Raw genomic sequence first — 72,089 nt, 5'->3', positions numbered from 1 at the left:
ACGCGCGATCGCATGTCAAACGAAACTACTACGCATCCAAAAAACAGATTCGAAACCGAAATTCGCGTCATCCTTTATTGCATGAATGCGTACATCGTGATTTACATAAGTCACGGACTTAGCGATCGCTTTCTGTAAACTTAATATTAACGTACCACCTTCATAAAGCCATCAGGTATGCGTTTTTATGTGACAAAGCATAAGGTGACCTGTACTTGTTCTCAGCTCTTTCAATAGTAATTGCGCTGGCCACATTGACCAGTAGCAAGAGGGCGGCGCCCTAGAGGTTCCCACTTTTCCGGCCCAGCTTTTCCTCTAGAGTTGTTCTACTAACTCTATGGTTTACAAAGTCACAACGCCGTTTGAAGCCAACAGGACGAAGTTGAGGCAAATCCATGTACTTCCCATGCTGGGACAACCGCTCGCATTGCAGCTCCCGTAGACGCTAGCGCCAGAGTTCCCTCTAGTAATTGTTGTAGGAAACTCTATGGCGAAGACGAAGCAGCGGTGTGGCGGTCAACCAACGTTGCCAACTGTTGGTTCCGAAGTTATGCCGGCGGTGGTGGCTTTAGTGGCGTGTGTCGCGGCTGTGTAATCTTTTATTTCTTTTCCCCAAACAGTATGGTTAAGATTAGTTCTTTGTTTACATTTCTTTACTGTGTCCCTCGGCATTACTTTTTTTGTCTTTTTATGCGATTAAGCGGTAAATTATGGCCTCCTAGATTAGCATGCGCAAGCTCCGCCTACAAATCTCGGAGGCCATGAGACAACGCGTAAGCATACGCCGTTCTTGTCGTTGTTAACGTTTCATCATCGTTTCTTCAACTGAGATAGAGGTGTAGTGTCCCTTTTCCCGGGGGTGGGGATGGGGCGACCAAGACGGCATCACTCAGCAGGTTGGTGTTGGTTGTTATCGCGAAATTCGCGAACCCTGTGATTTTTTTATAACGTAAGCATTTCTATACTTACCCAACAAGAAAAACCATCCGTCCGTCAGTCCGTACCGCACAATATCTTTCAAAATAGAACCCGCAGCAGCGTTTGAATTCACCTTCGTGCTAGCTCTCGCTTCAACGCGACCGAAGCGGCGAGAACATAGCGCTCACGAAGCTCTCAGCTCATGCCGCACTATGCGTTTTTCGCAGATCACTTTCAAGATAGGTGTACGCGCGTCTGTTGTCAAAGCGAAGTAAATGGTGAGAACACAGCGCGTGAAGTTTCAGCAGTGGGTACACTCTGTCCGCATTGCAGTTCGCTTTCAAGATACGGTTCGCGCGGCCGTGCCACAAGCAGCCGCCGCCGGAGAACGGTTGATAATAGTTCGACGCGGATGAGAAGGGCTAAAGAGCGATAAACGGCTCAATATGAACGGAACGTCGCTAGCGCACCTGGCCCCGCCACCTGCAGTACTTGCGTCATTCACTTGGCGTGCATTCACACGACAGGACGGAGAAGGAATTTTCGCAGCGGATGGCGCATCACGTGACGCGCGCGTCATCAAAACTTGCCGCCCTCGCCTTGTCCGGCCTACTCCGCTCGCGGTCCGGATTGAAAATGCTCGCTGGTATTTCCATCCGTCCGTTTGGCGGTCGTCTGGCCTCAATTTAACGTAGTCAGCGTGAAATGTGCCAACATTGGACGGGTTGGCGTGGCTACGATGGCGTGTTGTCGGCTTGATGCATCCGTGGCTTGATGCCACGTGTGTTTTTGTTGTGCAGGAGTGTGCAGGAGTGACCGCATGTGCTTTTGTTGTGGTGCAACGGGAAGGGCGAGTCGTGGTTGCGCGCGCATTTCTATTTAGACCGCGCAGCCTGCGTGACCTCAACATGAGTGAGGTGCACAAGAAAATGCTAAGTGACGAAGCAACCAGTACTTTTTTTGCTCTTGTTGACGGATTCGCAGCGCTATTGAATATAGAGCTCACCGATTATGCAAGCGCGCAGCTGCGTAACAGGCTATGGCAAGAGATCGCTCTCGAAATGGCTCAGAGGCATGCAGAATCAGCGCCTTACTCTGTCGGTGTGTATTATTAGCTATAACTTCATTTTTGGGATAATGACATGCTGCGTAACCAAAAAATAAAGAGAGAGAGAGGGCAGGGTGCTCTGTCATTGCGGCGCTCAGCCCTGTCTCTCTTTTTTCTTCTTTTGTGGTCAGCAGCACGTTACCAGTTCAATATGAACCATGTAGCCGAAACATTTACTTCATTTTTGGGAATGCTCTTCTAGATTTGAACCATTTCGTTTTCTTCATCTGATTGAACCTCTGCAGAGTTTCTAAAAACGGTTTTCGCGAACAAACGCCGCACCTTCAGGAATTTTCACCCAGAGGAAAAGCATCATCTCCTACAATAACCGGGCGCATTTGAAGATCCGGCGAACTTGCCACTTTTACGGTTTTGGGCAGTCCCGCATTTTATTTCATCAATTGCTTTTCGCAGAGGTGTTGACTGCCAAATTCCGCCATCGCCTTGTGAACCAGGGGCGCCAATGTCCAAATAGCGAAAAATATAGTTCGCATCAACAAGCGCAAATAGCACTATGCTGAAGGTTTTATTGTAGTAGAAATACAAAGAGCCTGAATATTCGGCTTGATGATGCACACATGCTTGCCATCTATCGCACCAATACAAATTGGGAACTGCCACTTTTCTTTGATGTCTTGCATGGCTCTAGACCACTCTCCGTCAGTCTTGGGGGTCTTCAAGAATTCGTCTTTCAGCTCCAGGTGGATTGCCACACATCTCTCTTTATGAGCTGGTTGACAGTTGAGTGTCCTCCCTGAAGTGTCAGCTTAAGGAGTAGTGCGTTTCTCCTGTTAAATAAAGAAAAACAAGAAATTGTTGGTTACGCTAAAAATTAACAAAGAAAGACAGAACTCGGCATTCGAATAAAATATGCACATCTGATATTCACACTGGAATCTGTGTAAAGCGGATCTCTTATAAAGCTGCTCTTGCCATGCTATGAAACTAAATTCCATGCACACAGTTGTCTTTATTTCACCATATTTCCAACATTCTTATGCAACATGTTTATACGATGTTCATGCGCCGTGCCGGTCAAAACAATTTAGTGCTGTTGATGCGCCGTAGCATTTGCTATATCTACGCCGCAATACACGAACTGTTCATTGCGAGAGGTAAGGGCATTCACGTCACAACGAAGATGTGTTTGTCATTGTACACACTACACAGAGATCTAGGATGCTAAAGAGTGGTTTGGTTCTTTTTTTTTTCGTTTTATTCCTGCGTCCACGGGCTAACGGACATAAGTGCACGCGCACATTACACGCGACGTGAAGCGCGCACTTCCCAAGAGAGCGGCAGCAGTCACAGTCGCGAAAGCTGGGGGATGCCTTTGCTTTAAAAGTCAGCGCGCCTCATGAAAAGTGACACTTGATACTTCAAATTGAAGCAAACGCTAGTGCTTACCTGCGGCGAGAAAGCGAAGAGTGATTTGAAGCCGTGTCTTCGCTGGCACAGATGATCTCACGGTGGTTCCTTGCCGTTCGATTGTATGTTGAACGCGGGCCAGAAGTTCGAAAAACTGCGTGCTGCTGACGCGCAGTAGGCGCTTGTATTCGTCCGTATCACACTCCAGTAGATCTTCACAAAGCAAGCTCTGAACACAAAGCGTATTCTTCGACATCCGTGGTTTCTTCCAGCATAATCGTTTTCTTTTTACACCCTACACCTAGTCGTCTTCACTCACTTCGAGTAGAACAGCCAACGCGGACAAACGCCGCCTCCGATAGCTGTCTATCTTGGAATGCGCACTCGTACCCAGCAATTTGGAAACGTGCGTAGCGTTGGCGCCGAGAGTAAGCACGCGGATTCCGCAAACGGCGCTCCGGCTGTGGGAATGCGACCTAACTCGGCTGCACGGATTCAAGTGATGACGTCACTATTTTGTCCGCGGAGCAGGCGGGATTTTGCCCTCCCGTGTGTATCCACCTTTATACTCGTCGGATCAGGTTTCATAACATTGATAACGACATGGACTGCGTGGAGATGAGGAAGAGTCACAATGCTTACGCACACTCAGACAAATCCCAGAGGAGTTCCTGTGTGATTTTTTACCAGAAATGTGCAGTCGGCGGTGACCCAGAGTTGACAATTCATGTAAGAGGGGTGCGAAGCTTTTCTTTTTATGAGAGTCTTGCCCAGCTCCCAAAGATCTGCGCAAGCTGAGACTTGCTGATGGCTGTATGTGTTTTTTTTTTATTGTCGCATGCCCTCGAACCGCCATGAATACTACTGTGTAATGACATTAGAGCGGTATTCACGTCCAAAAGGAAATGCAGCCGGTAATTGGGTTGCCTAAGGTTTGCGGCCTGGCGGCAGCTCCCCTTCCCCGTTTCCGTTTACAAGTTAGGGGGAGGGGTCTAGAGCAATATTACACCCCCATCCCCACAGTGTGAGTTTGGGGGGGGGTCGCAATTGACCGTGGAGGGGGAAGGAGCGGGGCCATTGCCATAGTAGCAAACAATTTACTGTTAGTGAGCGTTACAAGTGCCCGGCGTGCCCCCCTTGGCTACGCCGCTGCTCGTCCCCCCCCCCTCCCCCCCCCACCGCAATCGACGCAAATCGAGCTATCAGAACGTGCATGACGCCCATGCATGACATAACATGAACGACATGCCGCGACGCTGGCATGGATGTCGTGACATCATAATCGTCATCAGCCTATTTTGATGTCCATCGCAGGACGAAAGCTTCTCCAGCGATCTCCAATACCCCTGTCTTGTGCTAACTGGTTCCACGTGTCAAGTTTCCTAATCCGCCGTGGTTGCTCAGTGGCTATGGTGTTGGGCTGCTGAGCACGAGGTCGCGGGATCGAATCCCGGCCACGGCGGCCGCATTTCGATGGGGGCGAAATGCGAAAACACCCGTGTGCTTAGATTTAGGTGCACGTTAAAGAACCCCAGGTGGTCAAAATTTCCGGAGTCCTCCACTACGGCGTGCCTCATAATCAGAAAGTGGTTTTGGCACGTAAAACCCCAAATATTATTATTATTATTCAAGTTTCCTAATTACATCACGTCCACCTTATTCACTGCCGTCCTCGACTGTGCTTCCCTTCCCTTAGCACCCATTCTGCAACTCCAATAGACCAGCAGTTATCTCCCTTACGCATTGCAATGTCTGCCCAGCACGACTTATTTCTCTTGATGTCAACCAGAAAATCAGCTACCCCCGTTCGCTCTCTAATCCACATCGCTGTCTTAGTTTATTATCGTCATGCCTAATATTTTTCATTCCATCGCTCGTTGCGCGGTCCTCAACGTCTTCCCAAGCTTCTTTGGTAACTTCCAAGTTTTTGCCCCATACGTTAGTAACGGTAGAAAGCAATGATTAGCAGTAAGCTCCATGGTGATGATTTAGTAATGCCTGCCGTAAGCTCTCCAACTAATTTTTTATGTTTGTTAATTTCCTTGATCAGACGCCCCTGCGAGTAATTAACCTCAATAAACGTATTTCTGCGCAGGTTCTAGAGGCTGACTGCCGACCATGACATTTCGTTTTCTCGCCCGGCTGTGGAACATTACTTTTCTCTTCTGCATACTAACTTTCAATCAGACTTTTACACTTTCTGTGCGAAGGCCCTCAAACGTTTGTTGCAAATAGTCTGCAGCGTTGCTGCGTATGCCAATGTCATCTACAAACCGTAAGTTGGTGAGCTATTTACCGTTAGCCATCACTCCTGATCATTCCCAGTCTAACTGGTCATACACCTTTAAGTATTCAGTGATAGCATTGTAAATATTTTGCCATTGATCATGCGAAGCCTTTTGCAGATATCTGGCTATGCAAAGTCGGCGCGTTAATGTCATCCGTTCGATATCAACATTGGCGGGAAACTTCATTTTTGACTGCTGTTCGGAGTCAGTGCGCTGCTGCCTAGATGTCCCGATCTAATCATTCCAGCTACCAGATTCAAGCGCAGATAGCGCGCGTTTCATGTATAGCCAATATCAACGCCTTAACTGGCAATGTTCATTTATCATATACTGTAAGCTTGTTCACTTACTCCCTTATAATTAGGAGGTAAATTAAGAAGACTGGGTGTTCCAAGGGTGTTTTCTTATTGAACACCCTTTCTCGTTAAAAAAGTGTGTTTCAAGTGTGTTTACAAGGGTGAAAAGATAAGTACATCCGCATTACACCCATAAGGCTGTGAAAATTTTAAGAGTGTAGCAGTTTTTGGGAACTACAATAAACATTTGAATGATTGATTATTATCGTAGTATAAAATCGTGCTCTTTAAGTATGTTCTAGTGTATTATTTTCGTGCAGCACCTTTTGTGCAATTAAAAAAAGGGCATGAATTAAAAAAGTACAATAATAATATGCTATGTGCCTGATCATATGTATTATGCTATTAATTTATTCTGAGTTTTAATAATGGCTGGCTACTGTATCCAGTGTTGTGCAATAAAATAATATGCCACAGCAATTATTGCGTGTCTCGCAGAACAAATTGAATATATCTTTCTCCGTGAAAAAATTAGAGCAGGCTCAAAAAAATAAACTGCAATTTTTTTGTGTGTGGTTACGAATTGTATAACTTGTGAAAAAAACCTGTTTATATATTTCTTTTACTATGCAACTGAGGTGTTCCCATACATTCGAATAGGCGCTTCAATAGTACGACTTGGCAAAGGGCAACGAAAGACTCCTATTAAAACCCTCCAATTTTCAAGCTTGTATTATCTGACGGTATGTCATTTCATTATAGTAAAGAAAGAAAAACTTGACATGTGGAAACCAGTTACAATAGAACATGGCCTTTAGACTGTGAAAATGTTTTGTAGCAATACACTCAATATGAAGGCCTCCGGATGCGGTGTTGATGCATCAAAACAACCTAGAATAATAGCGGTGCTCCATGGGTTAGATTTGACAGAACCAAGAATCGGGGGGAGACAAGCTACGAATTACATGAATTTTAGCTATTCTAGATTTTTTTTTTGTGAGTGCTACAGGTGTTTCAATTTTTTCTTGCTGATTTTCTTAGAACCCACTTTTTTCACGTTTCTTTCATGCACCCACAAGCATATTTATATTGACACGGATGCTTTATCTGTATCCCTTGACCATATTTCACCGACTAAAACATGTTAAACGTTATCGCTCGGTGCAGGATGCGCCTAAACATATCGGAAGTTTCGCGAATGTTATCGATGGTTCTGTCTGTTGTCGACGAACCTTGTTAATCTGATTGCATACGCGACACGAATTGTGTAGTAGTTTCTGGAAGGCGCGCGGGCACCAGCGAATACGCCGTAACTTTCGACGACTGATGTAGGCAAACTGACGCGCTTGACCCGCAGATGAGATTTTCGACGTTTGCCGACGTTGCTCGCCGCTATCGTTTTTCTACCGTCACTACTACGTGGCAATATTTCCAACACAGATTTTTTCAGTGATACTTTGCACGCCTAATTCTTACATAGTTGGCTGTGCAATAAGCTACCAAAAAATGAAATGGTACAACAGTCTTTGATATATGGCATCGTCGTGCAGGTGTTTGCAAAGCGATCTTGCAGACAGACGACGCGCGAGCGCTGATGTCGATATTTTGTACACTATTGTTACTTCAAAAATAAAAACAAACTGTTGCGGCAGGTGCATATTCATTATTCAAACGTGTTTTTTATATCTAAAAGCACATAAAGATCACTAACTTATTGTTTCAAGCTTAGTTTACAGCAGGCTGTTTTAGGCCGGACTTTGACGGATGAAGACGGAATAGCCCAGCAACAGTGCGCCCCAGCCGAGGAGCGAGCTTCGGCGCGCGACCAAAGCGAAGCGAAGCGTTCGCTTGTCGGCGCGCGCCGAAGCTTGCCGACGCGTGCCAGTGGTTGGGGCATAAGATAGCCTCATATTTACCTGTGTGCGCGTCACACCATGCTTCTTAATTTAATTAGTAAGTGCATGTTTACTACAATTTATGCGGCCTTTAAAATTACGAAACTTACTTCGTGTAGTTGCTTCGCCTTTTTACCGGAACTGTGATTTTTTTCCTGCTAAGTTACGTCTTCATACGCGCGACTGCTTCGAAACTACGCACTGTTGAACAGCTCTTATATAGTAAAAGTGGAACTGACAGAACAATGTAATCGCGCCTAACAATTCATTAGCGAGTAACTTCGTCCATATATTCTTTTTGACATGTCCGACATCCCCTATATACGTAGTTAGCAACGACAGAAGGGTTTACATTTCGATTGGGCATATTATAGGAGGCATTTCCCACCCCGTTTAGACGCAACGACAACTTTTCTCTAAGAAATGATAACAAATTATGCACAAGCGTACATTGTTGTCAAATTCAATTACGGGACTAATATTTCTCGTGTTCGTCAAGTGACACAAAAGAAAGTGTAACAAATACATATTTTTGTGCGAATAGATGCTTCGTGGAGGAGGAGGCGATGTAAAAGTGAAAGACATGTAGTGACGTTGCCTTCAAATTCGCAAGCACGTTCCCTGAGACACAGAATTTATTAAAGACACCTAATGAAACGATTCTTGAAGTATTAAGCGTAGTGATTGTTCAGTCAAGAAATAGTGATATTTTAATATTGCGATTTTCTTATCTGGCTTTTCAAAAAAAGAAGAATGGAAATCAGGTCTCTGCTATCGCAGTCTGACCGCATCGGCAGCCCACTGTGTGCGCTAGAAAAAGTTTGATAGAATTCGACACTTTTTGGGGATGTTCTATTTCATAATCCTCTGAGAAGAAGGTGAGAGAGAAAGGGGTGAACCTCAGGGCTGCATGCTTATTTAGCATTCGCTTTTCACTACCCTTTAAAAGTGCGCTTACGCTGGACATTTTCCGCACCTGCCGTGGTGGCATTGTAGCTATATAGCACGGTCCAGCTGCTTTTATGAATTCTGCCTGTGGCATAGAATTTCTCCCAGTGGTTTTCAGGGAGCACCGAGTAGCATTCAAAGTCACTTGAATTTGCGTAAACCTATATTTAGAGGATTGTTTTTTTTACAAGAAATGAGCTAGTGCAAAGAGCCCTTTTAGGCGAGGGATGTCTCTTCTTTAGTTTATTGTGTGCGAAGGTATTCAAAGAGAAAGAGAGAGAAGGATTGATTCGTTGCGATGTGTTGTGTGCGCCACCTTTCCATATATACCCTGTGGCAATGCCGGTGATGAGGAGCTTGGCGTGGCCCTATGAATATACAGGGCATGGGAAACCAGACGAGGCCGGAGCGCTCGTTGCTCGCGTCCCGTGGGGCTCAGTTCTGAGGTAGAGGACGAGGCGCGCAAAATATGTGATCAAAGTACCGAAAGTATAGTACAATACGACGAATAAGTGAAACACGACCATCTAGAACAGTTCAAGGCGAAGAAATACGAAAACGGTGCTATTGCTGCTTCTGCATGTTTGTAACGCCATTTTTCTGGTATAAACTCAAGCTGATTTCGATTTCCGTCGAGTGCGCCGATGCACGCACCACTGGTGGCGGCCTCGCTAATTCCGCTCGGGAAGGAGGCAGCCGTCGGCTGCCAACTTCTGGGTCGCTGCTCGTGTGTCGCTGCTGGATTCACGTTTTAGGAGGGACACAAGGAACACCCGTCACATGTGGGTTGTGGCCGAAGTTTCAAGGCATAATGAAAAACAATTCTTGTGTGCTGTGGCGTTCAGATGCCTACAAGAACTCGCCGGCGGGGCGGTTCTACTCATTCACGCTTATAGTCATGTGCAGGAGTGATGGCAGCAATGGACCACCCCTTTAGAGTACGTCTTGTCCCCACGCTTTATTTCTGTTACCTGCTCGGTGTTTTTTGCACTTGGTGGTGTTTACACGGCTAAGCGATGGCGTTCACACACGTGGCCATGTTTTGCGTTTTGGTTCTGTTCGTCCGCCATGGAGAATGCGGGTTAAAAGCATTTCACTTAGTTTCGGAATGCCACTTGCTGCTTTTACCGCTTGCCGCTTCTTGGCCTTGCTGTGTTTATGAGCTGCTGAGGTCTGCAAGCGCTGATTTTGTTGGTTTTATGCAGCTTCGCGCATGTTGAGCCGTCGCTACTTGCTTCATGCATGCAGAACTTTTGTTGAATTGTTTTTTTTCAAGTACGAGGTTTGTGCCTCACCCCGTTTGTAGGGAGGTTAAAGCACGCTTTGTTTTATCAGAATGTTTACAGTCAAGTGCTCTTTGACAGCTTCATTCTTTGATCTTTGATATTGTGGTTTATTGGAGAATGTTTAGAAAAGAGGTGACTCAGGACGAGGATTGGTGTTAGCTGATGCATATGGTATTGCCATTCGATTTTCGCTGAAAAATTTGCGTCATGCTTGTGAAATGAATAACGCTTGCTGCTTTCTGAGCAGTCTTACCACGTAGATTGCTTCACAGCGGTGTGCCTTTCTTGTGTGCATTTTGTAATCATTTTAAGTTTTAGTTATTATATCTTGCGATATAGGAGTACAATGCTTATGCCGGACATGACAACACCCGGTTTTTCCGACAGCATCCATCTACCTTGGCCGGTGCAGCTTCCCCTTTAGATATATCATGTGACTTTTCTCTTAAGTAATATTCGAAAAATAATGCTCACAAGTTGGCAAAACTCTTGTTTAGTGCGTTGCCAAGCAGATCAAGTGAATTTTAATTTGAGACAACACTAGTGGAAAGGGCAGTTCATCGACGTGTGCAGCAGAATTGCATCGATGGTAAAGCTAGCGCTAACCCAAGCTTGTAATCACGCGAGCTTTAGGCGACTGCATTGACGATGGAATGCATTTTTATTAACACTTTCACAATTGCTCTTCATGAGCTGATTTTCACGGTGGTTATTCGGCGCTGTCACGTGTATTCAGCGGTAGCAAGGTCACTACAGCGTGTGCGCACATCGCGCCGGGGGGGGGGGGGGGTCGTTTGAGATATGTCTATACAGTTATATATCGTATATTCTGGCAGCAACTGCGTATTTATAAGCCCCCTGAAAAAAAAAACTAAAAGTAGCGACATTCCTTTTCGCCCGGCGTCTCCTGCTCGTGGTCTCGTCGCCGCTCGCGCTTTCCCTTGTCGCCCGCCCTCGCGGTTTGGTCGTTCGCTCCTAGGCGCGCCGGCTTCAGGCATAGATTTAAGCTAGATGAGACATAAGCAATTGTTGTTGGGTGTTTTCGCGCTGATGTTTACCCTATTAAGGATTGCTTATTGTGTGCCGTGTTAGTAGCGATGATGAAACGCTATGAAACTGACAGAAGCAGATAATTTTTGTACTTTTTCGGCACATAACTGCACACTTCTTTGCCGCTTCGGGTTGGCTGCCTGCTTCTAGTTCGATGCCTTTTGTGGCCACTTTCGTGGACAAATTGCTTTTAGTGTCGAGTTCTTGCACATAATTGAGAGCTCTTTGTCTCGTCAGTAATGTATACGTAACGTACACGATGTTCATATAAATGCCAGAGCTTGACTGTTACGTCCTCCACGACCAGCGTACCTGCATGCAAAAACACTGTCGTGGCTCGCACACATCAACCCACTTCGCGATATCTTTCCATTGCATTGATGAGATTCTTTATTTGACTTTCTAACGGCACCTGCCCGGCATGAAAGGGCTGCGATGAAGTCAAGGTTTCGCCGGTAAACGCGAAAGGCGATGCGTTTGCGTGTGTGCAGCACTATGTAGCTGCTGATTCAACAACTCGGATGAGGTTGCGCTGCTCGAAGTGCGTACGTGCGTACTTGCGTGCACCCAATCGACGGCCGAGTGTCAAGCTTGTGCAGCTTCATAATTTAATAATCTTACTAACATGATGCCCGAACGCAAAGCACGCGATATGCCCGCCTGAATAACGTCAGTGTCATGCAGAAACGTGCGCGATCAACGCGGAGCATCTCAACTATTCTCGTCGTTTCGCCATGGCGCTGGCATCTTTACATGTGTGCAGTGAAACTGGTACTACGCTATTATGACAAACTTCACAGTGGAACCTGTACTTTATTTGTAAACAAAGCGTATTCAAGGATTAAAATTACACATAGAAATGGTGTCCATCAATAAGTACTATTCCCCTTTCTTTGCGCAGTTTCCAAGTAATTATGAGCGAAGAAACTCGTGCACCACTTTATTCTGCCGAAGCGGCGAAGGAGAGAAAGCCCACTCACAACGTTCAGAATCATTCGCACTTGGTAATGAACAGCTTGTCCTTACAAAACACAACTGCAGTGCCTATAATAAGCGTAACATATTAACACTAATGACTTGCTTGGGCTCCCTATTACAGATCAACGTGACAATGCCATTTCAAATCAGGGGTAAAATAAACTCCTACGTATTCATATCAGGTGCTTTTTTTTTTAGAAAGTCCTAAATTTAAAAAATATCGCCTGTGTCTGATAGCAGAATTCTAATCCTTGATCTAAATTACTCTACGAGGCGGCCATTACTTCTACGAAAAACCAAAATGCCAAATTAAATATTTAACGTAACTATCCTAACTTCTTAGTTAATTATTTTACGAATTGTAGCTAGTGAGTCAGCAAGGCGTATCAACCTGACACGGATTCTCTGGACTGCGCCAGTTTCGAGGTATCAATTTTCAATATGTCGACGAAATGCATTGGTGTTCTAGTTACTTTAGTGCGTCAATTCATAAATCGCCGTTTTAATCAAAGAAGAAACTGGAAGAACAATGCTGTTCCTCGGGCATATTGAAAATTAATATCTCGAAACTGATCCAGTCCAGATAATTCGTTCCGCCTTGTGAACTCACCAGCTATAATTCACACGTTTAAATATTTATTTATTTATTTATTTATTTATTTATTTATACATACTGCAGCGCAATTTGCGCTATAGCAGGAGTGGGTTAAGGAAATGTGCAGAAAATGCATTGGAGTATACAGCGGTACAAGTGAACACTATTAAAGAGCACAGATGAAAAGGAAAATACACAAAAATACAAGTGAACACTTTTACAAAAGAGCACTGGTGAAAGAATACCCAAGTTATACAAATGCTGCCAGGCATACCCATGCCTGATTATGCCCATACCCATACCCATGATTATGCATCTGGGATAGCGGTTGCAAAAATTAGGGATGAGCATGAGCGAATGGATCCAGGTAATGAATTCCAGTCTTCGATTGAGCGGGGAAAGAAGCTGAATTTGAACATGTTAGTACGTGCGTAGTAGGGTATTAAGTTTAGGTCATGATGTCTTCTCGTTGATGATCCCGGCGTGAAGTTAATGTAACTATCATTTGAGAGCCTAACTGAAGAATTGACAATGGAGTGCAAGAATTTTAATGAGTCGACACGGCGACGAGAAGAGAGCGTGCTTAGGTTCAAGGAAGAAAGTGCTAAAGAGGGCGAAAAGTCTCGATCGTAACGATGACATATAAATCGCACAGCTTTTTTCTGTATAGCCTCTAGTTGCCGTAAATGTGCCGTAAAGTATATTATTTAAAAGTGACTTAACGTAAATATGTTAATTATTTAACGAATCATTTTGATTTCTCGTAAAACAAATAATAGGCTTATTGAGTAATGTAGATCAAGGGTTAGAATTTTCTGCTACAGGTAATTTTTAAATATTTTGGACCTCTGAAAAAAAAGAAAAAAAATTCGGTAAACAGACACTAGTGACAATCTAAGCTTTTCTGAGAGAAACGCTGTTTTTTTTTCTTGCTTAATGCATGAAAACTATCTTAGCTAGATTCAAACTCATGTTTCACTTATAACAGCGGATCCGGTATTGTGTAAACGGTAATATGATTGCGGACAAGGTAAACTCCACAGCGGTATTTGCGCCATCGTGCAGAGGCTTCTTGTTTACATTCTTATAATTAGATTACGACCCCCTAGCTGGGCGTCAAGCAGAGCAGCTACTCCTATCAGTAACAAAAGTGCCAAGGAAAAACCGCTGACAGCGAAGCGTATAAAGCGTTGTCATGTTAAGGAGCTAAAGCAACCCCAATAAATTGTTTCGTAATGAAAATATGCATGGAGCAAAAGAGACAAAAATGTTTAAATACTAACAGACATTTCGTTCAACGAAACAAGGTGGGCAGGAGTTAAATTTCCGAGCAAACATTTTTGTCCATACGTGTTTTCTGCGACATTATAAAAATCAATACTAAGAAATTCGCGAATGTATTGAAATAACTTAAAGGGACACTAAAGTGAAAAATGATTTCTTCTGCATCAGTAAGTTACCGTTCTACAACACCAAGAACACCACTCTTACAACGATGAGACGTTTGGTAAGCCAGAAAAAGCGCAAGAACGAAATACGGGTGGCGACGCCTATTTATGTTCCCGCACCTGGGGGCTGTGACTTCTTGGATTTTGATGGCATCTTCTAGGGCCTACTAATTATATATAGCGGTACAGATTGATTACATTGTGTTCTAAAGGAACCAAATATTAAACATGGCAAGTTTCGCGAACGTTTATTCAGCAAACTCGGCCCAAATGCGAAAACATACTTTGGAATCCCTGACGTCACGCTGACGTACCGGCGCTGGGGTTTCTGCGCGAAATTCAAATACTGATACTTGGATCTTCATTTTCTCATCTAATAATCAAACTATTTTCTTGAAATGACTGCCTGCAGGGTTCTCAAACAATGCTTTATTAGCCTAAACTGATTTAGTGTTTCCCTTTAGTGTCCCTTTAAGATACAAATGGAAAGTATCGTATTGGATACATTAATTGCGGTAGTATCTTGTATCGTATCATGATACAGTACGAAAGTATATTTGCGCAGCCCTGATGCCCAACCCTTCAAGTCCACGAATTGAATAAAAAACATTGTTTAGTACCTAATTATCTGCCACGTCAAAATCAGGCAAGGATTCCGTGAAAATGGCCACGTCAGAGTTGCTGTCATCGAAAGTGGTTTGCACAGTTTCCTTTTGAAGAAAAGGTCTTCGGAGACTTCAGCTCGATTTTAGGTTCGTGAGATCTCGGAATCTGGCAACTGTCGTCTTGTCAATTTAGCTATTTGCAGGTCTTGTGGTGCATGTAGGACAACGAAAAATGAATCAAAATGAAGCTTGGAGAAAAATAAACACCAAGCTAGCGTAAAGGTAGGCTCCCGCTAGGAGCTATTCTAGCTCCGTTACATGTAAACAGGCGACATGCAAAAGTATTACTCCTGTGCCACCTTATTATCACATGATACAAGAAATCTTTAGCGTTATATTCGGCTTCATTTTAAAGTCATTCCTTTTAGTCAGCAATTCAGGTATCCGTGCTTCATAGTACGAGTGAATTTCGGCTCTGTCTATACTCTGTTTAATATGCGGAGGGTTACGTACAGATCCTGTGCAGCGTAGACAACACAGCTTTTTGCTTGTTTCTTCAAGTAATGTCATAATTTGTGAATGGCAATTACCAGCGCTAATTACCGGCCACTTGAAGTCTGAATACAATTATGTTGGACTAACTATGCGATAAACTGTGCTGTCTTATAAAACTCGCTTGCAGAAAGAATGAGGAAATGAAACGTAAGTAAGTAGCGAGTTACACTATGTTTTATAGCACGCAGCGGTATTTGTGAAGGTATAATCCAGAATTCATTTGCAGACAGTACAAACTATCTATCTTTACGTGCGTAGGAGTTCTGCATATGCAAAGATATCACGTGATCTACATGTGCATGCACAGACAAACTTCCTGCGTCTCATGTATACGAACTCTATAAATTTATGCGTTTTGGTTGCGCGCCCTTTTCGTACGCAAAGGAAGGGCCGCTCAGTCTCGCTCTTTAATTCTGCTGTTGCCATAACAACAAAACGTATGTGAGGGACGTTTTAGTAGGATTCTGAATTACTTACCAGCGTTTTTTCTTCTTCGTTGTTTTGCATTTCGCCCCCCTCGATATGCGGCCACCGCTAGCGGGATTAAACCAGCCCCCTGAAGCTCAGCAGCGCAACGCCAAAGCCAATGGGCTAGCTTTAAAATGTATTCCCGTATCGCGATTAAACGATAGGACAAATGAAGACACACAGGGACGCAGACGGCCCTAACTTCCAACAATGTTTCACTACCGAAAAGCAGCTTGTACTTGTACACACAGCCACCACGAGTCACAGCCACGAGGACATGCATGTTAAAGAATCAAAATGAAAATTTTATGCAGTGATATCTCAAGGTATGCGCAAATATTTCTATTCTTTATCAGACAGAGCCAAAGACGGCCTAATGATGCGGGATTCCCCGAGCGCAGCAATCTGCTCAGCTTCTATTACAAGTCTAGTGAATTCGCATTTACTTTCACCATTAATGGTTGGTAATTGAATGAAGGGAGAGAAACCCATCTGAAGCAACTTTGCAGAGCTTATTTTTGCGTTCAACCCAACTGTCTGATGCATGTGCCCGAGTGTCGGCGAATGGCGCCGAGGCAGCCGAGTGAAAGGGAGTCGGTGGCTAGGGACGTAGCCTGTATGGTCTCACATGAAGCGGAGGCTAGAAAACCTTTCTATGAGGTGTTGCTGAAAATCCACTCAACGCGATTGAGCAGTCTACCATACAGGATCTCTCGGAACAGCTGGCCATATTCGTGGTTTTTTCCCGTTAAGACGCCCAGTTTCACCTTCATACTAGCTGAAGCATTTTGAGAAAGCGCTCGCACGAATAACAGGACGTCGGTGCAGGAGAATCCGCAGCCCATCAGGTTCAGCGTTTGTAGATTCTCGTTGGTTTTCATGGCCTCGCTTATCGGGCGCGCTGCGTGCATTCCAAGACACGAATCACGGAGACTCAAAGTTTCCAGCCAGCGGCTGTTCTCGACGAGGTCTCCAAGGTGCTTCCAGGAAGTACTTGTGGCCGACATCCATGTCATGTCGAGGCTCAGGGTGAGGAGTCGCAGAGTCACGTTTTGGGCCAGAGAAGAAGCTAGTGTGTCTAGGCAAACGCCGACTGGGCAGCAGTGTCCAAGCTTTAGCTCTGTCAGCTGCTTGTTGTTCTGTAGTTTCTCGAACAGCTTGGTGAAATCGCAAGTAATGTCGAGTCTCAGAGTTTGCAAAGAGCTGTCCAGCAGCCTCGAGACCAGTTCAGTGCGCCCAGCAGTGCATCGGATCCTCCCTTGCAGTTCAAACTCTCGCGGTCGACGGTGCTCTTTGAAATCCTGCGCGAGTCTGGCCAGAACGGAGTCTTTCACTGTCACGTTCCGAAGAGCCAAACTGTCGAGTCTGTGGTTGGTAATCACCAGCGAAGACAGACAGGTCCCCTCAGCATCCATTAGGGTTACCTGCAGTTCAAAGGCAATCGAAGTTACGAAGAAACAAAAATGTCATGCGGCATCATACATGACGAAAGTCAGGCTTTTGTGGTCCTACACCTTTGATATTGATTTATTCATTAATAAAATTGCAAAAAAAAAAGATTCGTTTCCCTACCTTTGGCTCCACATCAACGTTAGATGTTGCAAGGACGGTCACGTTTTTCCGAGGAATGGGTTTTCCCGACAAACGACAAACCACCTACATGACGTTGCTTTCTCTGGCGCTTATGAAAATGTGGTATGAAGGTGATGCAGCTTACACAGGAGCGACCAACCAGCATGCCGTTTTCTCTTGTATCAGCTCTACATTTCCAGACCTGCGCTACGCTTTCATTTTGCCTTGAAATGTGCGAAATGCGCGTTTGTTAACATTTGGGAGTATGAACGACAAAGCCCAGCAGCACGTTCTTTTAATCTTTCAGGCCTCCTTAACGAAAAACGATTAATAATCATGGCAAATAATGTCAGGATTATTACAATACAGAAAAATATCCAGGTTTCGCTATGATTCATCACGTTTCGATAACTGAAAGCATAAACTTTAGCGTTATATTTAAGAGTGGTTTATTGCTTTTTATTCTGTTGCGTCTCATCATCATTACAGATAAAACCTAATATTGAAGTACTGCTTGTGTGGAGAAGGATTGGAAAGATATAGTATGTAGTCCTCTCCAGAGCTTTCTAGTGAGTCATCCGCTTCAGCGGTTTTGCTCGTGAATGCCGTTCGTGCTTCAGAAATGTCGTAAAAGGGACTGAGGACGATGATTTGAACACGCTACTGGCCAAGAATCCTCAGTCCGTGACAGATATCATCACTCTATGCCAAAGCTACGAGGAGCTACGCAGGTAGCGCTCGTTGACACGTCGCCCTTCCTCGCGCGACGACCTGATTGCTGATTTGGTTACCATCAAGGGCCAGTGAGCGCTGCTTGCTGAAATGAAAGCGTTCTTTCGGGAGGAAGTTGCACGCCAGTTGTCCTTGATATCCTTCGCTCAGCCGCCGCATCTCCAACAGTTTGCATCGAATTTTATGCCTTCGTTCCGTAGCGCAATCGAGCAGGAAATTGCCAAGGTTTTGTCAGAACAGAGCCAACATCTTGCAGCTGCAGCACTAAGGTATACGCTGACGTCGTTGCGTCGCCCCAACAGGTTCCGGCAGCTGCACCACTCAGCTACGCTGGAGTCGTCGCGGGGACTCAGCCACTCTCCAAGTATGCCTCTCCGTTCTGCCGACTTCGTGCCTAGACCCCGACTGCCGCCCGCCGTTCAGTCATGTCAGCAGCCGCACCGTACAACGCGTCCTGTGACATGGATGGGAGCTACTCCGGTGAGCCGGTGCTGGCGCACTCCTGAAAAGCGGCCAATTTTCTTTGCGTGCGGCTACGCCGGTCACTTCGCACGTTTTTGTAATCATGTGCAGCCGCCTAGCGCCGCACCACCCGTGGCGAGCAAGTCCGACCGTCCATATTACAGCCCCCCGTCGGCTATGTCGCCGACATTGCGCCCGACCGCAACTACCCGCCGTTGACCTTCTCCCCGCCGTCGCTCACTGTCGCCGATGATCTGGCCCCGTAAGTCGGGACGAGGAAAACTAGTCGTCGCAGTCCAAGAGACAAGGGCTGCGACAACGCCGAAATGTGAAAGTCCTCACCGCAGTCCGTCGAGCGTAATCGAAGTGTTTGTTGACGGTATTCGCGCATCCGCACTCGTGGACACTGAAGCCGGCGTATGTGTATGTGTTATGAACGCTAAGCTTAGCCGCTTACTTCGGATGGTCACGACACCCCTTCTGGTATGTCATGCCGCACAGCCAGTGTTCAGCACGTTCACCCCTGGCGGCTTGCACCACTCGTGTTGTCATTGCCGACGTTTTATACGCCATAGAATTCATCATCCTTTCCTCGTGCTCTCATGACGTTATCCTCGGCTGGAATTTTCTCTCGCGCCTCAATGCCGTTATTCATTGCGCGCGGGCCGAAATGGAACTCTCGCCGCTTTTAGATTTGCCGCTCACCGACAATTCTTCGCTTTCGAGGAAACTACTTGTTCAAGCCTACACCCACATTCCCCCGAACGACTCAACGGTCGTGCCCGTGTCCTGCAGCGAACTCTTAGACACTGTTGCACTACTGTCTCCATCTGACTGTTTCCTCTCTCGGAAAGGTCTGCTGCTGCCTTTCGCGACAGCGGACATCACACAGGGCTACAGCACGATTTTCGTTTGCAACCCCTTTCCATACCCCATGTTGCTGCTCCGAGGGGAATGCAGAAGCGATCGAAGACGTGCAAGTTATGGGCGTGCCCAATGCCAATTAGTGTGCTAGTTCCAGTGTGCTCAATGCGGTTTCTACGTGTGACCGATCACCCGGTGATGTGTTCGGTTCTTCTATTGCCCATGCCCTTACAGCGGTCCAGTGGTCTCAGATTTTGTGCCTTCTAGAACAATTTCGTTCTTCTTTTGATGTAGGGTAATCTTACCTAGGCCGGATGCCAACTGTTGCATGTCACATCAATACTGGCGCGCAACCGCCATTGTGGCAACATCCGTATTGCGCATCTCCTGCTGAACGTCGTGCAATCAACGGACAAGTCGACGAAATGCTTCGCCGCGAGGTGATACGACCTTCCAACAGTCCATGGGCATCCCATGTCAACGCAGTTACAAAGAAAGTTGGTTTTGCGCGGTTTTGTGTGGACTACCATTGCATAATCAAAATCGCTGGTAAGAACGTCTACCGTCTCCCGTGCATAAACGACGCGATTGACAGTCTACAAGGCGCAGAATTATTTTCATCTCTAGATTTGCGCTCAGGGTATTGACAAGTACTCATAGCAGACGCCGATCGGCCGAAGACACTTTTTGTCACACCCGACGGCTTATACAAATTTAACGTAATACGCTTTGACTTTGTAATGCACCCATAACGTTTGAGCGCATGATGGACACAGTGTTGCGCGGCTTGAAGTGGCACACGTATTCATGCTATCTTAACGACGTTGTTGTTCTTGCTTCTGCCTTCCTCACGCACCTTCAACGCCTCCGATTTGTTTTAACGCGTTTAACAAACGCAGGGCTACAACTAAACCTCAAGCAGGTTTAGTTGTAGCCCTCCGTTTGGTAAGGGAGGAGTGCCAATTTGCTGCTCGGCAACTGACAATTCTAGGTTACGTCGTCTCCAAGGGTGGAATTCTCCCCAATTCAGTCAAACTTCGGGCCGTTGCTGAATTTCCGAAACTTACATCTGCCAAAGGCCTGCGTAGATTTGCAGGTCTGTGTTCCTTCTTTAGACACTATCATCCGAAACTTCGCCACCATCATATCGCCCCTGACGAAGCTCCTTGGAAGCAGCGGGCCCCTCACTTCGTGGTCGTTAGAGTGCGACGAGACGTTCGCAATCCTGCGCCATTGGCTGACGACACCTCCAATTTTGCGTCAGTACGACCCGACGGCCCTTACAGAGGTGCACACTGATACTAATGGCGTTGGCCTCGGCGCAGCCCTTGCTCAGCGGAAACACGGGTTTTCTGAATACGTTGTATGCAAGTCGCACGCTTAAGAAAGCCGAAAATAACTACACCGGGACGGAAAAAGAATGCTGGCGATCATCTGGGCTCTTAAATAGTGCTGGCCATATTTGTATGGCCACTCATTTGACATCGTCAAGGACCACCACGCATTTTATTTGCTGTCGTCCCTGAAGCACTCTTTAGGCCGCCTTGCCCGTTGGGCACTACGCCAGCATTCTGACGCCGACGTCCTCTTGCGCTCTCCCTTGCCCGACGGCAATGCACGCTGCTTTGTATCCCAGCTCGCTGTTTCTTCCACCGACCTTCGAACCATGTCTTCCGAACAGCGCAAGGACCACTGGATTGTCTCCCTGATAGACTTGCTCTCTGATCCATCGGCACAACCAACCGCTCGCGCATTACGTCAAGCCCACCATTTCGCCATTCGCGACGACCTACTCCACCGACGCAATTACACAGCCGATGGCAGCCAGTGGTTGCTATTAGTATCCCGCAGTCTGCGTTCTGAGATATGCGCGTCATTCCACTCTAATCCACAAAGTGCACACTCGGGAGTATTAAAAACTTACCAGCCCATTCGACAACCGTAATACTGGCGCGGGATGTACAGCTACGTTCAGAAGTTCGTTCGTTCGTGCCCCGATTGTCAGCGTCGGAAATCTTCACTGTGCCTCTCGCCAGCTGGTCTGCAACCGTTACCTTGCCCTACCCGACTGTTCGGGAGTGTCGGTACCGATTTGTATGGGCCATTTCCCCTGAAATCTGCTGGTAACCGCTGGGCCGTCGTGGCTGTTGACCACTTCACGCTATACGCCAAAACTGCCGCTCTCCCAGCGGCTGCAGCGCGCCATGTTGCCTTCGTCCTGTTTCGACGAGTCATGCTGCTTTATTCATACTGCGTCAGGAGTTGTTCAGCGATGGCGGACGTGTTTTCTTTTCGGAAGTCATCGAAGCCATCCTCAAAGAGTGGCACGTTGTGCACAGCACAACTAGTGCTTACCATCCGCAGACCAATGGCCCCACAGAACGCTTTAAACGTATGCTTGGCCACATGCTCGTAATACGTAGCCTCCGACCACACAGATTGGGATGCTATTCTGCCCTTCGCAATCTACGCCTACAATACCACCACTAATAGCACCACTAAGTATATGATTCATCTGACGTGCGCCTGAACCTAAGTTCACGAAGAATTTTGCAAGAGAGAGAGAGAGAGAATAAACATTTTTATTGGGTGAATGGAGCTTTGGAAGGCGTCCTCATTCCAGAATGGCTTGACCTCGGGCCGTGTCCTGGGCCCTCGCAATCAGCCGTTGCTGATCCTCGAGGTCGGAGCTGGCCAAGGCTCTCTCCCAAAGTACGTTAGTGGGGTAAGGGTTCGGAGGATTTAATGGTGCCGCTCTGCAATCCCCTACTATGTGCCTGAGGGACCCAGGCTCTGCGCAGAAGCGGCATTGCGGAGAGGATTGTGTAGGGGCTATGAGGTGATTTCTGGTTGGGTGGGGGAATGTATTAACCTGTAGAGCTCGGAGGAATCGCTCCTGCTCTCTAGGTAGTGACTTGTGTGGGGGTGCATATGTTCTCGCGGATTAGCTTGTAGTGTTGTGTGATCTCTTGGTACGAGATTAAAGGGTGCATCTGCTCGGGTTCAGATTCCTCGGCGTAGGCTCGATGGGTCAAATCTTGAGCCACGTGGTTGGTGACCTCGTTGCCAGGAATGCCTTGATCAGCTGGCGCCCAGATGATCATGATTGATCTCGTTGGCGGCTTTCGAGTGATGATCCGGAGCATAGTGGTATAAATTCTGTTGCTAGCAAAGCTGCGGCACGCCTGTTTGGAGTTGGTCACTATGACTTCAACCTCTGTTTGGGAGAGCGCGAGGGCAATGGCCGCTTCCTCGGCTCGGAGGGGATTGTTTCGTGTGAGCGAAATGCTGCTCCGATGTTCTTTGTTGACGACTACGGTGGCTGTTGGAGCTGCGCGTCTGGGGTAAGAAGCCGCGTCCGTGTAGGCTGTAGAGGGTAAAGTCCCGTATCGTTTGTGTATGGCCAGGGCGCGGGCCTCCCTTCGCTCTGCGTGGTGCACTGGGTGCATATTGCGAGGTAGAGGACGTACGGTGATGTTGCTCCTGATGGCATGGGGTAAGCTCCCAGTCTGAGGCGGCGGATGGCTCAGAGGGGCAGAGAGCTTCAGGCGTAAGAGAGTGGACCTCCCAGCTTCCGTAACCGCCAGCCTTGTTCGCTGATTGGATAAATGTGCCTCGATCAGCTCCTCGGCCGTGTTGTGCACACCTAGTCGTAGTAGGCGTTCTGTGGACGTACTGATCGGCAGGCCCATCGCCTGCTTATATGCCTTTCTGATCATTGTGTTGATTTTCTTGAGTTCCGTCGCGTTGAGTAGTGCGTATGGAATAGCGTAAGTTATTCGAGACACGACGAAGGTTTGGACAAGCCGAAGCGTGTCCGCCTCCCCCATGCCGTTTGTCTTTGTTGTTATTCGCCGGATCATGTGGGTAACTTGAGCTGTTGTATTCTTAAGCTTTTGAATTAATATTGTATTGGTGCGATCCGACTGGAAAACCATTCCCAATATCTTTACGCTCTGAGACGGAACGATGGTGTGTCCCTCCAGTTGTATGTTGATAGTGGGCGAGTCGGATGTGTGCTTCTTTCGCGGTGAGACCAGGAGTAGCTCCGACTTTTGGGGGGCGCAGCTGAGCCCGCATGACTTAGCATAGTCGCTCACCACGTCGGAAGCTTCCTGCAAGCGGTTCTCCATTTCCCTGATGGACCCTATGGACGACCAGATAGTAATGTCGTCGGCATATAGGGCATGCCGGATCCCTGGGATGTTATCGAGGAGCGGCGGTAGGCCTATTAGGACGATATTAAAAAGGAGAGGGGATAACACTGCGCCCTGTGGTGTGCCGCGCCCGCCCAGTAGGAAGGGGTATGTGGCTTTGTCCCCGACCTTTAGGATGGCTTTTCTATCTGAGAGGAAATCTCTGATATAGGAGTACGTCCTGGCCGCACAGTCCAGCGCGTTTAGCCTCTGTAAGATTGCTGTATGCTTGACGTTATCGAACGCCCCTTTAAGATCTAAGGCGAGGATAGCCGTGGGGGAGTTGCGTGTCGCTGGTACAATCACCTCATCTTTCAGCTGAAGTAGGATGTCTTGAGTTGAGAGGTGTAGACGGAATCCTATCATCGTTGTTGGAAGTTTTCCGGAGTCCTCCAGGAATGGTTGTAGCCGGTTGAGAACGATGTGCTCTAGGAGCTTTCCTACACACGAAATGAGGGAGATCGGTCGTAGGTTCTCAATGGCTGTTGGCTTGCCTGGCTTCGGTATCAGACGAACCTCGGCCATTTTCCAATCCTCGGGAACGTTTCCTTCCCTCCATACTTTGTTAAGATGAGCGGTAAGCTCTAGTAGCGAGGGGCCGTCAAGATTTACAAGTGCCTTATTGGTAATTTGGTCCATTCCCGGGGCTGTGTGGCGTCTCAAGCCCATCATCGCCGCTGTTACTTCATGTAGATGAATGTACTCATCTAGGAGCTCGTTAGGGGTGCCAGTGTATGGTGGCAGAGGCTCCGATGGCTGTGTGGGGAAGTACTGGGCTTTGAGAGCCAAAGGAGGTCTGCCTCGTTTTCAGGAAATTGATGAATTACTCGGGCCACATTGTGGTGGGATTCCGTTTTGCTGCTGGCCGGGTTGATTAAATACCTCAATAACTTCCACGCCTTGGAAGTACTCAGTCTTCCTCTCAAGCTGTCGCAGAGGGATAGCCAATTCTCTCGGCATAGCGTGGTAGCGTATTCCGCAGCCTCTTATGGGAGTAGTGCTATTCGCCTCTTGAGCTTGTGATTTATTCTTTGCCTTTTCCAACGCTTCAGCAGGCTACACCGGGCTTCGCACATGTGGAGCAAGCGAGCGTCGACGCTCGGAGCGGTGGTGGATGTTTCAAGCATTTTGGTGTGCACCTTCACATCCTGGTGTAGCTGAGTGATCCAGTCCTTAATTGACTGAAGCTGTTGGCTCTGTTCGTTCGCAGCTCTTCTCTTATCTCCCGCAGCTTGGTCCAATCCGTGAGGCGAGCAGTGCCTATCCTGGCTTTGTATTCGAGCCCATGGAGAGTGGTGGCTACCAGCGCGTGGTCGCTGCCTATGTACTCCTCCAGATTGGCCCAGCAAGCTTGGGGGATACTTCTAGTGAGGGTTAAGTCGGAGTTCTGTCTCTTTGAACACTTATTCCGAGCCTCGTGCTATTCCTTGGATCGTTGACGAGTGTGAGATCCATGTCCTCAATAACTTTGTGAAGCATGTTTCCCCTGTGGTTGGTGCACGTATAACCCTAGAGGGGGTGGGCTGCATTAAAGTCGCCCAATATTAGAAGCCGATGGTTGCCTGCTGCGTGCGTGGCTTGCTCCAAAACCAGTTTGAGGACCGATGGCGCGCTTTTCGGCCGACAGTAGACGTTTAGAACAAACATAGGACCCATCTTCTTTGTTGCCTGTGGGATAATTTCGAGCAGAATGGCAAACGGTTCGGATTGTTGGAGATGGTGTTTAACGGCCACTAGCTTCTTACTGACCAGGGTGTGAAGGCTGTCGCCTGTATCGGTGCCATACGTGTCGTATCCGGGTAGGCGGACGTGTGTGTTCGTTTCTTGCAGTGCGATGATTTCAGGTGGTCTTGTTCATGTAGCGACGTATTGTATCAGTGATCCATACTTGTTCTTGTAGCCCCGTCAATTCCACTGCCACACTGTGGTTTAGCCTGGGGAGCCTCCGCGATTAGTGCATATATGTTTAGGAGGAGCCATCTTGGTTATCAAGGGGTGGTGATGCGTGCACAAGATGGGGTTCTGGGGAGCCCAGAGAATCTGGCAATTCTGGTAGTGTCTGATGAGCTGTTTTCTTGGCGCGCCGGCTTTGACGAGCTTCCAGGGATAGTATGCGTTCCTCTAGTCTCATGATGCGTTCCGCCAATTGAGTGTTAGAGTGTTGTTGTTGAGTTGCGAATTGTTGTTGTTGTGTTGTTGTGCCGCTGAATGTTGTATAGCTGTGAGTTGTTGCTGCATAGTAGCTTGTAGGGATGTCTGAAGGCTCAGAATTGCCTTTGCTACTACCTCTTCTACCTTCTGGAGAGTGGCATATTGGACGGGTATGGCTCCCTGCGGTGCAGTAGGCTGCGCGGTTGCTCGTTGCGGTGTCGGATTTGAAGTGACTGTGTGAGCTGACTGCTCTTCCCGTTTTCGCTTCTCCGGGGGTGGGGTTGAAGTGTTTTGTGTACGGGTAGTGCTATTTCTTCCAAGCAATTAATCTTTAAGTGGTACGGATTCTGCGTGTACACTAGTGATTTCTGCTTTGAGTGTTGCGTTTTCTTCAGTGAGACGCCTAATCTGAGCGTGTGCCTGTGCCAGCTCTGTGTCAACAGGGGGGGGGGGGGGCGACGAGCTTTCGGAGAAACAACCTGTGCCCAGCTCACCTGCTGCGGGACCTGCGCTGCTCCCTGCTTCTCCTCCTGCCGCCTGCGGAACGACCACGGCTCGAGGTCCTGCCATGCGATGGCGTCCGTCGTCGCGATGAGGTCCTGCGCCTGGAACCGGAACCGGAACGCGGCCTGGAACTGCTCCTCTCCTGGACAGCTCCGCGTCGTTTCGGGGACCGCGACTTGCGGGATGCTGAGCGCTCGCCACGTGGCCTCGGAGACGAGGAGCCTGCTCCCAGGGCCTGCTGCGGTTTCCGGCGGTTGACGGGTGGCAGGAACCTGTTGGCGCAGGTTTTCGCTGCCGTCGGGTGATTCCCGCCGCACAGAGAGCACCGAGGGTGGAACTCGTGCTGCTCCGTTGCTCGTACTCCGCACTCTCTGCACTTGGGTGTGGTGGGGGGCCGCGGGCAGACGTCCTCTCTGTGGCCTGTCTTGTTGCAGGTTCGGCAATGTGGCACGGTTCTCTTGTAGAGGTAGCACCGCAGAAGAAGGCCGGAAAATTCGTTGTAATATAGTACTGTTTTTTCCAGGAATGTGATCACCATAGTGGTTGTGTTTCCCAGTCTTCTACATGTTAGCGCCTCGTATCCGGGAGATTCAATGCGTTTAAGTAACATTTGGGGCGTGGTGTCGTGATCGATGCTGTATATTACCCCTTTGCAAGAGTTATCGGGGGAAATTCCGTATGATGCAATATCATATGTTGTTGCATCAATTGTAATTTTTTGCATCTTGCGTAGTGCTGAGGCCGTAGCTTCTGAGGCAGTGCTCAGAACAAGGGTGTTTTGGTCTTCGTCGATGCATATTTTGAATCCAGTGGAGCCGATTTGTAGCTTTGCCTCATTTGTGATGGCGTCTACTAACTTCCCTGGGCTCACCTTATATAGCTGCAGGCCGTTCCGTGGACGAACCGCCAACTTGTAAGCATCGGCAGGAAGGGGGGTTGTCGGGACTTGCGCATCGCCGGTTGGCTTTGGCGCAGAACGGACTTCGGTGGCGTTAGGGAAAGTTGGGGCGTGGTCGAGCGTGTCTGCAGCCGACGACGACGGGCACGACTGGTAACATTGATCTAAGGCTCATTGTCTTCTTTGTTCTCCTGAGCGGCTGGAAGAAGTCCTTGGGATTCGCGAATTTCCATGTCCTCGTCCTCCAGGGCCCCGGTGGACGATTGGTCGGCTTTGTCGGCGTCGGTATTGAGCAGCGCGTTCGCCATCTGCAGTAGTGCGGCGGCCGAAGCTTTTGCTAGGCCTTGCCACTAGCGAAGTGGGTTTAGCGGGGCGGCCCCGCTTCGGAACTTGATGTGGCCGTAAAATGCAAAATATAGCACTTACACCCTCAAGTTCGGTATTGACGTGCTCTGGCTGATTTCAGGCACACGATGATTACGTAGACTCTGGATGCCGAGGTGATTTCGCCGAAAATGTAGCTTCTGTGCGGAGCAGATGTGGAGCTCATCCAACCCGTCGCCACACTTCGTCGTCTTCCCTCAAGGATTTTGCAATTCGCCTTCATCTAAATGTGCCCACCGCCGCCTGATTATTCAGTCATTACAGATAGGCTGTTTGCTTTATTGTAAGAAGTTGTTGGAATTTTTTTGTGCCATTCTCGCCAATTTTTACGTAGCTTCGGCAGGGTTACATGAAAGTAACCTGTCGCATCGGCGGCTGTGTAACGCAGCTTGCACGTACAGCACAGCATGTCGCCTGGGATAGTGGTACCTCTGTGTGCATCTGATAAGAAGGCCACTTCAATGGAGGCCTGCGAGAGCATGAGCTCGATTTGCGGAAGCCACGCCTCTCCGCCGAGCACACGTTGCAAGTCAAGCAGAGAGGAAAGAAATGAATGGCCACAATAATCCCACATAATCCTCAATTTCTCGCTCCAACGCGACCGTGTTTACATGCATGCTGAGGTTGTTTCTAGACGATCGTCGGCGTTGTAGCAGTGATAAAAATGCGGCTAATTTGTATGTTCTTTCTTACACATAACTCTCTGCTGTATTATGTTTTTTTGTATACGGCGACCAGCGGCTTTTTTGGCAAAGAAAGCTTCAAAAAGAAGAAACACCCGGCGTGGTTGCTTAGTGGCTATGGTGTTGGGTTGCTAAGCAGGTGGTCGCGGGATCACATCCCGGTCATGGCGGCCGCATTTCAATGGGGTCGAAAACACCCGTGTACTTAGATTTAGGAGCACGTTAAAGAAACCAAGGTTGGTCGAAATTATTCCGGAGTCCCCCACTACGGCGTGCCTCATAATCAAGATCGTCGTTTCGGCATGTAAAACTCCACAATTCAATTTAACGCTTAAAAAAAATTAGTTTGCACTTGCCACTGCTTTGCTTCTGCAGAAACTTTGCAGCAAGATCGCATTTCATGGATTTGCTCGTTCTGTATAATGCTGGGTACTGCTACTTGTCTAGTTTGTCAAAAACAAAATGCGAATTTGCTATTCGTCCAAGCATATAGCTATATGAGGCCGCCGATATCACGGCAGAAATGATTTCAGCTGGTCGCTCTCTTAGTCTTCCGCATTGCCTCAGCAATCTTTTTCTATTTTCTACAAGAGTGTGCAATAACAATGGGCGCAGACAAAGCAAAATGACAACTGTTATATTTTTTTTTCTGGCCGGCCACTACCGTTTTAGAACGGACGAACTGCTAAGTTCAAGGAAGGCCGTGGGCTAGCAAGCATACTCACTTGGTACTTCTGAAGGTTGTGAGAAGTCACATATACAGCTTCTCTATTTTTGATTTATTTGGTTGATGAGATTCGTAACAGCTGCAAAGCAGACCTTATTTTTCTTGCAAGTATTGTCGCAAGGATGGAAATCGAAGCTGAGGCCTCGTGCTGAAGAGCATAATCATCCAATGGCCCTCAGTCTCAAGGAGCTGCGGAGCACGTGGCCAAGGCGGCGATCAGGTATGTAAGGGCAGCAGAGGGTGCTAAGACCCGGACATGCCGCCACTGGAAGCTGAACTTGACAACGTTCAACACACGAACCCTGTCCAGTGAAGCTAGCTTAGCAGGACTATTTGAAGAACTATCAGGCATAGTGGGAGATATCATTGGCCTTAGCGAGGTTAGACGAACTAGTGAGGCTTATAAAGTGGTTACTAATGGCCATGCCCTCTGCTATGGAGGACTCTCAAATAAGAAGCAGTACGGAGTAGGATTCCTAATACATAAATATATAGCGGGCAACATTGACGAATTCTGCAGCGTTAATGAGAGGCTAGCAGTAGTTGTATTAAACTAAATAAAAGGTATAGAATGAAGATAGTACAAGCCTACGCTCCAACCTCTAGTCACGATGATGATGAAATAGAAGAGTTTTATGGAGGTGTGGAATTAGCAAACTTGGAAAAGTGGAAACTCAATATAGCGTAAGTCATGGGCGACTTCAATGCAAAATTGGGGAAAAAGCAGATTTGTGAACCACACAATTGGCCACTACGGCGTTTATATAGGAACACTAGAGAGGAAATCTTAGTAGAATTCGCGGAAATGAATAAGCTGCGAATAATGAACGCCTTCTTTACGAAGCGTAGCAACAGAATGTGAAACTGGAAAAGCCCTGCTGGGGAAGCAAGAAATTAAATGGATTTCATACTTTCTGCCAACCTTACATAGCGCTGGATGTAGAAGTGTTATGTAGGGTAAAGAGCAGGGATCATAAGTTAGTAAGGTCTAGGATTCCCTTCAGTATTCAAGAGAGAAAGAATAATTTGGTCAAGAACAGGACAAGCTAGACGCAGTAAGGGTAAAAGCAGGCCAATTTAGGCTGGTGCTTGCAAACAATTATTCAGCCTTAGAACAGAGGGATAAAATAACATCAAGGTAATGAACGAAACCTTTACTAGACTGCCTTCAGAAGCAGCAATTTAAGTAGGAGGTAAGGCCCCAAGGCCGCCAGTAGGTAAGCTCTCCAAAGTAACGAAAGACGTGATAAAGAAACTACAAAGAATGAAAGTGTCCAACTCAAGAAATCAGATAGAATCCGCGGAAATGTCAACCCTAATCAACAAGGAGAATGTAAGGGATATTAGAAATTGCAACGTAAGAAAGACTAAGGAAGCAGTAAAAAATGGACGCAGCAGGAAATTAGTGAGACAAAATCTTGGCATAGGACAAGCCAAGATGTATGGACCGAAATGAAAGCAGGATAATATCATCAGCAATTTCGAAGACATAGCAAAAGCAGCGGAAGAATCTTATGCTGATCTGTGCCCTACCATATGCTGATTTGTACCGTAGCAACAGCGGGGACGAGTTACAACAAATGATTGAGGACCTTAACACAGAGGGTGCAACAGTAAGGTTGAAGATTAATATACAGAAGACAAAAATATTGATCAATAGCTGGGCAATGGAGCAAGAGTTCAGGATCGCCAGTCAGCCTCTGATGTCTGTGAAGGAGTACGTTCACCTAGATGAATTATTCACAGGGGACCCTGGTCAGGAGAAGGAAATTTACAGAATATAAATGGGTTGGAGTGCACAAGACAGACATTGTCAGAGCCTGACTGGAAGCTTACCACTATCATTGAAAAGAAAGGTGTACAATCAACGCATTCTACCGGGGCTAACATATGGAGCAGAAACTTGGAGATTGACAAAGAAGCTCGAGAACAAGTTAAGGACCGCGCAAAGAGCGATAGAACGAAGAATGTTAGGCGTAACGTTAAGAGACAGGAAAAGAGCGGTGTGGATCAGAGAGCTAACGAGGATCGCCGATATTCTTATTCACATTAGGATAGAAAAAATGGAGCTGGGCCAGCCATGTTATGCGTTGGTTAGATAACCGGCGGTTCATTAGTGTTACAGAATGGGCACCAAGAGAAGGGAAGTGCAGTCGAGGACGGCAGAAGACTAGGTGAGGTGATGAAATTAGGAAATTCGCAGGTGCAAGTTGTAGTCGCTTGGCGTAGGACATGGGTAAGTGGAAATCACAGGGAGAGGCCTTTGTCCTGCAGTGGTCATAAAATAGGCTTACGATGAAGATGCTGATGATAACTGGCATAGCAATCAAGCAACCACGGCCCTGATTGATCCGTTCACCGGCTCTTTGCGCTCCCACAGCTACTATTCCTTTCCATTACACTCCATATCTGCTGTATAAAGTTCTATCTGGTGAAGTTGGCCTTGGAAGTATCTGGCGAGTGAACAACAAAGAATGGCTTGTCTCGTCAAAAACTTCCCTTAATTTTCATGTCTTCCCCGTGTCAAGCAAAAACGTGGAACGTGCGTTTTCCAGAGTGCGTTTCCCGAGCCGTAAGCAGCATGCTCCGATGGCTGACAATTTTCTCACAGTGTACATGGCCGTTTTCTTCAACAACCTTAAGTAGTACTTTCATGCTAGTTGGTTCATTAGTGAATTGTGTAGAGTGTCTGGAATCTGCTCAATTAGGTTGTGCCATTTCAGGAGCGTTATATTTTCTCTAGCAATTATACAGTCGATTTACAACACAAGTGCCGATAAAGACCGTTTCTCTCCGCCATTGAAATTACGCACCGAAAAACACCGGCTCAAAGGGGGCAAAAATAAACACCGAATAATAACCCCCGAATTCGAAGATAAAACAAATAGCGAAAACACCGAACACTATTTATCAAAGACGCCATAATGAGGGGTATCTCCAGATTCATTTTGACAACCTGACTGTATTCAACGTGCACCCGAAGCCGGTACACGAACGGTTTTGCATTCCATCCCCATCAGAATGCGGCCTCAGCGATCAAGAATATAACCTGCGATCCGCAGCGCAACGCCACAGCTAGTTAGTTACCAAAATTAAAAATTAAATTATGGGGTTTTAGTGCCAAAACCACTTTCTGATTATGAGGCATGCCGTAGTGGAGGACTCCGGAAATTTTTGACCACCTGGGGTTCTTTAACGTTCACCTAAATCTAAGTACACGGGTGTTTTCGCATTTCGCCCCCATCGAAATGCGGCCGCCGTGGCCGGGATTCGATCCCGCGACCTCGTGCTCAGCAGCCTAATACCATAGCCACTGAACAACCACGGCGGGTACTTAGTTACCACGGAGGGTCATTAGATACATGTCGCATGAGCGGTCTGGTAAAACTGACCCTTGAGCCGCCCGTGGTTCATGGCCTATACGGCCAAACAAGCAAGCCATATAAGTCCCCTGAATACTCAATACATTTTGGGCTCTGGTCTAACCTTACTACACGCGGCCGAGAGGCTTCCTTGCCTGGTCACCTTAGTTGGGCAAGAAGGAAGAGTCGGGAAATAAAAGAATTATAATAATTAGTATAATATGTGAAATTGAGTTTCGAATTCTGTGGAGGGCTGGGAATCAATCCATGCAGTCACCTTCTGCTCAGCATCAGCCCGCCATAGCAACTGATCCACCACGGCGGGTGCCTTATAAGCGCATGTCACACCATTGTGCCACGTAATGATGACTAAATTATCAGCACTTTCCTCATGATGCCTGCAAAAAGCGTGCCTTTATAAAACTCACCCTGTCGAGGCTGACGTGTGTAAGACGCTCCATTTGGTCGAGCAAACGAACCAGGGGGCTCACTTCGAACGGGAGCTCGATTCCTTCGACGCCAGTCAGGTGGGCCTTGACGACCAGCTTGGAGAACGTGACGTGTTGCAGGAACTGCACCGGGTGAAAGCGCTCCAGCACTGACACGTTCAGGCGGACGCCCGAGAAACAGCGGTGCTCGCGCAGAAGCCACAATGTAGCCAAGAAGAGCACAGGAGCTTTGCGGTCGTGCGGAGCCATGGGGTAGTCATGGATCATGTTGAAGTCTAAGCTGCCTTCGCCCGGTTCGTCAAATTCAATGCCGAAGGGGTTCAGGAGCTTGTTGAAAGCTTCCTGCATCACGTGCAACGGCCATAAAGTTCGTTAGAACTGCTCCCAGAAGCAAAGTGAACTGGCTCGCTTCAAGGCTCGAACTCATACGAGGTGTGTCGGCATATGTAAAAGGCCGCATATGCACAGTTCTCATTGTCTTGCCTCCCTTGTCCCATAGGTACTCCTGGAGCGGCTCTGTGTAGTAGCTATCTGTCCTATCATACGCTTTACATCTGTGTAAAATTTCTTTTGTGACTGAGCTGTACAGACAATGAGCAGAAGAACGTCATATGGTGTCTTAGTGGCAAGAAACACTGCCGCAAGTGTCTGTGCGGTGACCTTAACATAAATTGCAAACAGTAAGCCACTGCGTTGTAGCTAGTGTATGCTGTATATGATGTGCATGGTTCAGTTTTCTGCGTGTTCGTGGTTGATGAGATGGAATGAATTACCGCATGAGTCAATATCCAGCAGCGGGCACCTCCTTCGTCTTGCTGCGTACATGGGTTGAGCAGTAAAGGCATCCTAATTATATCTCTGGCGACAAAGGCGACCCTCTCGATCAACTCCAGGTCGTCCTCGAACTGCTCTTCGGCAAACTTCAGGAACTTGGATACCTGCATGTCCACCATCTGGAAAGTGTCAGATATGTCAGAGCAACATGGTGGCTAGAGCCTAAAACATCAACAACGTTTAGAGCCTAATCCAAGAGCAGAATTATCCAGCACGAAATTATTAGTCAGTCGACGTTTCCCATGAGATTATGCAGATATGTGATGCGTTCTTATCTCTGTCTCATTTATTGCCAGCGTAAGACAGAGAAAAGATGTTGGGCAGAAATTAATAAAGATGACTATCCAAGTATCTAAGTATCCAAGTTGATAACCCTAGTGTATCAGGCATGTGCTGCGGCAGTGCTCTTCCCTCGCGCTTCCCTGTGGACATGCTTTGCTATGAGGAGGCGCCGCCGTGAAGCACGCGCATACCCTGTGGCACATCCACAATGGCCCAAGTTGCCGTCAAAGAGGTTCATTGAAGAGGGGCACATACCCACGTGAACGGAATAGATCATAGATTGCACAACCTTCGGGATCAGTCCATGTTTTTGGTGGCAAGCTAGGCAGCTGCAAAGACAACTGGTCTCAAGATGTCACGAATGCTATTCGCATTTAAATGAAACCCATGAGTTTGGTACCCAAACACAGATCTACGTGTGGTACGGATGTGGTACCACAGGCAGCGCTTTTATGAGTTGCAATGAATTAGTTGATTGAGTTTGACGCCTCAAAGAAGAGCCCTTGAGTCATGTGCTGCCGGATCAACCCGGGTTTCTTTAACGTGCCCCTAAATGTAACTGCGAGAGTGTTTTCGCATTCCACCCCCATCAAAACACTGCCACCGAGTCGTGGTATGGAACTCGCGACCTCGTGCAGAACGCCATATATAGTCACTGAGCCACCGCTGTGGTGTGGCACGGACCGTCAAGATTGTATCGAAACAAACAAAGCACAGAGGGTCTTCAAATAAAGGTCAGTGTGTTTTACGCAACTTAAGCGAGAGTAACCGTTGGAGACATTTAACTTAAATCCTCACTCTTCCAAGCAAACACAGGCACACAAGTCCCAGAAATAATATGAAATACAAATAATGTGCCCAAGTGGTAATTTCAGTGATGGAAGCGGCTCTATCTTTTGAAGCAGCTTTCGGAGCCGGAAAAGTCGCAGTTTGGAGCATAAATATGCTTTCGGAGCAGCAAATTTTGCTTTTCAGAGCAAGAAAAGAATGTTTTGGAGCACTAACTTAGTGTTCTGGTGCAAAGAGAGAAGTCTGTATAAGTTAGTACTTTGTGAAAGCTTGCATGCAATTTTTCTTATACTAAGATGCAAGGATTTTTTCCTAAACTGCTGCTCCATTTTATTGTTGTTATATACGAGGAAGACAAGCGCATACTTCATTCTAATACACAGTTAGTACAGCATTTCAATGAAGAATTGCATAATGTAAAGGCTTTTAGTAGCCACCAGCGGTTAAGCCGGCCGTCAGCGGAGGGCACGGTCTCAGTATGAGCGTTGTTCTTCGAGAACAGCGCTAAAGAGCTCGACCCTCTAAAAACGCTCGAGAGAATGGCCTACTATTAGCCCCGAGAACGAACGCGAGCGGCGCTGCGAGCGCCGCTCGCGTGACGTCAGGGCACGGACTCGCGCCTGTCGTCTGCTACAGTTCGGGCGTTGTCCGGGCGCTTTCTGCGGTGTCTTCGTTTGTTCGCCCTCGTTCTCTCTGCTTGTATACTTATGGTGGTCGCCTCAAATATATTTTTACGACGTCTTCCTTTGCGAACATTTATTCAAAGACCTAATTTCTTAGACAACAATGCAGCTCTTGAAGGCAACGCTACAGTGCCAGCCGAAGCGACGCAGGCCAGCCCATTGCGGGTTTTTCATATGCGGATAGACAATCGCAAAAGCATAACCTATAGGAATCCAGTTATGATACCATACCTGCCGCGGTGCAACAAGTATGTCACAAAGCCGGCTATATATGATTTCTACAGCAGTTACGTTGATTTTATTCCGCTAAAACAGGTTTGCTCACGACGAGTAGTTCATGGTATGATATCAAATTTTTGCATTTCCTCACAGAAACGCTCGGCAGTAGCACGGGGACTTAACTAATACTGAAGCTTAGATTATACGCGCCTCATGTGCTTCTTTAACTGCTTGTCAACATTAGGCGGTTCTTCACGTGTTTTTTTTTTTTTAAGCGGCAGAAATTTGAAGTAAGGTTAATGAAGGCTTACAGCTATTTACAGAGTACAAATAGGAATGTACCAATATATATTCCCTTTTCCGTGCTACACGTTCAACTCACCTCTTTAGAGCGCGTTTGTTAATGATTAATAATGTATGTTATGTTCCTCTCTTTTTGTCTATGTTACCAAGTGTATATCATTTATTTATTTCAATGCCGCAGTGTGTTTTGCATTGTTATTGTGGAAATATTTCACTGTTCTTTCATATATTGTATAACTGCAATGTTTTATGGCCACTATATAAATGTAATTTATATGGCGCTTGATGTGTTACCCCATGCAGCCATATTGTACCTAAGGGGGTGAGGTTACCTCAAGCCGCGTCTGTGCGAATTTTTTCCCTCATCCACCTCCACTTACCACTCCTCTGTACATGTGTGTGGGTAAATGGAAATTATTAAATCAAATCAAACTCACTTGAGAAATTAACTGGTGCTTGCTGCTTGAGGAATATACATGACGAATCTGTTTGGCGAACTGACACAGGCTGCTCGGGCCCAAATTTTTAATGAAGTATGCCTGCTGGACCGCATCGCTGCAGCCAGAAAGAAGTCGAAGCGTCAATCGTTAGTTGTATGGGACATATTGAAGATATCGAAATTTCCCCGGTGGAGGGTCAGAAATCAAGTGAAAGTATATGCAAGGCTTGTGGTGCTTTCTTTATGAATGTTTGCGATTGCACTGGAGCAAACTTAATTTGCCTGTAAGGTTCTCTTTTATGCACCGACGAAGCGAATAGTTATCCGTTTGTATAATTGAATAACGCTGGATCGAGACATGGTGAGACAGAAGGTGCTTGAATTTTCCTTTTGTATACAGGAAATCTAAGCTGCGGTGTAGTAGCTCGAGAATACTTTAGCCATTCCAGTTGGCGCTGTAAAAAACATGCTTTATGGTTTTAATTCGAAGTTGTAGTGAACTGATGGGTTTCGCGAACATAGCGTGCCTTGCCATACGGATAGTCGATTGCTACCGTTACGTGATCAGGGGTGTGCCATTTGTCGATAAAGGCTACTGAGGGCCACTATGAAACATTTCATCACTTTCAATTGAGTGGCTCTCGATCTTAACAACGAAACTTTTCTCTCAGGTGATTGCTACTATGGTGTTTGTGAATTAACTATGTAAATACTCTACATGACGCGCCGTCGTGTTAGCAGCCATGAGCAATTCGTTTTTTGGAGGCCTGTTTCAGAGGGGGATGAAAGTAGCAGCAAACTTTTTCATAAGAAATGCGCGCCTAACTATTTTTTTACGCATTAATGAATGGCCATATTTGAATAGAACAACACACCAGAGTAATGGGAATCATGATGAGAGCTTCGCTGGGCAGTGTCTTTCTAAAATCAGATAACATGTTGACGCCAATTACCAAATTTTTCTTCCACGTAAAATGCAATGCCTCTCATAGCTAAATACTAAAGGAATGTTAAATGTTTAGCGAAGCATCATACACAACGCGTTGAATTTGCAGATATTCTTTTTTAGTCAAAATTTACCGATAGACACGGCGCATATGTGCATTGCAAAACCTAGTAGACCCTTTTGACGCTACTTAGCTTGCGATATCCAAGCCGCAAAGTTTCTCGACTGACACGCTTTTGAAGAAGAAACTGTGGTTAAGGTACGGCAGCTGAAAGAAGCCGACGTATTCTTCAATACGTACGGCTCGAGCCACCCATACCCCAAGCATACACGAAGGGAACGAGCGCGCGCGGCAGCCCAGCGAGCCGGAGCGAGCGGCGTCCTGGCCGTGACGTCACTCGCGAGAGGGCGCCACTCCTAATTCTCGGGGCTAATACAGGGTGTCCCACATAACTCGAGGCAAGAATTTAAAAATGAAAGGTGCACCGGAAGCGAATTGAACCGAACACACACTATTCGCACTAGCCTAAAGTAACTCAGACAATTTTTTTTGTTTTCCCCATAACTCACTAATTAATTAAGTTTAATTACCCAACTTTTATTTTATTGGCTGAGGACCATAAGCCGATGTTTCCAGCCGATGTCAGGGGAAGGCACCCATACAAATTGATGCTGACGAGCCCAAACGGCTGGGTAGGGTAAAGTAAAGTAAGCAGATGGGCTGGCGAGAGGAGGGATGGAGATTTCCGGCGCTGACAATCGGGGCAAGAGCGAACGAACTTTTGAATGTAGCTGTACATCCCTCGCCAGAAATACCGCTTTTGAAGGCTATATTTAGTTTTGCATACGCCCGAGTGTGCACACTGTAAATAGGCGTGGAAAGGTACACATATGCCGGAACGGAGACTGCGAGGTACTACTTAGAACCACTGGTGCCCATCGGGGTTATAATTGCATCGGTGAAGCAGGTTGTCCCGAATGGCGAAATGGTGAGCTTGACCACGCAGCGTGCGAGTGGATGGTGGTGCTGATGAACCAGAAAGCAAGTCTATAAGAAAGGTAATCCAATAGTCATTGCGCTGCTCAGACGCCATGGTGGTTAAGTCGAGCGAAGAAACGGCAAAGTGAGATAGTGAGCTGCAGGCATTGATTCGCACCCTCGGGCAAGGGAAAGCGCGTATAGGCGTCGACGCCAGAATACTGGCGTCCGCTGCGATACAGCATGCGGATATCATAGTACTGCCGGCGAAGTACCCATCGGGCAAGACGGCCTGAGGGATCTTTCAAGGACGAGAGTCAACATCGTGCATGGTAGTCCTTAACTACATCAAATGGACGACCCTAAATATAAGGGCAGAACTCGGTGACAGCCCAGTTGATGGCCAGACATTCTTTTTCTGTCATAGTGTAATTGGCCTCAGCTTTCTTAAACGTACGACTTGCATAACCCACGACATATTCAGGAAACCTTTGTTTGTACTTGGGAAGAACAGCGCCGATGTCAACACCGCTGGCATCTTTGTGCACCTCGGTAGGGGCAGTCGGGTTATAATTGCGCGAAACTTGCGGAGACATTAGCAAGCGACACAGCTTTGTGAAGGCCCCGTCACACTCGGACGACCATGAAATGAGGGACCCCTCGCTGCTATGTAGCTTCGTCAGGTGTGATATGATGGCGGCGAAATTGTGAATGAAGCATCTGAAGTAGGAACACAGACCGATGAAGCTGCGCAATTCTTTGACGGACGTTGGCTTAGGCAATTCAGCGCAGGCCACAAGTTTGGCTGGATCGGGGACAATTCCATCCTTGGATACGACGTAACCTAGAATTGTCAGCTGCCGAGCAGCAAATCGGCACTTCTTGAGGTTTAGTTGTAGCCCTGCGTTTGTTAAACACGAAAACAGACCAGAGCCGCTGAAGGCGCGCGGTAAGTCAGGAGCAAAAACAACGTCGTCGAGATAGCACAAGCACGTGTGCCACTTCAAGCTGAGCAGAACTGTGCCCATCATGCGCTCGCGTTTCGCACGGAAGTATCCTCATGAGGAAGACGGAAACCTCAACTGTGTTGAGAATTGAGAGTGAGAGTGACCTGGCTAAAATTTTATAGACTTCTTCAGTGTTCATATCTTCTTGCTGTGTTTCTGTTTCACCATGGCTTTTAGTTTTGATCAAGTTGATCAGTTCAGAAAACACTAAGACGTGTTCTCAGTTTTTCGTTGCAATGGGCGCAGTATCCGAAAAAAATCTTAACTTACTGAGTGCTTACCTATCCAGCACACTTTTCTTTTTGACTTGATCCCTATTACGGAAACCCAGCTCAACGATAAAGAATCGCAATTTATACCAGGCTGCAAACTTCCCTTTCTGTCAAGGGTTTCAAGTGCAGGAGGTGGTGGTGTTACCTTCTTTATAAAAGAAAATGCAGCTTTTTAACTTCTTGCCCTTACTATCAGAGACCCTAAAATTGAGGCAATTTTTATGAAAGTTGAGTGTGGTATAACAGTCGGTGTGGTATACCGGCCTCGCAGTTCTGCTGCGTAAATCTTTTTCGAAAAATTTGAATCAATTATAGAAACCTTAACCTCTGAAAAAGTAACCGGGCTGTAATTGTAGCAGACTTTAATATACATGTTTCTGGAGAAGTGAACAGTTACACCTTATTTCTACAATCATATAACGTTAGCAACCTTATAACAGAGCCAACAGGTACCATCGGCAGTTCTAGCCGTTTAATGGACCATGCGCTTACGAACATCACAGGTCTCTCACAACTAAAATCACAACTAACAACCACGATAGGACGCACCAGAAAAGGACGACGGAGCGTAAAACAATGCTACCTCGAGCTTAGCAGCGCAACGACATAGCCACTGGGCTTGCGTGGCGAGTCGGCCCATACTGTGTCACTTAGTATTCTTCGGACACACGCTCTACTGAGCGCATTAAAAAAAAGTTCTAAAGCAATACTTGCCAAAACCACGACATAATTAGGAGTCGCGCAGTAGTGGGCGTCTCCCGATTACTTTTGACCTCCTGGAGTTCTTTAACTGTCGCCCAATGTGCGGTACACGGACGTTCTCGCATTTCGCACCCCATCGAATTGCGGCCGGTTTGTCCGGGATTCGTTCCCGCGCTCTCAGGCCTAGCAGCACCACGGCAAAGCCACTATACGCCACCACGGCGGCTGTGTTCGCATTAAATCTGCCCTCGATTGTATTCAGCGTATTACACGTTGGAGTGGCACGCGTAATGGCTACCAAGGCTCTTATTGAACCGAACACAAAAGCCTATCTCTCATAGCAGACAAGTCGCTGTCGATTTCGAGGTTATTTCTTAGATATGGTGGTCGTCAGGGTCGCAATGGCGAAGATTCGCTTTATTTAGCTGGATACAAAGTGCTTCGGGCAGCGGAGCTGTATAATTGACTACACAGAACCAACGCAACGGCAGAAGTCGTAGCTGATCACAGCACTTACGTTTAACGACGTCAGGAGCAGGCAACCGGGCCCAGTTACGTCACCGCGTGCAGAAAGCAGTGCTAAGCCACTGCAGCGCGCTGCACGTTCTGGGAACAGCGTCCCTGCCAGTAATGGCGCCACTGTAGCAAATTTTGCTTCGCATTCGCCAACACGAGCGCCAATTACATCGAAAAATAAAAAAAATGAGGAAGACAATATTGTATGCATCCAGGTCCATAATTTCCGTTGAACAAATTATCGTCCAACATTTAAAAAAATACCAAGAAGGAGCGCTTCATAATATTGCTAATATCACCCTCAGCGGCGGTGGCTACGTTTGTGCACGCAAATTTGAATCACCCACCAGATCAAGTGGAAGCTTCCGTGGGGAATTTAGGCGCCTTCAGCAGTTTCGTAGACGCATCGGAAAACTTAGTGCCATTTCGCTTTAGACGGGAAAGCTATGGTGTACTGGAATGGGGCAGTGTATCTTCCGTACAGCAAAACAATGGCAGAACCGAAGGCACTTCTGCATATAGTTTCTAAAGAGGGAAATGTGGCGCTAGTGTCTACGGGTGTACTTCTGGGGCCGAATCTTATAACGTTTCGGAAGGAAACAGGTTCACTTGGCTTCATCTGATTGGTCAACATTTTGCGTGCGTCAGAAGCCGTCAGAGACAGCGGGGCGGCACCGCAAATTATGATCACGTCATGCATCCGTCAATCATTTCCAAAGTGAACCCGTCTTTGGCTAAGAGCGGAACCGGCGAAGGGGTAGTCCGCTTTGGGTTCCGTTGCTGTGGCTTGGCTGTTAGCTTGCGACCCTGGACGCGCGCGCCGGTCGCGCGACCCGGAGACACGCGGGCGTCGCGCGCGCGTGAGTTGGTTGCTTCGGAGGCTGTTAGTTGCCTTCGTCTTCTGCTTGACGTTGCTATTTCGGTGTCGACCACGGCTGAAAGTTCAATACGCGTTCGAAGAAATGACGGATAATGAGGTGCACCGCACTTGCTGGCTTTGTAAGTAGACCTTTTGCAGGCTACGCTATCAAATGGAGGAGACTCTGCTGCAAGCGTACCAGTGGTTATTCCACGTAGAGGAAGGAATATTGTGCGGCTGCGGTTCGTCACCACCGGCCTGCAGCTCCCTCAGGTGGGTCGGACGCGAAACATTTATCGGATGGTCTAGATCTCTCCTGCCGACATTGTCCACGAAGTTGCTCTCGCAATTACTGTGTTGGCCGGTAGAACCTAACCTAGGTTGAAGCCTTCTGACTGCTGAATGGCGATCTGCGAGCTATTCACACTGGCGATAGCACTGGGAATTTGATCTCACCAGTGTTAGGGTTGGCGTCTGGCATCACGTGCAGAAAGGGATTTCACCCGACGCTCTCTCACCATGCCTCGTCGAAATGACGCGTGACTGCTCCTGCTACAGTTGGCGTCCCGCACCACGTGCAGAAAGAAATTTCTCTCACCCGACCTTCACACCCCTTGCCTCGTCGAAATGAAGCGTGACTTCCTAATTCGGCATGACCCTTTCGAGTGTCTGCCGGTCTGGCGGAAGCCCCGCAGTGTTTACAGGCCTCTTTTTTGTGTGTGTGCGACTTTAGAGGGACCGTTTCCTCGAACGGCCAAAGTCTACAGGAGAACTTCCACGAACCAGCAACGCGCAAAAGGGTCGGACAAGCGTCTACAATTCCAGGGGGCGGGGCAGCCTCCTCCTCGCAGCAGGCTTTCTGTGCCGATCACGTGACGTCGACGGAAGCAAGATCCCTCCCACGATTGTAGAGAGCCTATTTAAGAGGCTCCGAAATGTACTTTTTAGAATACTTCATTCTCTTCTCTTCATTTTCACCAACCTTTGAATAAACCATGCAAGTTTCTCACTAGAAATCGTCTCGCCCTTGCTTGGTCGCTATGGTCTACCGGATGCCTGCAGCCCGCCGACAACGCCACGCTACCCAATTGTAACGTCGGTCGAGCTTCAATAGGCAGGCGTCGCTACAACTCGGCAGCAGTACGATACGCTACCCTGGAGTACGCAACAAAATGTCTGGCAGCGATTAAGATACGCAACCCAGGAGACCCCAACTTGGACGACAACTACGAGATCGTATCCTCTTCGTCCTGGCGACAACGTTCGGAAGGAAGGTGTCAGGATTCATGACTAAATATGGTGAGTGCACGGATTTTATTCGCTAAGATATCACTTGGCTTTACGTATTTTTTTGGAAAGGACAGTGCAGTGATTTTTTTAACCATTGACGGGAGTTCTGAGTAGGTCAAGGTTATTATAGAGTGAAGAGTTAGCAGCACTAAGGGCAGCCATGAACTTGAAGCCATTTAAGAAGTCGGAATTGTTGAGCTTGGCCAAAGAGTTGGACATCCGAATAGCCGAATCAAATAGTAAGCCGGAGATGATTGAGACGATCGGGGCAGACGGCGATGTACTGAACGAATGCATGAAGAGCATTGCAGAGAAAGAGGAAAAGCGTAAGCGCCTAGAGGAAAAAGAAGAGCGCGAGCGAGCAGCACGTGAGGCCAAAGAAGAGCGCGACCGTGTTGCACGCGACGCACTCGAAATGAAGCGCCTAGAGATTGAGTTGCCGAAAGCTCAATATAGTGAAAGACCTAGCACAGAGGCACGGGAAAGCGAGCGCAGAATGACAGACTTGATGGCACCCTACGCAGTAGGCGGGGACATAGGTCTTTTTCTGGTACAGATTGAGCGCACGTGTGAGAAGGCAAAATTCGAGAGAAACACGTGGCCGCAACGCTTGCTTACGTTACTGCCACGTGAGGGAGCTGATATCATCGCCCGCATGGGGAAAGAAGAAGCAGAGGACTTCAAAGCAAAGCTGATTAAAAAGTATAGATTATCAGCGGAAGCATTCAGGCGAAAATTCAGGAAAGTCGAGAAGACCAAAAGCGAGTCATATTCGGATTTCGCATACACCTTGGAGGTAAACCTGAAGGAATGGCTCAGAGAAGAGGGTGCACTCGGCGATGCCAAAAAGACAATGCAGTGCGTTGCTTTAGAACAATTCTACGGCCGGCTGCCAGTAAACATCAAGTAGTGGGTTGAGGATAGACCAGGCGTAGACACCATCACGAGAGCGGCAAATCTCGCTGAGGAGTACGTTATTCGCCGGGCGTTCAAAGGCAACGAAGCTCCTAAGAAGGAGGTGAATAAATACAGACCCGAGAAGCCAAAGCGATGGTCACAGTCGAGTCGGTATAAAACAATGGAAAGGTCAGATTCGGTGATAAATAGTGACGAGGACAGCGAGGGAGAGAAGTAACCACCCGAACGGAGCGCCGAAAGGCAGAAGGAAAAAAGTTTCGAAGCAAAGAAACCAGTAGTTTGCTACAACTGCCAGCAAACGGGGCATATCTCCGTGGGGTGCAGAAATCCCAAACTAGTATTGATGTCACTAAGTAGCAACGTAGAGAATAAGAACTTGCTAGAACCATACATTCGAGACCTCGTGGTGAACGACAAACCGTGTAGAGTGCTTCGCGAATCGGCAGCCACAATGGACGTGGTGCAGCCATCGTACGTAGAGGAAGGCCAATTCACAGGAGAATGTGCTTCAATAAAGCAAGCAGTAGAGGCCTCCAGTGTTTGTCTCCCTGGGACCAAGATTCGTATGGAAGGCCTTTTTGGAGTACAGGACACTGAAGCCACCGTCTCGGCACATCTCCCGCTGCAGTATCCGTATTTGTTTTCTAACAAATCAGAGGATTTGCTACGACGCAAGGGAATTAGGTTTAGTGAGGGAACAGTGCAAGCCCCAACTCGTTTCAAGGCAAGGGAGCTCGCGGCCAAGGCAGTGTACGAATGTCCAATGGTGGAGGAAACAGGTTTGACGGAGAATTCGTCAAGCAGCACCGAACAGGACAGCCCTATAGGGGGTAATGCGGAAAGTACACCAGCTAAGGAAGAGGTCAGGCAAGCGCCAGAGCCTGAAATGTCTCGAGAGGCAGAATGCAGGAGAAAGTTGTTGAACGTAAACCCTGCCATCATGATTGCTGAGCAGGAAATGCGTAAGGCACAAAGCAATGCTAAGCATTACTATGACAGGACGACTCACACGCGACGCTTTGAAGTTGGGGAAAAGGTAATGATCCTGAAACCCTCATTGAAAAACAATCTAGAGGTTTAATGGGAAGGACCGGTTGACATATTTCAGAAATTATCTGAAACCCACTACGTAATCACGGTACCGGGAAAACGAAGGACACCACCCAAGTGTGCCATGGCAATCTACTTAAACCCTACCGGCAGAGGGAAGCCATTGGGAACATGTCCCTTAACCAACCTGAGGAGATGCCTGTCCACTTTCCAGAGTTAACAGCAGTGACGGAGGCAAAAAACATTCAAGAGACCATTGACAAGTTAGTAGAGCAGGCGGAGTTGAATCCCAATCAAAGGGCCGAACTGAGGGAACTCGTGTTTGAATTTAAACACGTATTTTCAAACACACCGGGCAGGACCACTGCGATCGTTCCCGACATCGAGTTAACCTCATCGGACCCAGTTCGTTCGAAAGCTTATCGCGTTTCACCTCGTCAACGTGAAGTTATGAACGCTGAAATAAACAAGATGTTAGGGCTAGGTGTAATCGAGCCAGGAGAGAGGGATTATACCTCACCTCTTACCTTAGTTGAGGTCCCAGGAAAAGAGCCGCGACCCTGCATCGACTACCACAGGCTCAATTTAATCACGAAGGACCAGACTTATCCAATACCGCATATCAAGGAAAGGCTTGAGAAAGCGAGCAGTGCTAATTTCATCTCTACGCTCGATTTAGTCAGAGGATACTGGCAGGTTCCGTTGACCGAGAAGGCAAGCAGGCTTGTGGCGTTTATTTCCCCGATGGGAACCTTTCGTCCGAAAGTCCTGATCTTTGGATTAAAGAATGCTCCCTATTGCTTCTCTAACCTTGTGGACCAGGTGCTACGAGGAATGGAGGACTTTGCACTTCCGTATCTCGATGACATAGCAATCCTTTCTTCACCACGGGCGGACCATATGCAACACCTGCGAACCGTGCTGTGTCGTCTACGAGAGGCCAACTTAACCGTTAAGGCTCCCAAATGCCAAAGGGCGCGCGGAGGTAGCTTATCTAGGTCACGTGATAGGGCAAGGCTATCGTCAGCCTTCCGAGGTTAAACTGACCGCAATAGACAACTTCCCGCAACCACGCACCAAGCGGGACATCAGATCATTCCTTGGCTTGTCGAGTTATTACCAAAGATATATCCCGCGGTATTCCGAGATTGCGAGTTCTTTAACGGATGCTCTTAGAAAAAAAGAACCACAAACGGTAAAGTGGGATGACGCAAAAGAAAAGGCTTTTAGTATGCTGAAGAAAGCACTAACGAGTCAGCCAGTGTTGAACGCGCCCGACTACTCTAAGCCATTCATTCGTCAGTGTGATGCCAGAGACAGAGGTATGTGGGTGGTGCTCTGACAAATGAGGGATGACAAGAGCGAACACCCTGTACTGTACACCTGTAGAAAGCTTTCAGTTCGTGAGGAAGCATACAGTGCATCAGAAAAGGAATGCACCTGCGTAGTATGGGTGGTGCAGAAGCTAGCTTGCTATATCGCTGGTTCAAGGTTCACCATAGAGACTGATCCCTATCCCCTCACGTGGCTGCAGTCCATGTCTACGAAAAACTGTCGTCTTTTGCGCTGGAGCTTTGCTCTTCAACAGTACACATTCGATATTCGCTACAAGAAGGGTAAGCTTAACGGCAATGCCGACGGTTTGAGTCGTTGCTCCTAGAGTAACGAAAGCCTCATGCTAACCCGGGTTTCGGTGGCATTTTTACGTTCGTTCATACGTTTTTTTCCGAAGTGTAGTTGATTGTTAGCTGATTTTAATAACCACGTCTTAGCGCTTTCAAGAAATGGCTGTTTTTAGTGTTCGGGGGGGGGGGGGGGGACGCGCGTAAGGAATGGGTAAGGTGTTGCGGGTTTTCTTTTTCTTTAAGCCGGGTGTGTTTTGTAAGTGGGTGACCTTGTGCTCGCTGCTTTGTGGTTGTGGGTCGGGCACTGTTCTGGGGTGATTGCTTGCCCACGCAGGAGACGAAAAGTTGCGAGACCTGCTTGCAAGACGAATTTCACCGGACTGGACCAGGGAGAAAAGTCACAAGAGCGGCCACGGGGACTGATGACAACTCCCAGGAATCTACCACCTACGAACTAAGGGTTCATCACCTCTAAGGGGAATTCTGCAACTGAAACGCCGCTGCCTCGCACAGCGGCTGCTGGCCCCTACGCGTCGGCATCTTCCTCCCCCGCCGGAGATGCTGTTAGGGTTGGCGTGTGGCACCACGTGCAGAAAGGGATTTTACCCGACGCTCTCTCACCATGCCTCTTCGAAATGAGACGTGACTGCTCCTGCTACGGTTGGCGTTCCGCACCACGCGCAGGAAGAAATTTCTCTCACCCGACCTTCACACCCTTTGCCTCGTCGAAATGAAGCGTGACTTCCTAATTCACCATGACCATTTCGAGTGTCTGCCGGTCTGGCAGAAGCCCCGCAGTGTTTACAGGCCTCTTTGGTGTGTGTGTGTTGCTTTTCGCTGCGTCACAACAGGCGCGGCGAGCGGGCCTCATAACATAAAAGTATCGAAAATAATTTTCAACAATGTTGGGCGTCAGAGAAAGAAAAGCGCCATGAACTTGTCATTGCATTAAAGCGCGAAATCACGCACCACGGCCGAGCTGATTTTCCGAGTCACAGCGCCAGGCGCGCCCACTGCGCTCGAAAGGTAGCCCAAAAAGCTATGAAATTAGTTTCGATAATGTTGGCAGTCAGAGAAAGCGCCAAAACTTGTCACAGTAAACTTCAGTACACTCGAAACTGCGTCACAGCACCCTGTGCGACTAGCGTGCCGAAAAACTACCGAAATTAGTTAAAACAATATTGGGGCTTATAGGAAGCGTCGCAAACATCTCCCAGTGCGATTCTTTAATTCAAAGTAACTGCTCCACGACGGCCACGCTGTTTTTCGTTAACTGCATCACAAGTCTAGCCTAGTTGCCGGGCAGTAAGCCTAATTGCTTGAAGTGCGTCGCAGACTGTCGAACAAAGTTTCTCACCTTGCCGTAGTCCAACAGTGCAGTGCTGCCTTGTCGAAGTTCCGAATGAGCGCAATAATTCGCCGGGAGGCCACCAAACCAGGCTAAATACCAAAATAGAAAAACAGGCAGACGGGCGCCCGAACAGTCCAACCATAGAGAAAGGGATTGAACAAGAGCGGACACTCGGCGAAAATTGGAAACAGGAAACACGTCACGCTATACTTTTAACATCGACGAATTGGGGCCGCGAGCATCGAGAAAAAAAAGAATGTGAAATGAGATTAACAGAAATTGTTTTATTTTTTTTATTCTTTCCCGGAAAAATTAAAAATATCTGCGTATAAATTAAGTTAAACTTTGCGGCTTACTTTCGTTGCCTAGCGACAGGCGAACTGGCGAATGACGAGCCAAATGTTTACGTCATTCGTCAGACTCACCGCCGAAGCGAGAGCGACCGGCCGCGCATCTGAGCGTTGGCCTGTTTGGTCACCCGTCTGACTGTTTTTCTATTTTGGGATTTAGCCTGGTTTGGTGGCCTCCCGGCGAATTATTGCGTTCATTCGGAACTTCGACAAGGCAGCACTGCACTATTGGACTACGGCAAGGTGAGAAACTTTGTTCGACAGTCTGCGACGCACTTCAAGCAATTAGGCTTACTGCCCGGCAACTAGGTTAGACTTGTGACGCAGTTAACGAAAAACAGCGTGGCCGTCGTGGAGCAGTTAATTTGAATTAAAGAATCGCACTGGGAGATGTTTGCGACGCTTCCTGTAAGCCCCAATATTGTTTTAACTAATTTCGGTAGTTTTTGGGCACGTTAGTCGCACAGGGTGCTGTGACGCAGTTTCGCGTGTACTGAATTTTACTGCGAGAAGTTTTGGGGCTTTCTCTGACTGCCAACATTATTGAAACTAATTTCATTACTTTTTGGGCCACCTTTCGAGCACAGTGGGTGCGCCTGGCGCTGTGACTCGGTTAGCGAAAATCAGCTCGGCCGTGGTGCGCGGTTTCGCGCTTTAATGCACTGACAAGTTCATGACGCTGTTCTTTCTCTGACGCTAAACATTGTTGAAAATTATTTTCGACACTTTTATGTTATGAGGCCCGCTCTCCGCGCCTGTTGTGACGCAGCGAAAAGCAGCTCGGTCGTGGTGACAGTTAGTTTGGCGCGTACTGAATCTTACTCCGACAAATTTGTCGCAATTTTTATGTCCCCGCAACAATTTAAGCCTTCTTTCGGTACCCACGCTTGTCGAAAACGCGACGAGCAATCGTCAAGAGTGATAACACGGGAGTGCGTTGCTTGCGCCTTTCAGAACGCAGAAGTGATAAGTGATGAGGAGCTCAAACGCCAGGAACTAGTAACTCGAAATTCTGTCTTCTGAACGGCGCCCACGCATTTTGTCTTGAGTGCGAGTAGAAGGAATTCTGCGAGCGTCCAGCATGCTCTGGTTGAGAGCCTCTGTTGTGGCCACCTCTGTGTATTCGTAGCGTACTATCGCGTCGGTTGTAGCCAAGTTCGCGAAACGCGCCGTTGCCCGCGCATTCGTGCCATTAAAGTGCAGGAAATAAGTATTGGGAAGAGGGGAATGTTTGGAATTAGAATGTGTTTGTGGTATGTACGGTATTGCTTGGGATGAGTCGGGTATTTTCTACGCCGTGTGTGTAAATACGAACTGCTTTTGTTTGTAATGCCACCCACTCACCACTTTCGCACGCTTCGCCTCTACAGGCATTATTCTTAGATGTTAATACCAAAATAACGCTTGTAATTTTTTTCAGCTCGTGTCGTCTGGTGGAGCTTCCTGCGGAAACTACTGCTGCTTACCTGGTGCCACAACGCTGGATGAATGCACAAAAAGCCCGCGACGAGCATTTACAAAGAATAAAATAAACGTTAATTTTTCTACATTTCACAAGGTGTCTTGCGTCGTTATGAAATTGCACGTGGCACATATTCAATGGAGGCTTGTGAAGATCGCGATCAATTTTACTTTATAAAATAATTTGCACATAAATATTTAATAAATAAAAAAATAAATATGTAAATAAATATTTGCTGCAAAAGCAAAAAAAATAGAACGGAGCCGGCGTGACGCGCACCAGCTAGAATTCAAAACGCGCGCGCACAAAACCGACACCGGAAGTGTGCTTCAGGTTTTAACATCCAAGGCTTGGTGCGCTGCAGTCAATTCGGCCGCTGGGCTCTATGGGAGTGTCCCCTCTTATTGTATTCCTTTCTCTATGGTCCAACGCTCAGATGCGCGGCCACTCTCTCTCGCATCGGCGGTGAGTCTGACGAATGACGTAAACATTTGGCTCGTCATTCGCCAGTTCGCCTGTCGCTAGGCAACGAAAGTAAGCCGCAAAGTTTAACTTAATTTATACGCAGATATTTTTAATTTTTCCGGGAAAGATTAAAAAAAATAAAACAATTTCTGTTAATCTCATTTCACATTCTTCTTTTTCTCGATGCTCGCGGCCCCAATTCGTCGATGTTAAAAGTATAGCGTGACGTGTTTCCTGTTTCCAATTTTCGCCTTGTGTCCGCTCTTGTTCAATCCCTTTCTCTATGTTCTAACTCTGACGAGATTCCCGGTGTTATCATACGCTTTGCACAACAATCGGTAAGGGATCAATGGCTGAACAAACTTAAAGTACTGCCAACAGCAGAAAAAGGTGTTTCATGTTGGAAAACCTAAGCGCCCATAACAGGGCGCTTCTGAAGACCACTAAAGCTGGGCAAGTGCCAATGAATTCAGTTTCGCTTGGCACCGGCGCGGAAAAGTGTTTGTAATGAAAAAAGAAGGCAGTCATGCGGACACGAGCACCTGTGCTGTCGACCTTGATGAACTGAAATCATGAAACGGGTTTGATGGATAATTGACTTCTACTGCCATGTCTTTCACAGGCTCGTTACCTCCATCAGATTTTGTTAATTACACTGAAAATTGTCATAGTTGGGCGACTAAATGTTTTCACCTAAACTGCCAGTCTGGTAGAAATAAAAAAGATGAACTTGATTTTTTCTTTGAAAGCCTCAAATTTCATTTCGACTTCATAATGCTCTCTGAGACGTGGTATGACCAGCACTCTACCCCATGGTGCCTTCTGAGCTATCAATGTTTTACTAGGTCCAGAACCACTTCGCGTGGAGGCGGTGTTAGCATGCTTATGCAAGGTAATCTTTCAGTAAATTGTATTGAAGAATTTTGCCTCTTGTCGGAAGACTGTGAAGTCTTATCTGTACTGTACGCACGAGCTATTTTTCTGTATTCTACCGTCCACCCAATGGGAATGTCGAGCGATTCTTGTCGTTTCCGGAGAAAATATTTCCATATGCACATGATCTACAATGTACAGTTGTTTTCGGTGGCGATTTCAACATTGACGTGTTGACTGATACCGCAGCGAGTTGTGACTCTTTGCTTTTGTTGCAGGCATATGGCTGTCATAATACTATCTCGATTCCAACCAGGGTCACAGCTAACACATCTACATGTATTGACCTTTTTCTGACAAACATTCCCCAAGCTGACATAAAAGCCGGCGTTTTCACGTATGGTTTAAGCGACCACATGCTCATCTTCCTAAGTCTCATCCGTAATAATAAAAGAGAAAACAAATGTAGCTTCACTTATCAAACAATTACAATGCACCAGCTTGCAGAGTTCCGAAATGAAATACGGCTGATTAACTATGGGGATGTTTTTGCTGCGGATAATGCAGATGATGTCTATGAAACATTCTTGCACACCTTTGGGGCTTGCTACAAAAACATTTTCCACTTATTACCAAACCTTCGCGTTCTTCGAAAATCCGCAAACCCTGGATCACGACAGTATTGCTGCGTAAAATCAAAGTTAAAAAAAATTATATAATAAGTTCATTAAGACCCGGAATCCACATGACCTGCAAGTTTTTAAATCATTTCGGAACCAATTAACAAACTAGCTGTGCCGCGCTAAAGACCGTTATCATCTCGAGTACTTTCAATCTTGCTGGAATGACAGCCGGAAGTTGTGGAAGCGGGCCAACGTTTTGTTGAATCGTGTGCCTGATTATCAGCCTACAACAGGTATTTTGGAAAATTGCAATGTAGTTCCAGACGTGCTTTTGCCTGACACGTTTAACAATTACTTTACCAGCGTTGCTAGTGCCCCTATCAACATGAATGGTAGTTGTTACTTATCCTTTGATTGCGCCGATTCAGTATTTTTGCATCAAACAAACGTATCATAAATAATATGCAAGTTCAGTGAACTCAATAACAGCAGCGTTTGTGATGTCAATGATATTCAGATTAAACCTGTGAAATACGTCTTAGACTTAATTGCGCCTGTATTAATGCACGTCTACAATGTCTGCCTTTCTTCTGGTGTATTCCCACGTCAGATGCAAACTGCAAAAGTGTTGGCTTCATTCAAGAATGGAGATAAGAAATTGTTGACAAATTATAGGCCAATTTCTATTCTCCCCATATTTTCAAAAGGTTTAGAAAAAATATGTTTCAATGCATTTCTGATTTCCTCGAAAGCAAAAACTTAACCGATTGTCAGTTTACCTTTCGTAAAAATAGGTCTACTCAATTTTCCCTGCTTTTGCAAACAGAATTCAATTTAGATAATATTGATAAAGGCCTCCTTACTCTAGGCACTTTTATAGACTTTAGCAAGGCCTTTGATTGCATTACCCACGAGCTTCTGTTACATAAAATGAATCGCTATGGTATTCCTGGCATCGCTTTAGAGTTCATTAGATCATATCTGTGTCATAGATGCCAGTTTGTGCAAATTAATAACATTTCATCCCAAGTTAAACCGGTATCTATTGGCGTTCCGCAGGGTAGCATTTTAGGCCCTCTTCTCTTTAATATCTTTATTAATGATACTGCTAATGTAGATTTCCACACCAAGCTTATTTTATATGTTGATGATGCAATCGCGTTGTTTTCCTCAAGTAATGCTGTAACACTGCTTACAGTTGCGAATTGTGTGCTTAAAGAGTCATATACTTGGTCTGTCGAAAATGAGCTGAAGATCAACACAGCAAAAACTAAAGCAATTTTGTTTCATGCCAAGAATAAGAATGCTCTCCTGAAGGATGACATTAAACTTTGCTCTTCAAAAATCATGCTCGTGAATTTCATTAAAACCTTAGGTGTTTTCTTGCCATACTAATGCCATACTAATTTTTTTAACAAACAAGCTTTCTCAAGTTTCAGGTCTTCTTTTCACTATTAAACAGACTCCACAGAAGGTAAAACTTCTGCTCTATAACTGTTAATTTTTTTCCCACCAAAATTACGGCTGCCTGGTTTGGGGCACAACATCTGCCACCAATATTTATTGTATTTTTCGTCTGCAAAAGAGAGCTATTCGTGTTGTGTGCAAAGTGCCATTTGACTTTCCAACTAATTCATTATTTAAAGACCTAAAGATACCTAAAGCTCCTGATCTTTTCAATTTTCGCTTAGCGTTAACATACGGTAAGGAGTGCCAGAAAAACATTAACCACGCCAGGTCTATAGCCAACTTGACACAAAATAGAAGCTATTACGCTACAGGACTTCCGGAATATTGGTTTGTGCCATACCCACGTACCAACTATGCGAAACAAAAGCTTTCATACACTTTACCGCAATTATTATATAAGTTAATGAACGATGCTATTGATGTTTTTTCTTGCAGTAAAAACAAGTTAATAAATTACTTTCGTGCCTATTAGCCTTTATTCTCTGTATAAGTAGGCTTCTTTTTATTCAGTTATGTATTTTTTTCTATTGTTATCTGCTGCATGAACACTTGTATGAGAACATTTATTGTTTTTGTTTTGTTCTTTCTCTCTTACCCTCCTTTTTTGTCATGTGTTGGTTTCTGCTGCTGCTGTCACGAGAAGGTTTAAGGACTAGTCAAGTTGCTCTTTTGTAACTTCTTTTCTTGTATTTTTCATAAACTTGTATATTTATCGAAATAAATTCATTCATTCATTCAACTTCGTGGACAGTGTCGGCAGCAGTGATTTAGGCCATTCCGATTAATTCTTCGCTTCCGACCGACCTCTGAGAGCTGCAGGCCGGTGGCGATGAACCGCAGTGCGTAATATTGATTCCTCTGCGTGGAATAACCACTGGTACGCTTGCACCCGAGTCTCCTCTAGTCGATAGCGCAGCCTGCAAAATGTCTACTTAGAAGGCCGGCACGGACGGTGCCACTCATTATCCGTTCCAAACGGTCAAAACGGTCAAAACATGTTCTTTCAACGTTTACGATGCCGTCGCTTTCTTGTCAGGGCTTCGACTCCACACCGCGACACAAACATCGTCCCAGCCGCTGACCCAGCACGCTATCATCACTTCGAGCAACAGAACAAAAGCAGAGAGCTTTGCGTTGCACTGTGCAACTGCAGGTCATAACAACTGCGCTTGGAGCGAAACCAAAACTGCCAAAAAATACTTGTAGACTAGTTTGCCAGTCAACACAATGCCAATCCGTAGCCTGTACTTCCCATCACTCCCTTGCAACGCTATTCTCGAGACGCATGGCGGCTGTACGGCCGCCCATGGAGTTTCCTACAAAATTACTAGAGGGAACTCTGGCGCTGCAGTCGTTGTCCTACCATGGGAATGATGGGAAGTACATGGATTTGTCTGATCTTTGTGCTTATGGATTCAAACGTTCTTGTGGCTTTGTATATTACGCTATATAAATCTTATTGTCGTATATTTCAGTGGAATCTATATTCTTCGAAGTGCAGAAGACGCTGGGAACGCGTACAAATGCTAGTAATTGCAACGATTGAGCTTGTCTATGTGCCCAAATCGAAACGCGCCAAGCGTCTCTAGCGTCTCAAAGCACTGGCATACCTGCGATAAGTTCATAAGTGCGTTCCATTCGCTTGTCGATACATGCATCCGTGGCTTAATGGTTTCAATATCAGGGGCGCGATCGGAGATATTTTGTTCGATACGCGTTCTGTTCAGTTGCTGCAACGTCACAAAGTTGCAGTATGCAAAATTTGTGACAGCGGGGCGGAGAGAGCAGCCAATCAGGAAGCGGTGACCTCCCCGGAAGTTTACCTCCGTCGTTTGTCGTCTGCTTGCAAACAGTGTACTACAAAGCCAAATGTTTCTCGTCTTCCAACTGAATGAAATCTTTATCTAAAAAAATGTATTTTTTCTTCTCAAGCCCAAACACGTTTTCAAATGGTAATACGTGTGACTACTGCAATTTATAACTATTAGGTTCTTTGCGTCGTCCCTAGGTGGTGTCGCGCACAGCGAGAAGGAAAAAGAAAAAAAATACGACGGGAAGAGTGGCGCACTTTTCAAGAGGCAGCGATAACATCCCAGTGGCTCGCTGGCACCGATGATGTTGTCGATTTCTCTGTACAACCAACGAATTATTTGTTTCGAGAAAGAAAAACGACGCCGGAATTCACTTTCTGTCATTTCTTCAAACGCGTTTCGCACCGCCACCCGCTCTCCTCCTTCCTCTAGAAACGCCAGCGCAACAACCTAAGTTTCCAACGGAAGCGCCATTTTCTAGAATTAAACTATGGATCTGATTCAAACGTGCCATTCCGCAGCCGAAAAGGCCGCCTGTTGGATCCAATCCAATCCACCAGAGGCGCCATGCGAAGCCGTATGATCGCTCCAAACTTATCAACTCCCGTCGCGTTCGGACGAAGTGCTCGGTGGGCGGATGATTGACAGGAGTGTGTCGTCATTTTGACGTCACCAAAAACGGGGCGGCGCCCCGCGGCTGGCGACGTCGGCGCGGAGTAGGCCAATCGCGCGCGCCGGTAACCGAACGAACGCGCCGAACAACCATCTCCGATCGCACCCCAGGCTTCTGTACTAGAGTCCCTGTGTTCGAATCCTGACGTCGGGCAATTTTAATGATGTGTATTTAATTATTCATTACGCAATAAACTGTTGAAAATGACGAGTTTACGAAGTCATAAAGCCGTTTGAAGCCAAAAAGGACGAAGTTTAGGCAAATCCATGTACTTCCCATAATTCCCATGCTGTGACAACCGCTCCCATTGTAGCTCACGTAGACACTAGCGCCAAAGTTCCCTCTAGTAATTTTGTAGGAAACTCTATGCGGCCGCCCTTATCCGCCATGTTTACTCTCTGATTGGCTGTCGAAAGGTCACGTGCTTTGAAATTCGTGCCGGGAAGCGGAAGTATTGCAAAATGCAATTTTGCGTTTTCATCAATATGACGAAACGTGACGTGGATTGGATTGGAAAAACTTTAATAAAAGTCCTGCAGGACGCACGTCAGCGCGCAGTGGGCGTGGAGTTGCAAATTTTATGGACTAGTACATTTTTTGGGTCCTTGGCAGCTGTATTACGACGTTACGAAGCCAGTGCAATGCATCTGCAATTTCGCGAATATGTGGTGCCGATTCAAGATATGCGCCATGCCAGCTTGCTCATTGGCTGAAGGAATATCCCGCGAGAAACGTCACAGGAGGGGCTGTTTCGTAAACGTCTTTTTGACGATGCATGACGTTGCGCTGGGCCGCCATTGCTGAGATCTTCCGCCATAATTTGTGGTCGCGCGAATTATGCTAATGAGCAGCCATATGCAATGGCAGCCGAGAGGAATGCGTATCGCCACATTTTCCGCGTCCCACGAAAATCTTTTGTTCATAAAACGTGCTCATAGTATTTGCATCGCTCTCGGGTGGTGTTGGCATTTGTGTTTAAGGCCATAATTTTTTTTAAAGAACGCGTTTATACGAAATAATATAGGTTGAACATAGGAAGCTCTCGACAATGTTGTCCACTTTTCACTGCTGCATTTGTAGCGTAATCAAGATTAATGCCTTTTCGCACAATCAAAAGTTAGGACAACGGCGCCTTTCTAATTTATAAAAAGAAATGTATGTACGCAAGGCGGCTCTTTGAAGTTTCCTCCGGCGGTGCGAGTAACCAGCGAAGTGAACAAGAGGTGGCAGCGCCGGCGCTTGCGTCGCGCTAGTGGATATCTCTGGCGTGCGCAACGCTATCGGTGATATTCGGCTGTTTCTCAGCCAGGTGAGTCGGGCTGAGTCACTTGCGTTACACGAGATAGCGATAACGTGCCCTAGAATGTGCACGCATCACCACTGGTAGGTCGCATATATTGTCTCAAAGAAGAAAACAAGTGCTTTGGCGCCAACATACGATGACTCATTCCATTTCTCGGGTACACGCATCCTAGCTTATGCAGCACACGACGACTTGTACGCAGCAGACGACGGAAAAATAAAGCCTCCGCTGTAAAAATAAAGCAGCTAGCTCAAAGCGCATGATTATTCCGTCGAAAACGCTTCTGGCTTCCGTCATCTGCTGCATACAAGGTGGACCACCTTCTCGGACCGGACCGAAACGATCCCCACTATCTCCAAGAAGTGGTCCGGCGCCTGTGGAGCTCAGCTGCAGGTCAGTCGGACCATATTTCGGCGTTTTACGGCCGATTTTCCACCTGAAGAACGTCGTGAGCTGCTAACCCTAACTTCACTTAGGGGAGCAGCGCCGGCTCCGGCGGACGAGCTCGCACTCGAGCATGGCGGCCTTAAGAACTCCGGCTGCGACATCGAACCCGCCACTTATTGCAACGTCGCGACTTGAAGAACAGATGGATGTCACTGCATCTCAGGTGGGTGATGCAACACCGCACCAAGAATGCAATAAGGCAGCTACGATTAACAACAACATGCAAACCACTACCGTGGTTGACGAAACGACAGCAGAAGCTGGATGGGAGCGCGTTCTTTCCCTGAAGGAAAAGAAAAATCTCGCTCAGGAGCGACGCTCCGCGCAAGGAAGCGCACTGCCATCAGGTCTGATTACCAACTCATCCAAAGCCATGGCGCATCGCGGGCGCCCACGACTCAAGCGTCTTCCGCCGCTACCGAAGAGTGACCTGAAGGTGGTCATCAGACCACACCAAGGGCTACCACTCAAGAATGTTACCAGTCAGGCAATGGAAAGAGCGGTCATGGAGGCGTGCCAGGACAGAACCATCGACAACAATTTTATTCTAAGAATTAATTCAGGTTCCCAAATTGTAGTGATATCCACCGCGAATCGGGATACGGCCAAGGTCATGCAAGCCATTAAATCCTTGAACATCAACGGATGACAACACCCAGTCAATGCGTACGTTACGGCAGGAGAAGACACGACGCGGGGAGTAATCCACGGGACAGAAGCACACACCCCTTCTGACGTTCTGCGATCGAACCGTCGTATCCGAACGCAGGGACTGGAGTTAATCGACGCAAGAATGATGGGCGACTCACAAAGTGCTTTGCTCACCTTCTACGGCAGCCGAGTGCCAAGGTGTGTTTATTACTTCGGGGGGGGGGGGGAGGAGAAACTCTGCACACCCTAGCGAAATGCGGTACAATTCTGCCGTATCTGTGGCACCGTGGGACACCGCACCGACTTATGTCCACAGCCCGACGTACAGGTGTGCCGCTCGTGCGGGGTGCGGGAGCCTGCCGATGGACACACGTGCACCCCCAAATGCGCCATTTGTGGGAGTGATCATCCAACGGGTGAACGCAGATGTCCCAAAAGACTAAAGCCAGTCAGGCAGATATCAAGACCACGGCCAAACAAACCAATGAAGACCCAGCTACGGTGGTTCGCCACCGAAGACGAGGGCTCCGAGCTGGAGTTCCTTCCGACGATGGATCGTCGCAGCCGCTCCAGAACCCGCTCGCCGTCGTGGAGCCGATCTTGTTCCGGGCAGCCGGGCCAAAGAAGCCGGTCGGCATCCCGACCCAAGGTGCCTCAGCAGCAACATCAGACAAAAAAGAAGGAGGCCCCAAGAAGCAAGTCACCAGGGGTCCTACGGGCATGCAGCACCTGTCAAAATAATCAGGTGAGCTGGGCGCAAGTCGCATCTCCCACTGCCACTGCTAAGAATACACCTACACTAATCACACAAAACCCAGAGTACAAGAAAATAGTAGAAGAAAAACAAAATATTTCGAAACAATTTAGCCGAGCTACGAGCTGAGTTTGAAGCTTTTAAGCGCATGGCAAACAACAGCACATCACAGCAACCCAAACAAATTGCGGACCACACTTCCAAATCACTACCGCAGACATCACTGCAACAAAGTACCGCCTCCAACACTCAATCGGTAACGCTGGAACAGTTAGCACAAAACATGGAACTAATGTTCGCAGAGCTACACAAACTCAAGCGAATGGTAGAGGATGTGCAAACAAAAGCCGCAGCCGTCCCCCGAAATCGGGTGTAAGAGTTGAGGAGGACGTCGGGATGAAAACTTGGGAGGTTTATTTACATTATTTACAGTGAGACGACCAAGAAATCAGCAGTCTTAGAGTCATTACGGGCCGGCAGCAACTCGGACGCTGCGGCCCGTCGCAAGAAGTTCGAAAGAGATGAATCAAGGAATGCTCTAGGAATGCTCTCGGTCTATGTCTTTTAAGCCCTTCGGGGTCTCGAAGACACGTCACGTTCCGCCAATAGGAGAGCCCGCTGAGGTGACGCCATTTTCGGCAAATCGGCGAGGGCTTACTTCTCCTTGTGGTCTTGCCTTGCTGACTTGCAATGCGCCGTCACAATAGATGGATGGGGGCGACGCTGCCAGGTTTTCACGGTGCATTACAGCAGTCTTGCTTCGGGACCCACTTTACCCGCAACAGTGCCAGGCTCTTGCTTCACTTTCGGGAAGAGTCAAGCAGTGAATAACTCCACCTGCGGCACACGAAGGGGGGGCCGCCAAATTGTTTGCACGTGCCGCGCCTCAGGAGTGTGGTATCCGTGCTTCTGCGCTCCTTAATTAGCTGTGGTGCGATTCGATGTGGTCTGGTGAACTCGAAGTAGGCTCAGGAAACGTTCCCATATCTAACAAGGGTCAGTCAAAGTCCGGGAGCTCCTACCAAGACACCGAAAGCTATAGAGCACACTGATAGTGACAGTAATATCCATGGATAATATGCCAAACAACACAAAGACCGTTCACATTGAAATCTGGCAATGGAATTTCTGCACGCTACGCACTAAATTGGCTAATTTCACGCACTACATAGAATCGGCGCCAAACCCTCCCGACGTTATCTGTATTCAGGAAATGGGAAAACAAAATCAAGAACTCAAAGGATACGAGCTTTATGCTCACCCAGATTACCCTCAAGTAGCCACCTTTGCCAAGAAGGATGTCGCGATTAGCGTAAATTATTTTTTTAGAACCTATTCCGCACCAGATAATCCCGATTTGGCCGCAAAAAAGGGGGGGGGGGCAAACCTAAAACAATTATTGTCGACGTTTATAGTTCTCCCAGAGTAAAACAGGCGGATTTCGAAAACGTGGTGGCAACCGCGGTGCGACTCGCTCAAGGTAGGGACAAATTAATATTGTTAGGCGACTTTAACGCACAACACTGAAACTGGGGCTACAGTAGAGACAATCCCAAGGGCATCTTGTTAGCTGACGCTGTAGAGCGCTACGGACTTTTCCAGCTAACTCAACCGGATCTCCCAACGCGAATCGGGAACAGCGTATCCAAGGACACTTCCCCCGACCTCACGTTCACCAACAACGAAAGTGAGACTCGATGGACGAACCTAGGTGAAAATTTAGGAAGCGATTACTATATCTTAAGCGTATCGGTTGATGCAGCCAGGATTCGAAGAGCTTGGCAAGGCAAGGCTATCCGACTGGACCAAATTTCGTGAAAAACAGAAAACAATCGGCAGCATAACAGACGTAGGAGAATGGGCCGAGTGGATCAGAGTTATTCACTCTGGGGTCACAAAAACAAGTGAAACGACAACGGAGGCTACAGCCGTGGATCGTCACCTCTTGCATCTCAGGGAAGCCCGGAGAGGCCTCACAAAAAGATGGAAAAGGCAGAAGCTTAATCGCAAACTCAGGATACGGATAGCTCAGCTAGCTCAGGAAGCTAACAATTACGCACAAAAGTTAAGCGATAGCAATTGGCGTCAGTTCAGTGACTCGCTTCGGGGCACGTTGACTACGAAGAAAACATGGCGCATTCTTCAAAGTATGATTGACCCGGGAGGAACAAAAACAGTCGCGAATATCGCACACTCAAGCTGCTTGAAAACGAGTTTGAAGGTCGGGAAGCTGAAATGGACAAAATTAAACAGATATAGGTAGGAACTGTTCTGAACGGGCAATCCACCAAACCCGTTTACGAAGGTCCGGACCAACCGGAACTGGAAGCCCCCATAACCTTTGAAGAGGTTTATGCAGCGGCACACTCCTTCAGGAAAAACACGACCCCAGGGGTAGATCAGGTCACGAACGCAATGATTCACAATCTAAGTGACGCTAAAGAACTTGACCAAGTTCTTTAACGACACGGTCTGCACAGAGGACGGAATCCTTTCAAAAGAATGGAAGGAAGCAAAAATTATTCTCATTCCTAAACCAGGTAAGCCTCGTAACATCAACAACCTTCGACCAATCTCCGTAGCGTGGTGCGTGGGGAAACTCTTTGAAAAGGTTGTGCAGGTCCGGCTCTCGAACCACGTAGAGCTAAACATGTTCCCCTCCAACATGTTCGGTTTCCGACCCCACGTGTCGGCGCAGGACGTTTTGCTACCACTAAAGCACGAGGTTCCGCACCCTAACAGAGGGTCGGACGATAAATTTGTACTGGCATTGGACATCAAAAAGGCCTTCGACAGCATCTCCCCGCCACCTCCCCCCCCCCCCCCCCCGCACACACTAGTCTGGAGGGACTGGAAGCGGTGAACTGCGGAACGCGAATTTATAACTACGTGCGCTCGTTCTTCAGCGACCGCACGGCCACAATCGGATTAGGCTCCACGAGGTCCGACAGCTTCAACTGTCCCGACAGAGGTACCCCTCAGGGAGCTATACTCTCTCCACTGCTATTTAATGTAGGGATGAGAAAGCTAGCCCTGGAGCTTGATAAACACCCGAATCTCGGCTGTGCGACATATGCCGATGACATCACGTTCTGGGCTCACCAGGGGTCCTACGGGGACAAGCAAGAAACTCTTCAAAAGGCCATAGACACAGTCGTGGAATACGCAATGGCGGCGGCCATGGCATGCGCACCCGAAAAATCGGAATTCATTCGGGTGCGTGCGAAATACGCAAGAAAGAAGGACTGGGTGCCAGTCACCCTGACTCTCGACGGGGCGCCAATTCGTGAAGTGGAGACACTCAGAATATTGGGGATGTGGATACAGCAGAACGCTGGAATACCCCACACCCTTCAGAAACTAAAGTCACAGGAAACGTGGCGAGAATGATACAGAGAGTGGCAAGAAGCAGAGACGGGCTAACTGAGGGAGGGACCATCAGCCTAGTTCACGCATTCGTAATTAGCCGAATCACATACGCCCTTCCGTATCAGGCCTTCACAAACCAAGAGAATATACAGGCAAACACAATAATAAGAAAAACGTTCAAAGTTGCCCTTGGTCTTCCCGAATGCGCTAGCACAGAGAGATTCGAGGGACTGGGCCTGCACAATACTTTAGACGAGTACGCAGTCGCGACGTTATATGCTCAGAAAGAACGACTTTGTTCTTCAACTCAGCGTAGGGAAGTTTTGGCGAGGTTAGGCTTTCCCCTGAGACCCCAGTGTTGCGGAGAGGAAATGGCCCAGATAGACCGCAACGTTCGATCGCACATCGCGGTGGCCCCAATTCCCAAAAACATGCACCCCAAGTACCATCCCGGACGACGCAGAGCAAGGGTAAAGACTCTTCACAAACGTTTTGGCATGGGACCGGGGGTGTATTATACGGATGCCAGTCGAGCCAGCTCAGACACTTTCACCATAGTCTCTACATGCAACAACAACATAACCACGGCATCCTTCAAAACCGTCTCGGCATGCGTGACAGAGGCTGCAACCATCGCCTTGGCTATTCAGGACGCCGAGCGCCAAACCAATTCGGCTGTCATATTATCCGACTCACAAGCCGCTTGCCGCCTGTTTCTACATGGAACGGCACCCAAATCAATAATCAAAATTTTAGGCACTCAACTAGAGGGGCACCACACTATCGTCTGGTGTCCGGCACACGAGCGACTGGCAGGAAACGCAAGAGCAGACCGTATTGCTCGAGGATTAAACGTCCGAGCAACGGCATGGCCTAGCGACGACCTTCCACCGAATTATCCTGACATCCTCCTACAGCAAAGGCAGGAGCGGAGACGTTTTGGACATCCTCACTCCGATTTAAACAGCCAACAGGAGAGGGACTGGCATCGTATTCAGACGAATACATACCCCAACCTGCACCACCTACACAGAATGCACCCCACGAGGTTCACTGACGAGTGCCCGTGGTGCACAGACACACCCATACTAAAACACATCACATGGGAGTGCCCCAGGAGGCCTCCGCACATAAACAGCCCCATATTACACCAACATCCACTAATGAGGAATAGGCAGTGGGAGGCATGGCTTGCGGATGAGGGTCGGGAGAGCCAGTTGGCTCTTCTGGACCAAGCCCAGCGAGCCGCTCGTGCCAGTGGGGCCCTGGAATAGGGGCTCCAACCATCGTGCCTTATTTTATTTATGTTCAATAAAGTTTTTACTCTCTCTCTCCCGGGAAATGGAATGAGTCATCGCATGTTGGCGCCAACGCGCTTGTTTTCTACCTTGAGACAACATACGCGACCTACCAGTGATGATGCGCGCACGTTCTAGGTCACGTTATCGCTATCTCATGAACCGCAAGTGACTCAGCCCGACTCGGCTGGCTGGGAAATGGCCGAATATCGCCAATAGTGTTGCGCGCGCCAGAGATATCCACTAGCGCGACGCAAGCGCCGGCGCTGCCATCTCTTGTTCACTTCGCTGCTTACCCGCACCACGGCAGGGAAATTCAAGGCGCCGCCTTGCGTGCATTTCTTTTTATAAATTAGAAAGACGCCGTTGTCATAACTTTTGATTGTGCGCAAAGGCATAAATCTTGATTACAATACAAATGCAGCAGTGAAAAGTGGACAACATTGCCGAAAGTTTGCTATGTTCAACCAATATTATTTCGTATAAACGCGTTCTTATAAAAAATGATGGCCCTAAACACAAACGCCAACACCACCCGAGAGTGATGCAGATACTATAGGCAGCAAAAGAGTACGCATTTGGGCTGGTTGGTTCATGATTACGAGCAATAAAAACAGCGCTAAACGACGGGACGAGTGAGGGGACACAGACAACAGCGCTGATTATCAACCAAAGTGTGTTTATTCCGTCAGTCAGCATATATATGCTCCGCCGCTATCTGAAACCACAGAATCTACAGAATAGGGCATGCGCAGGGGGAACTGCAATTAATGTGATAAGAAGGCAATCTCCTTCGGAAGGAGAGAAATGGACGGAAGGCTTACACATGCTTCGCCACTAACGTGAATGTGGAAGGCTTCGGATATAAGGCGTGCGCGGTCATCACGATATTTTGACAGATAGGTTACACCATCGAAAGATGGCTTGCAGCCGCATTCATTGCAATGCAGTGACAACTGACTATCTTTTGCCTGTTTTTGAAATTTGTTGAAGTGCTCGCGCATGCGGTCGTTGATGCAACGCCCCGTTTGGCCGATATAAAAACGCTTGCATGAAAGGGGGATCTTGTACACCACACAGTCACAACAGTCACCAACAAACCTCCATCTGTGCTGTTTTTTACAACTTTTTTTGTTGTTATTGCTTACCCTATTGACTTGGTGGCACAGGCTACCTAACTTATTTTTGGCAGTAAACAGCAACCTGACGCCTGCCCTACTGACAACCTTTGTGAGATTGTGCGCAACCTGGTGAACATATGGTATAACCGCAACCTTTTGCCGTGAGCGATTCTCGGACAAAGCAGCTGCCGACTGCTTTCCTTTAAGGTTCGCTGCGAGGCTTTCAGCGATGCTGGTCAAAAGTGGTACCGAGAAACCTGCGAGCTTCAGTCTGGCTACTTGCTTTTCGAAGCTTACATCCACTTGGTGGTCACATGACCGGATGAGGGCCGCCTTCATGCAGGATCTTGCTATACCGTGCTTGACTATCTTTGAGTGCGCGGACGAAAATGGAAGAAGGTTCTTATGAGACCGAGGAGTAACCCCAACGTACATGATTGCTTCAGAACGTTAGCTCCAAGTCTAAGAAACGACTTGTAATTCTGTAGATTCTGTGGTTTCAGATAGCGGCGAAGCATATATATGCTGACTGACGGAATAAACACACTTTGGTTGTTAGTCAGCGCTGTTGTCTGTGTCCCTTCACTCGTCTCGTCGTTTAGCGCTGTTTTTATTGCTCGTAACTATAGGCAGGTTGCGAAGGTAGTTCCTGCGCCTACTAGGGCACCCCTCGCGGCGGCGAGTGCGCACCCGGCAGGATACGACCGCCTCGCTTGAGTTCGAAAAGCCTGTCTGTGCACTGTTTCGCGCGTAGCTGTTGCATTTTCTGAGCAATGTTGAAGTGTAACCCGAGCTGTTGCGTAGTGGGCTTCAACAGCACGTACACCAACTCAGGAGGAAAAAAGTTTTACAGGTTTCCGGGCCGACCGTGCCCTTACAAAAATTTTTATAGAAAGTCCATAGACAGTCCATAGACATTTCTCTATGAAGTCTATAGACTGTCTATAGACATTTCTTTAGACTGGTCTATAGACAGTCTATAGATTTATGGACATACACATTTTATAGACTGGTCTATAAAAAGTCTGAGTTTATAGACTGTCTATAGACATTTCTTTAGACTAGTCTATAGACAGTCTATAGACTTATGGCCGCACACTTTTTATAGACTAGGCTATAAAAAGTCTGAGTCTATAGACTGTCTATACACTGTCTATAGACAGTCTAGAGACTTATGGCAATATTTTTTATAGACTAGTCTATAAAAAGTCTGAGTCTATAGATTGTCTATAGACTTTCGATAGACTTATGGCCATACACTTTTTATAGACTAGTCTATAAGAAGTCTGAGTCTATAGACTGTCTATACACCGTCTATAGACTTATGGCCATACACTTTTTATGGACTAGTCTATAAAAAGTCTGAGTCTATAGAGTGTCTATGGATTAATTATAATTCATGTTTGTAGACAGTTGTCTGCATAATGTCTATGGGCAAGTGTATAGGCTTACAGTTCTACTTTTGTAGACTGAAGTCTATGGAATGTCTACAGACAAATGTATATAGATATACTATAGGCATTCTATAGACTTCAGTCTACAAAAACAGAACTTTATAATCCAATACACTTTTTTCTATGACATTCTGCATACACTTGTCAACAAACATGCATTTTCATTAATTTATAGACACTCTATAGACACAGACATTTTATAGACAAGTCTACAAAGAGTGTATAAGGCCATAACTCCATAGCGGCTATCTACAAGTTAGTTTACATTTTTCATTACATGCGGTAGCAAAACGTTTTGAATGTATTTCATTTTATTTTATAGATATGAAATGCATGGAATGCAGATATTATGCATGTGCACCTGTTCCTTTTCATCTGCACTTATGCATTACCGTTAGTAGATTAATAAAGCTCCTGAACCAGCTGTACTTTCATATATGTTGCATAAACAGAAAGAATTTATATAGTGCTGAATCATGCAGTGCAAAAAATAAAACAAATGCACCGGCAATGCATTAACCATTTTTGTTGCTCGATATAACATGAATTCCTTAAATTCTTGTCTTATGCTATTATGGAAACAGATTAAATATTTACACTACTCCTTGGCAAGCATGGTCGCCAGGCTGGCCTTGACCTTTGTGTCATTAGTCCCAAAGGTGCTGCAGGTGTATGCTGCAAGTAAGTACATGCAGCAATATGAGGCAAAAATAACAGATGTGTATTCTTTGTATGTTCATTAAGCAGCTTAATATATTTACTCAAACCATCTAAGTCAATACTTAATGCGGTTTAACTATGACTAATGGCTGCTTGTCAATACAAATCAGTACCTTTATGCAATGTTCTATTGCATGGTATGGTGAACAATTAAACAGTCACAACTACTGCTCGTGTCAGCAACAGTATGTTCCCTTTTATGACAAGTTCATATATGATGCGTTAATGTACTTATCCCAAATGGTCCCTATATTTATTGCGGAAACGTTACCCAGTTGTGCTGTCTGTACAGTTTTTTTGGCTGGTAGTTAAGTATGCCCGTGCAGAGGGATATTTTCAGAAGACGTGACTGGAATATTCCCAGTATCATGCCTAAGATTGTAATTTATTTTGCTTAGTACACATTTAAATGTATTTCTCATACTTTTAAATGAATGGGTCATTGGCCATAACTACAACAGATGGCAGATGGGTTGATTGTATTGATATGGTACCTTAATTTCTTGCAGGTATTGAGGCCTCTTGGGCATGCTAACAGGTTTCCAAGTTAGGTATACCACATGAGCACCCGAAATACCACACGAGCACTTTGTGTCATGGCACGACAGATATGCACCTCCTAGGAAACAGAACTGATAGTATAGTTCGAATGAATTCTATCACAGTAAATTATTTAAGGTGCTTTGAAAGATGAAAATTTTTTCTAGGCTATCGAGGTTCAGGACGTTTAGTTAACGCAAAAAAAAACATATTGAATAAGAAATGCCTTGTCAGTCTGCTTGACTTTCTTTTTTTTTCAATAAGTAGAACCAATTTCCCTCAATTTTTATGAAGTGAAACGTTTTAAAAATATATTTAACACAGAGACTCTCTGGAAACTTTGACATGTAACAAGACAGCATACCTATGTGGCCAATTTAATGTTTCCCGATCTTTTTCCAAGCCTTTTCCTGGCTGTTTTCATGAAAATTTTCTGGCAATCTATGACGCCTGCAGCTTAAGTGCAATAAAAAATACTATGGTTTAATGCTTGCCAAGTAGTGCCAGTCCATAATATTTAGATAAAACGAATAACACGTCAGTCACTTAACATGTAGTATTAGATGCAACTGACTTGAATCCCTTGTTTAATAAAGCTGACAAGGGCTTCGGCAAGTTCGTAATTGATGGCCACACGAGTACAGCACGGAAGACACAGAGACACGCGTAAAACAAATGCAACAATGTGAGGGAAAACTATACAATGAGTTATTTTTACGGTTCAATAGTAGTTTTCTATATAATTTGCTCTCACCACTTATGCCTCTAGTTAACTTTGTTTACCTCTGACTAAAGACTACATGGCAATATTAATCAGTACCATTATGATGTATATTACAGTATGATAAGCAGTTAGACAACCATAATGGTCACCGGTGTTAGCAACGGTACGTTTCGTTTCAAGACAGGTTCATGTGACACACAGTGTACTTATAAAAATAAAAGAAATGTGAGAATCCCAAACGATTCCTATAATAATAATTGTTGAAACAAAGATACCCTGCTGGACTGTGCACATTTTTCAGGTGTTAATGCAATGTGCCCGTGCCGATCGAACATGCTCAGCATACTGACTGCAGTTTTGAACAATCACGTTAACATTTGCAATTTATTTCCGCTTAGAACAGTCTGCATTGTCTCTTCTCTCATACTTCGAGATGAATACATTTGCCACACTTTCAGTAGAATGCACATGAATGGGGGCGTACTGATCAGGTTACTTATCAACTAAAACATGTTACGATCTCTTAGGTGTGTTAATAAGGGTAGAACAAATGCAATGTCCACTGAATTATTTGAATAATCTGTGCGTTATCTACTAAGAAAATACCACCGAATTGATAATCTGGCTCTTTTTTCTTTTGTACAGCGCATATAGTATGCAGTCTGTCCAAGACGACGGCACTACATGCCACAGTAATGAAAACCGGAACACTTATTGCGCACGACAAGGGCTTCATACCGTGCACGACTGGCACAATGCGAATCTGCGCCAGCAGCTGCCTAGAGATTAAGAGCACGTAAACTGCATAACGCCGAAGCATCGAAAGGCGCTTAACGCTTTTCATATAGCTCGAAAGATAACTTCTGCTGCTAAACTGTTTAAAAAAGAGACAAAAAACAAATATTCCAACTACCGTCAAACGCAATGCCTTCAGTCTGAAACGTGTAAAGGTGCTTCCCGGAGCGACTAATTTATTGTGCTCCAATTTTTTCGGCTAAGTTGCGAAGCTGCGAGTGACTGAGCTTATCGCAGGTTTCATGCTCCAAAAGCGTTTGTGGTTGCATATAAATAGATTGGGTGAATCTAGAGATTTTCGCTTGACATTTCTTCAAGTCTCGTGTTTTGCGTGCGGTAACTTCCCAAAATTATTTAGATTGGTTGCCAGAAACCTTAAAAATACTGCTACTTTTAAACAATGCGAAAACGGCAGTGCACACACTGCTCATGCATGCCCCGTAAACACGGCCTTTCATCCGAGTACGTTAGCAGTTATTCAACTATACGTGTCTGTCAGAACATTCTTGATGCTAACACAATTTCGAGATATATACGTAAAGCGTGTCACGAGAATTTCACTACACATGCGGCGCAGCATTCATCGCGGCTGGATCAAGTGCCACGAAATGAGATCTACCATACTGGCTGCCCAACATACACAATCCGCTTAGTGGTAGCTCAATATCAAGTTAAAACATGGTGTAGCTTCCTTCTTTACGCACCTAAACTATTATGCTAAAATCAACAAGCCCGAGCGATCGCTCGCCGTAAAACATTCCGTATAGTAGAAGCGAGAACAAGAGCGCGTTATGAAACCATGTCAACGACAAACCGACACTATACCCGAGTCGCCTGCGCTACATGCAGCCGCTTCGTGCTACGAAATGCGCTCACATAATCATGAGCTATTGACGCAAAACATCTTTGCTAAAGCTTACCGTTCAGTGTAGTTGACGTGTGATGCCACAAAGATGACACGCATACACAGACACCAACGTTCAGGCGGACACCGCACACCGGTACAACCGTTTACGTGCCTGGCGCACTCGTTGAGATGGCGCACCACCGCGCATGCGCAAGATCTCCGAGCATGCGCAGGAGCTCCGCGCGCGAGGGCGTGCGCGCTCGGAGGAGTGTGAGCGCCTTTTCCTCCTTCATTTTTTTTTTCGCTCTCTCTCTGCGCGCCATGCGCGCTGGAACGGGTGGCTTATTTATCTTTATCACCATTATTCATCTTTTTTTGTGGACGAAGGAAATGCGCTGGCAGGTTGTATGACAAACGCTGTGGGCTATCGTATGAGACTGGAACGCTAACTTGAATGCGCTGTTTGTAAAATTACAGGGCCCTTCAAACGTTTCACACGCATTATTGCCAGCGTCGATTAGTAATACAGCGTACTTGTAGCATATCTTCCAGCGTACCGCCAAATGTGATGCCCGCACGTATGTTAGTGCTAATTTTCTGTTCCGGTGATAGGTCAAAGCAATCAGTACAGCATTGAGGTACTCATATGCGTGGCTGCCCAGGCATACCGCTGGCGAAATACTGTGTGGGCTCTGATAATTTGGCACCTATTTTAAGTGAATGAGAAACTTTGATGGGTTTATAGTGCAGGATATCAGTCAACAAAAAACCGCCCGATGTTAGTGACGCAGCCGAGGTATGAAGAAAATGTGAAAAGTACCCGAGAATCGGACGACACACAACGCGAACACCACATGCTGTTAGATATGGAGCTGGTTCCTGAGGCTACTTCGAGTTCCCCAAACCGCTTCGAGTGGCAGCACAGCTAATTGGGGAGTGCGGAGGCCGGAAGGCGCATTCCAGAGAAGCGACCAAGACAACAAGTTCGTGCGTCGCCGGGATTGGAAGGGGGCCTGGGACAATGGAGCTCAATCGACCCCCTTCGTCTTTGAAGAAGGCATTTGCCACCGCTGCGGAGCCGAGTCGCCGGGATTTGCAGGTGGGCGTCGGACAATGGAGCAGGTGCAGCCCCCCTCCTTCTCCGGCCTAGAAGTGATTGCCAGTCTGCGTGGCAAGACCGCAGAGAGCCCCGACAGGTGTGCCCCGCGACACGGGCGCCTACCATTGGTTGCAAGTGGCGTCATCGGAGTGGACTCTCCCATTGGTCAATCATGACGTGACTTGCAGTGCTCGAAGGGCTTATAAGAAGCCTTCCAGAGAGACCTGAGGATTCTGGGACATGCCCTGATTCCCTGTTTCAACTCTCTCGAACCTCTTGCCGCGGGCCGCAGCGTCCGAGTTGCTGCTGGCCCGTAATGACAGTACGCCTGTTACTTGTCGCTCACCTCTCTTGTACATAATGTAGAATAAACCATCTCAAGTTTTGTGGTTTTCATCCCGAAGTCCCGGCCTCCAAACCCCTACATCTGGTTGGCAGCGGTAGGATCGCCTCCGAATGCATCAGCTGGTGGCAGCGCTACAGATCAACCTTCGTCGAGAGAGATCCTAAGGAACCGGGAAGAGCGAAGAAGAGAGAGCCTTCGTCGAAAGAGGTCCGAAGAGACTGGGAGTATCGAAGAAGGAGCGAGCCTTCGACCCAGGGAGTCCGGAAGGAACCGGGAACAGCGGACAGATGAACCGGATGGCAGAGTGCTGCAACCGTAAGTGAGCGCGTGGTTTTTTTCCTTATGATTCGCCAGACTCAAAGGTTGTGTGTTCAATTTTGATAGTTCTGGGAATCGGGAGTTTGTTGCATTGTGTGTTTGCACAAATTAATTAAGGAAAACAGTTTTAACCACCTGTCGGGGCAGCTGCCATGGATCTTAGAAGGTTGACGAGGTTAGACTTGTTGTTGGTGTGCGACGATTTGGGAGTTGAGGCGGACGAACGGATGGAAACGCCAGCTATCATAAAGGCGATTAACGATAGTGGCAATGATGATGAAAGTATTAGGCTTGCTTGGGAAGTGATACAGGAGCCACGGGAGCGTGTGCGTCGTGTTGGTTTGCGAGAGCGTCGTGAGCTTAGGAGTGAGCGTCAGCGTGAAGAACGCGAGAATGAACGGAAGCAGGAGCTTCAAGAACTTACTCTAAGGTGTGAGCGTCACGGACGTGAGAATGAACGCAAACGTGAGCGAGAGGAAAAGTATGAGAGAGAGAAGGCAGCACTGATCAAAGAGATACAGTATTGTGATCAGATATTGGCACAGAGACAACGGCTGTCTGAGAATTCTGTGGATAGTACAGAGCGAAAGTATGAGGAAGCATCTAGCAGATTTTCGCCAGAAGCCGACGAAAAGAGTAGTGCCTGTGAGATTGGCTGCCGATTGATAAGTAAAGGGAAAAGGCTAGCTGCTAACGATGCCTTAGTGGCAACAGAGGCCGTT

General features: G+C 47.0%; 1 protein-coding gene across 1 annotated transcript; it reads right to left on the bottom strand.

Moving 5' to 3' along the window:
* Positions 1-14,745: 14,745 nt before the first annotated feature.
* LOC139051627 (uncharacterized) lies at positions 14,746-69,721 on the bottom strand. The gene is made up of 5 exons (XM_070528575.1): positions 69,678-69,721; positions 58,465-58,711; positions 33,564-33,743; positions 32,770-33,132; positions 14,746-17,230 (listed from the first exon to the last, which is right to left on the bottom strand). The coding sequence occupies exons 1-5, from the start codon at positions 69,719-69,721 to the stop codon at positions 16,460-16,462; spliced, it is 1,605 nt and encodes a 534-aa protein (XP_070384676.1). The 3' UTR covers positions 14,746-16,459.
* Between the last annotated feature and the right edge of the window lie 2,368 nt (positions 69,722-72,089).

Source organism: Dermacentor albipictus, unplaced genomic scaffold, assembly GCF_038994185.2.
Source record: "Dermacentor albipictus isolate Rhodes 1998 colony unplaced genomic scaffold, USDA_Dalb.pri_finalv2 scaffold_13, whole genome shotgun sequence".
NCBI classification, from domain to species: Eukaryota; Metazoa; Arthropoda; class Arachnida; order Ixodida; family Ixodidae; genus Dermacentor; species Dermacentor albipictus.
The sequence above is the reverse complement of the archived record's forward strand: the minus strand, read 5'-3'. Positions and strand labels throughout refer to the sequence as shown.

Coding starts and splice junctions, on each gene's coding strand:
- LOC139051627 (XM_070528575.1), bottom strand. CDS start 69,721: ATGCGTGTCATCTTTGTGGCATCACACGTCAACTACACTGAACG. Junction 58,712..69,677: donor CACGTCAACTACACTGAACG/GTAAGCTTTAGC, acceptor TTATTTTGACAG/GTGCTGCATGCCCGTAGGAC. Junction 17,231..32,769: donor CACACGTCAGCCTCGACAGG/GTGAGTTTTATA, acceptor TTTGAACTGCAG/GTAACCCTAATGGATGCTGA.